The sequence below is a fragment of the Corapipo altera genome, unplaced genomic scaffold (assembly GCF_003945725.1).
Source record: "Corapipo altera isolate COAL_440 unplaced genomic scaffold, ASM394572v1 62, whole genome shotgun sequence".
In the NCBI taxonomy this organism is placed as follows: domain Eukaryota; kingdom Metazoa; phylum Chordata; class Aves; order Passeriformes; family Pipridae; genus Corapipo; species Corapipo altera.
The window spans coordinates 7722516-7783687 of NW_020884894.1; the positions used below are offsets into that span (position 1 = coordinate 7722516).

The 61172-nt window shown below is 42.3% G+C and overlaps 2 protein-coding genes across 5 annotated transcripts; one reads left to right on the plus strand and one right to left on the minus strand.

Annotated features, from left to right (window-relative positions):
• Positions 1-21557: 21557 nt before the first annotated feature.
• HSD17B2 (hydroxysteroid 17-beta dehydrogenase 2) lies at positions 21558-44158 on the minus strand. 2 transcript variants are annotated; one of them, XM_027646716.1, is made up of 9 exons: positions 44024-44158; positions 40237-40398; positions 36455-37661; positions 34466-34549; positions 33936-34087; positions 28585-28797; positions 28077-28262; positions 24600-24737; positions 21558-23098 (listed from the first exon to the last, which is right to left on the minus strand). In XM_027646716.1, the coding sequence occupies exons 5-9, from the start codon at positions 34081-34083 to the stop codon at positions 22740-22742; spliced, it is 1044 nt and encodes a 347-aa protein (XP_027502517.1). In that variant the 5' UTR covers positions 34084-34087; positions 34466-34549; positions 36455-37661; positions 40237-40398; positions 44024-44158; the 3' UTR covers positions 21558-22739. The 2 variants fall into 2 exon arrangements, with proteins under 2 accessions (XP_027502517.1, XP_027502516.1); XM_027646715.1 differs by lacking the exons at positions 33936-34087; positions 34466-34549; positions 36455-37661; positions 40237-40398; positions 44024-44158 and adding an exon at positions 33474-33750.
• Positions 44159-54554: 10396 nt separating this feature from the next.
• SDR42E1 (short chain dehydrogenase/reductase family 42E, member 1) lies at positions 54555-57552 on the plus strand. Of its 3 annotated transcripts, none has more exons than XM_027646711.1 (3): positions 54555-54659; positions 54944-55045; positions 56362-57552. In XM_027646711.1, exons 2-3 carry the CDS (start codon positions 54978-54980, stop codon positions 57467-57469), a joined length of 1176 nt encoding a protein of 391 aa, XP_027502512.1. In that variant the 5' UTR covers positions 54555-54659; positions 54944-54977; the 3' UTR covers positions 57470-57552. The 3 variants fall into 3 exon arrangements, with proteins under 3 accessions (XP_027502512.1, XP_027502515.1, XP_027502514.1); XM_027646714.1 differs by having other exon boundaries at positions 54561-54659; positions 54932-55045; XM_027646713.1 differs by lacking the exons at positions 54555-54659; positions 54944-55045 and adding an exon at positions 55070-55229.
• The last annotated feature ends 3620 nt before the right edge of the window (positions 57553-61172 follow it).

Consider the following 61172-nt stretch of genomic DNA (forward strand, 5'->3'; position numbering starts at 1 on the left):
AGGCTTCCCTTAAGGAATTGCATCAATTTTCTTATTTGTTTTGAAGGGCCATAAATTACTTTGGAGCCTGATTGTGCATGTATAAAATGTGTTGAAAGAGTTTCAATTACAGGTGTGACAACTTTAAGCCCCACTTAAACATGGGCAACCCTCTACACAAGGAATGTCTCTCCAGGTCATTGACTTACTTCAACATAATTCAGCTCAATCAGGAACCCTTTCAACAAAACCCAACATAAACTGCTGTCAATCCAAAGTGAGGGATTGCATATTAAGAGTTAGCACACATTTCATTTCAACAGTTGGAAAACAGATTAGTATTACATGGAAAATGGTTCAAAACAAGACTAAAGTTATGCAGAACACCCTCACATAAACATTACTGTAAATCATATTTTTGAACAGATTTAATCTTTGTTTACCCAGAAATACCCCAGAAGACTAACTTGAACAATGCAGGGCTATGAATTCATAGCACAGATTAGTTAAAGCAGATGGTGAGCCTGTGTGGATGCGCTCCATCAGAGAAAATGTGGCCATAATTGGATTTATTTTAATTCACTTATATTTTGACTCCAGGAGAAATGCGGGTAGAGTTCCTCATGCAGACAAGCCCTGAGGTTAAGGCTTCCAGGGAGCCTTGCTCTCAACTCCATTTTGAAAATTGGACTTAAATGCAAAAATAACATTAGGTGTTCATAAACGAAAGTGAATCCCCAGTCTTAAAACCTTTATTCATGGTCGGATCTTGCCTCCTTAATTCACTCTGACTGGCACTTTATGCAAGTAGCCTTGAAGGAAATCATATTCCCCATAAACAGATCTCACTTATCAAAGTGTTTTGCACAGCTGAGGCTGACACAGGCTGTGGGAGTCCCCATCGCTCACCTCCAGCGGGTTCAATTTTCACTTGCTTTGCAGCAGAGGAAGGAGACAAGTTCCCATCAGTAGGTGCCACTCCTGCCATGCAGTGCAGAGCCAGGGGAAGGCAGGCAAGAGCCTTCTCCAACCACATCTTCTGCTGCTGCCTTGGATGTGCACCATTCCCACCTCTGCAGCTTGAGCCCTTCAGGGATTTTCTTTCCAGCTCTTTATTTGTAGGGTTCTTGTGTTCCCACATAGCCTATCTGCTGTCTGGATGGTAACTAATCATCCCTGTTCACCCAGGTTCCTGTTAAAAAGAAGACTATTTGCTTTTTCCTCCTAGAAAGGTGCTGGTGGTCTGAGCCCTGACTATGCAGAGGATGTGCACCATGGCTGGGAGCACCCCAGCCAGAAAGGGAAGGGCCTCACTTCTCTCTATACTGGGCTGTAATGGGTGTAAATATATCCAGTAATAACAGGCATATTGCTGTGCAAACACATAATAATTGCAGCTCTCATTTCCTTATGAATTATCCATAATGGGCCTCCCCTATGAAGAACTGGACCACACGTTGTGCTGACTGGCCGTGCTGAAACCTGCCAACAGCGCCCTCACAAGCCTCAGTTTCCCTTATAATTTCCCAAATGTTCTCACTTTCTAACTGCCCCAGCAAACCACGAGTGCAGGACAGGTGTGAGCTGCTGCCCAGCTGCCAGTGCCCCTCAGCCAAGCCAGCTGGATGACCATGGGAGCACATGGAGGTGTGGGACTGCAGAGGCAGATGGTGCACGGGAAGGAATGACCTGCCTGGACATACACCTCTGGTATCTCTTTATTCCTCCACATTTCATTGGTGCTGGTTGTCTCTGTGTGTGTGTGCTTATTGTGTGTTTTAATCTGAGAAATCTTGGCTGGGTGAGGCAGTGCCCAGCTAATGACAGGCTGTGGTTTCATGCTGAAGCATGGAGAGCACACCAGCAGAAACACGGCGCTGCCACACGTGACAGCCTTGTCCATGGCTCAGTCACTCAGAAATTACTGCTGATCTGTTCAAATATGATTTCACTCACTCATCACTACAAAAATCAAAGTATGTTTCCCCGTTCAAGGCATAGAGCAATGAGAAAAGACCAAGGTGGCATCTGTGCTCAGCCTTGGTGAGGGTGCTGCCCTGAGCCTGCCCTGGGGGAAACAGCTGCCACGAGCCCTCCAACACACAGGTGTTGCCTCCTTCCTGCATTTGTTTTTTTCAAACCTTTTCTTAACTACATACTGCTGACACACATTGGCAGTAGCCTGTTCTTGCAGGCTGCCCAAACTATGTCTCTAAACTCAAATCACATCAATGTTCCTTGTCTAAGTACCAGCTTTACTTGGCATGAAATCAGCCTGTGTTCTAGCACCCGCCCCAGATCTTCCAGCTTCACAGAGTATTTCCTTTTTGATTTGGTAATTAACACATAATGCAATGTTCCTTGCAATTTGGCTTTTCAAAACATTTCTGTAATTGGCCTAAATTTCTCTCACTAGACATCTGCAAACTAATCTTCCTGAGATGGGTTTCAGCACACTGTGGGTGCATCATCCACTCAGAGCCAGGCAGTGGGATGTGGGAGGCTGTTCTAAAGGAAAACAGGCTTTGGGGTACAAGAGGCCACTTTGGTGACATCACCTATTTTTGGTGTCTCCAAAGCATCACAGGAACATGAGACAGGGCTGCTTGGACAGCTGCACCATTCAAAGAAATTCCAGCAATATTGTCCTTGAGCAAGATGGGGAGGTCTCTAAATTCAGGTTGTGGAAGTTTTCTGGTCTCAAAAGGCTCAATATTTCCATCTCTGTTTCGTGCACAGCAGGCTTAAATGTGCAGAGGGAAGGCGTTCTCACCTCTAATGCCACGGTGGATTCCCAGCAGCCACTAGATGTCACCAGGATTTTACTTGCTTGCTAGTCTATGCCCGGCCAGGGAGATCATAAGAAAACAAGAGGTAAATAAGTAATCATTAATAATAAAAAAAAAATTCACCTATTACAACGAACACAGAGCTCAGAGAAGGGGGAAGTGACCCAGACTCCTGCTTCTGTGTGTCCCATCTCTAAGAGGATTTACACAGAGCACCTGTACGCACGGATATGACTTTTGTCTCTTGATGGCAGAATAGTTTGGTATTAAAAATAGAGTTTCTCCAGCTAGGCATCAGGCTAAAAGTTACTTTTGTTAATGCATTTATAGGACCCCTGTTTAATTATCCAACATTGCTATCTGCAAAGCCATCCCTCCCCCACTTGGTAATCCTGCCCAGAGAGATGCAGCTAATGGAGAATAGCATCAACTGGGAAGTAAGGTGGACAAGGGAATGTTTGGGGATGAGGTGGACAAAATGGTTTCAACTACAAACATTCAGCAAAGCCACTTCTGGGAATTCCTCTGTCTCCAAAACGTGTGAAGCCATAGGAAAGCAAAGGGCAGTTTCAAAAAAAAGATCAGTGCAGCTGACACATTTATCTCCATTAACCTTCACTGTTAATTATTAACCTGTAACCATACCATTCATAATCTGGGGGATAAAGATTAGACCCTGTGTTTGTAACCCCAGGAGGATCCACGTTATCTCACTTCACAGGCACAAAATCACAGAAAGGTAGCCACAGGCAGAGGTGGGATTTTGGCAGCCTACCACTGGCTCCGTGAGCACTGGAGCCTCATCCAGTGTCCCAGTTTCCACACCTGTGCCAGTATATAATGCCAAATACTAGCACAAGCCCTAATGCCTGCCAGTTGCTCTTTGGCTGTTCAGTTCTCCATCCAGCTCATCCTTGTCCTGTTGTTTCGCTTCTTTGGGTCCAAAATGTTTGTGCAAGTCCATCCCCCTCACTTACCCCAAAGCCCAGCAACATAAAAGTTCTTCAAAAGGAACTGAGATACCAACCTCAGTTCACACAGGAATTCAGCAGACCCCTGTGAGACTGCCTGGCTTTGGATAAGCCCTGAAAGGCACAAATTACTGTAAATAGGGGTCTCCCTGAATACATTTCCTTCAAGATTTCCATAGCAAGATGAAAGTATCCATACCCTCCCCATCAGCCCCAGATACATCCCATTTCTCTGCTCACATCTGAAGGTTTATACCCCACATCAATAATTACTGGAGGTGCACACATCTGCTTAAAGGATCATTCTAGCCCTCCTACAGCACATATTATTTCAATCTGAAGTCTGCTATCTCCCAAGAAAACAGACTTTACAGCTCTGTCTGAAGACAGCTTTTTAAATTAGGTCCAGAGTTATTTTAATTTTTGCCTCATGACACATAATATATTTAATACAAAAGAAAATATGCGTGGCTTGGACCTTCAGCCAAAGATGACAAGTCCAAAATTGTCTCAACTTAGAGGTATTACTACTTAGGTTATTAGTCTGAGGTTTGGTTTATGATCATTTCTTCCAGTAGTGCCTCTGCGCTTGGAATTAATTGCAGTTTGTGTATTTTCTGTAGAGAAGAAGGTGGAACAGAATATGCATTTAATGGTGACTTTTTGCACAAATATAAAAAGAGCAAAAGTTGCTTATTTTAATGCTTTCATGCAAGAATATCTGTAATTTTGTCTCTTTGTACCCTGCTACTGGTTATGGAATTGATGTAGGTTATCTTTCATTTCACGGCTCTCCTCAAGAAAGAAGGAAGTATCCCTCTTTTAGGATTAAGAAGTTCATTTAAATTTCAAATTACCTTCTTTGACAAAACCTCTTCAGTTTGTTATGATATTAAAACCTGTGTAATACCCAGTGGGACTGGCCAGAGCTCACTTCCATAAGGAAGACAAAAAGAAGTACCTCTCTATCTTTCAAGCCCTATTTTCCATAATCCTCTTTTCTTGCTTCCCCCACAACCCTGCCCAGCACAGACAGGTGGGGAAGGTGAACCTATACCCTCTGCCCACTTAGAGACACAGCTCCTACCTGTGATAACCCCTCAAAGAATCAGAGTCACAGGGCCTCTGCTCAGAAATCAGACATCACTCCAAATCCCCAGATTTGGGCACTGAGAATTACCTTTTTTTTTTCTTTTTTTCTTCTGTTTGTTTAAACCAGGCAGGTGTGTCCTTCCAGGGCTATGGTTTCTTAAGAGGTGAAAAAAACCTGCCATTTTATTCCTTATATCTAACAAGAGGTGATGGATCCTCCCCATATGCTGATGACACTACCAGCTGAGAGTGGCCACCACCGGGGTAAACTCTGTCCCAGACAACGGCACTGCCGTTGTCAGCAGGAGATGGTCACCTCAGCCAACACTTAAAAAAATACAACTACAAATGGCACAGATGGGCAATTCCTTCTCTAGTAAATCACCAAGCCAAAACCCTGGTGTCTCAGTGCCAGGAGGATCCTAAAATTTTCCACGACACCCCCAGTCCCTTTAACAAGTTGCCTTCCCCTAAAGCAAGTGCCAGAGCGAGCGATGGGTGCTGGGGAGGTGGCTGGTGTAGAGGACCTGCTGCTTCCATGAGTGATACTATGGAGCAATGCACCTTGCTATTTCTCAGCCCTGTTAGTTTAACACAACTTATTTAACTTGTCCATTTGCATTAGGCCCAACACTTTGGATGCCCTCATGTATTTTATGATAGTTTCTTGCTGTTGCGTTTGATGGTCCTATTTGTGATTCAGCAAATAGTACCTAAGTAATCAATATTCTGTCTGGGTGGACATTTTATTTATCTACAGAGCCACCATATGAATTCAGTTGGTTTACTGGAGGTCAAACACTTTTCATCTTCTCCACGAGCCAAAGAAAATTGGAAGATTTAAAACCCCTTTGAATTCCTTTGATTAACTCAGGGAAAATATCACACTCTTTTTTTCAAACTCAGAAGCAGAATTATCCTCACTATAAATCTACTTCATTTTGACACATTGATCTCTACATAATGGGTAACATCAAGTGTTGAGGCATAAACCAGAAGACGACAAAGCTGAGGAAGAGTTATGAATGGTGCTGTTAGCAATTATCACCCATACAGACACACTTCCTTTGGGTTGGTTTAAAAAGAAACAACAAACCATAAAATGGATAAGAGCTCTATAATTAGCTGTGGGGGAACAAGGCCTGGATTTCATTTGGGAGTGGCACAAAGCACCCACACTGTATCAATAAATGGTATATCAGTGTTCCATACTTCAATCAGTCTCATCCCTCCCAGCTGGACTAAATCCAGACCATCAAGGGCATGCAATGACATTGCTTTCATCATGCTGTTTGAAAAGCAAGAGAAATCCATTATGTTTCAGAAATGTGGAGGAAAAGAGAAACTGAAGACCAAATTTCAGCTCCTTCACACCTATCTCGTGCAGCTCCACAGTGCCCCAGCTTGCAGGGCCGACAGGGACAGGGAAAACCAATGACTGAACCAACTGAACAATGAAAATACCATCCTGGATCTCTCTCATATGCTTCTACTGCTGGCTTCTCTGATTATTTAATAATTTGTAAGGTTTTAGAGCTAAATTTTTAAGATTGCTTAAATGATCCAGACCTTTGCATGTGAAAATTGCATCATTTTAAATAAAAGCATGACTTAAACCCCATTCACTTAATCAGGGAAATTCCTATACAGATGCATTTATATCAGTTTTCATTACTTTTTCCTAGTTATTGCATTTGACCTGGAACTGGTTTAAGATGATTAATTAAAATAAGCCACTCTCTCAATACACTGCAACTTGCATTCATTTAGCTAAATTAATGTGAAAAGTGCAGTCAGGTTAAACAAGGGCAAATTCTTCCTTTTGGCAGGACTTAATGGCACTTCTCAGTGTGATTTAGACACTACTGCCCAGGACCACAGAAACTTCAAATACACTTAGTTTAATCAACCTATCCTTTATGCAAGTGAGAACTGACTTCTTCCAGTACAATTCACAGCTTGAGCACCAGGACAAAACATCCATAAGTTTTCCCTGGATAGTTTTCAGGGATTAAGAGCTGAGGTCACGAGAGCTGTAGGGATGAAGGATATGGGATGGCAAGAGCAGATGGGCTCCCAGCCCCTGCACTGGGGCAGACTCAAATAGAACACACAGGCACTGTGTAGGAGAAGAATTAAAGAAATCCTGCACATTGCAACATCAAATCTCAGTTTTGGCAGGAAGAGGCAGTGACCTGCCTCACCCCTGCACCTCCCACCCATCCAGCCCCAGTTCTGCCATGCCAGCTCCCTCCTGCTCCCCATCATTCACCTCCAGTCACCTCAGCCAAAAAGTTTGCTGCCCTTCCTCAGCTGTCTCCCTCATGGACTAAACAAACCCTGTTTTAGCCACAGTTTCTGATATGGGATTTATTTTAGAAAGTCTGAATTATTTTTGTCATTTTTCCTCCGGAGTTCTTTCTCCCCCTCAGTGCACCCCCTCCCTCGTGATGCACAAAAAGACTCAACACATCTTTGCCTCTAAATCACTGCAGTAATTGAACCTTTTCTTGCTGCTCTTTGTAAAATAATCTTTCTGTTTCAATACATCCACTTCAGTGTAAAAATTTTTAGCCTGTATTTCCTCTACTGGTTTAAAGGAATGTCACAAAAGTCCTGTGAGGATCAAGGCAGATCAATGCATACTGCAGCTCCATCTTCGAAATAAATTAGATAGGCTTGAAATATTTTGCTCTCAGAAATCTCTTTAGCAATGTGTTTTCCTGTAGACATTTATATATCTTTCAATAAGGCTTTCCAGTAACATACCAATGAAAAAGGCAATACATGGGAACAAAAGTCATGCAGGTGAACCAGTGGAGCTGAAGGGTGAGGAAACCTGGTGGATGTCACTCTGTGGTTCCTTAGGTGGTTTCAATGGAATTCTTCAGTTCTCTATTCATTCAAACATGAGGAATGCTTTTATGCAACTTGGGTGTATTTTTCTGGAGCACTGACACGTGTTTAACCCTTGGCTGCCACGAGAAGGTGGTTGCTTGCACATCCCCAAACCCCTGTCCTATGGCTCTGCACCTTTGGGCTCATTCCTACTATCTGCTCATTCAAACTGTCTCACACTTCACTGCCACCACTTCTGGCCGTGGTTTATGAGTTACATGTTTGCAGCATCTGTTGGGGTGTTTGTTTTGTCCCTGCACTGCTGGCTGGGTGAACACCCGTGGTGGACAGTCAACCCCTTCCTCACAGCCATCACCAACAGTTTCCACAACAAATTATGCCTAAGAAAACAGCACTGTTGAATCCTTATTGCATTTCCCCTCAGTGGGAAAGCAAAATCAGCTCTTGGCTTTCATCTCTCCGCTGTAACACTGCGTGACCCTGCAAACATCTCTGCTTTGTGTAGCAGTGATGGTGAGGGATCTCACTGGAGCACAGAAGCTGCAGATATGAAATGCATTTGTCAACACCGCAGCAGTAACAGGAGGTTGCAGCAAGGTCAAGCTAGAAGTGTCCAGAATAGGGGTAACAAGCGGGCAGCCAGCAGCAAGGGAGGTCGTGGCTGTGCAGGATGCAGCCCCTGGCTCTCTGGGAATGGCATCACTTCTCCAAGCTTTTTTATGTCCTTAGAAAACTTGAGTGAGTGAGTTTCTGTATCCAACCAACTGCCAGGTAATAACAATTTGTTTGCTACCAACCATCTGACACAGAGGTGCTTGGCAGCACCATGCAGGAATACCAGGGCTTTTCCTTCTGTCAGAGCCCAAGCTAAAAAGAGACAATCTGCCTCAATCCAATTTGGCCATGAAAATGCTTGTCAGGCATTCACAGCAGCCCTGTCCTGAGAGCAATTTGGCTCTGAAGACCTTCAACAGTGTTTCTGGCCACCTGATTTTCTGCAACTGGGACAAGATGATGGTGATGGTGAAGGAGGGGGAAAAGAGAGAGAGGATTGAAGCAACTTGTGAGTGGTGATAAGTCTCATCTCAATGAGCACAACAAGGTGACCTCCATCTCAGTAGCCTGAATGATGTTCTGACAGTGTTTGGGGTTTGATTTTTTTTAAGAGATGATCCTTCACCGTGTTGAAATACTCTTCCACCGAACCTTTAAAAACATTTCCTGGTGACCTGACTCACGGCTCCGTGAATCATCAGACGTTCAATCAATCATGAACGTTTGTTTTTTGTAAAATAGCTATTGATGTTGTATGTTATTAGTTTCTTGGCACCTTATACTATGCTTTCATCAAAGCAAAATGCTGATGCAATTAGCAAAGGATATCAATTTATGCAGCAATTCGCATTATCCCTCAAAGCTTCATTAGCCTCAGAAGCTCAGGCACTGGAGGGAAAATTTGGGGAAGTGCTCTGTTACCTTCTGCAGCTCAGCCCATCTGTGCTCCTGCAGCTCTCCTGCATTGGGCTGCCCTTCGAGGCTGGCAAAGGGAGATTTGGCAGCTCCTGGCTCCACAGCACAGGGATAACAACTGCCTCCACCAGCCCAGCTCAGCCTGAGGACCTGCTTGCTCATTTTGCACGGGTCAAAGCCATTGTGTGGGACTGAGCATGTTTCAACAGGCAGAGTCAGAGCAGCTGAAGGCATTATTTGCAAGGAAAAAAATTACACTAAAACTCAAGTTTCTTGTCCCAGAGACAGCCTGGAGCTCCTGCTGCTGGGTGATGCTCTGCTGCCGTACCAGTATGCCCTGACCAAGTCGTGCTTCTCTTCTTGTTTCCTACAACGACTCCCGAGGTCAACAAGGCATAATTGCCCCATTATTTCACAGAAAAGCCACTGACTTCAGCAGAAAGCAGCTGGTGGTGGGATGGAAACCTCACTTAGTGGCCCTTTTGCTGGGAAGGTAATTTGACCTTTAAAACTCTGAACACAACCACCTCTTTATATCTGTTTCACTGCATTTACCAGCAAATGTTTGGTCTCCAGGTTTTTGGTTTAGGGGTTTTTTTCCCTTTCAGCTGAATAACTTTTATTATGTTGATCCACGTTGTTGTCTGTCTCTCTGCAATTCTGAATACAAGCCTTGCCCTTGACTACACAGCACAAAGAAGGCCTTCAGGTCACAGCTTTCAAAACACTTGATATTGTTTTTTCTTTCTGGAAAGAATAAATAATGTTAACCTCCCTTTTAGTCTACAGGAAAGAACGAGAAGGAAAAAGCTATCAAAGGCATGTCAAACAGCCTTATTGGGCTGGAAGGATTCTAAGCTCATTGACTCATTTGCACAGCTTGACACAAAAATTAACTCATCTCCCAATTAGCTGAATAATTGAAGTGCATCATCAGATTTCCAGTTACATCGAGACAGATTTGCTGGGGAAACCATCGCCAGGTAAAACAATATTTTCCTTTTCCCTGCACATCCCAGCTGGAGCTGGCTTGTACAAAACACATGTACTGTGCCACAGTGCTGTACCTGCAGGTGAAGGCTCAAGGGGGACCACACAGGCTTGGGCTGATCTCAGACAAGCAGAAAGTAAATGTTCCTACATGCAGATGTCTGATATATCCTACTGTAAAACTGACATCCCACAGCAAACCTGTTCCGATGCAAATCCTACCTCTCATTACTCTTAATTATTCTCTTTCACATCCTTCCTCTAGTTTTCAACCTTCTCACTGTTTTGTGAGACAAAATAGTTTTTAAAAAAATTAAAATGCAATTAATTGTGCTATTTTACTTGTCTACAGAGGCACACATTATTGTCTTTTTAAATTTTTCAGCAGCTTGGAAAACAGCAGGAGTTAGCAGAGGATTTTCTAAGTGAACCAGTCCATTTAAATTGACTGCATTACCCATCTTCCTTTTGGCTCCATGCTGGAAAAGGCAGGTGAGTCTGACTGCTAAAACAACAGCATTATTGCTGTGCTGGAGGTGCGAACAGCCTGGTGGTAGAGACATTAGCACAGGACTTTGGAGAGAGACACCCAGTTCCAGCTCTACATGAGAGGGGTATTGTGTGAGCTCGGGTACATCTTGTACAGACCAAATTTTAGCAGCAGCCACTTCACTGATGATGCAGATCAGCACCCACAGGACTCATGGGCAGGAGCTCATGGAGGGCATTTGCCATGCTGAAGTGCTGCATTGCAGGCTCTCACTGTAACATATATCAAAACTTTGGCATGCACAGACCTTTAAATTAATTGGATCTTAAATTTAATTAGAGGACCACTTTAGAAGATCAGGTACAAAGGGCCCATGTGTGCCCCAGTGCAAATGTGTGTAGCGTGGTCAGGTCACCCCTTCAGCTGCCCAGGAAGTCCCAGAAAGAAAACAAACCCCACTCCCAGCACCTTGTGAGGGAAATGCCAGAGCTGATATTCACTTTTCTGAATCTCACATCCAGTATAGGAAACATAACTTGGCTCTGCCAGGACTTCTAGAAGCATTCCTGTTTCTGGTTTTTCTAAGGATGTGTTTCAGAAGTGTCTGTTGATACCCAGAATTTACACCCCTGATCCAGCTGAAGGTCTCTGCATGAGACAAAGCAAAGATTACTTTGCTCTGAAGTCCAAGACACTTCCTCAAAACAGTGGCTGGGCTGGCTTTGCAGGAATAACTCTGACAGGATTATCCTGGTACTCTCTTCAGCTCTCCCTTCCCTTCACACCGTGCCCATCTGATGGCAGGATCATGTACAGCCAGACACAGAAAGGCTGAGCCTCTCCCACTGCCACTGGGGAGTAACTTCAGGAAGATCCCATAGGGTTTGTTAACCCACAGGTGGCCAACACCCATCCTCACAGACATCCAGCACTGCTGGCCAACCTCAGCTTTACCTCCTTGAAGCCAAGGGGTATTTCTGCAGGACAAGGGGACACCAGGCACTGCAAAGCTGCAATCATGCTGTAAATTCCACCCCTTCCGCCTTTTCAGCTGTATTTTCATGACAGGTGGCAGATTGTGACACAACCATAGCATCTCCTGTTTAAGTGCAGCACTACTTGCCCTTCTTACAAGCCCTTCTGCATCTTACAACCCCTTGGTGGCAGCTGCTGTGAAATCGTAGAATATTAAGACTGTCATTCGTATTTCTCCGAATCTCTGCAGAATTGATAAAATTTCATTTCTGGGTAAGATTTGAAAGTATATAAGTCAGTCATGTAATTAAGAAGCACAGCCAGGCAGTCAAATAGATAAAGAAGTAACAAAGGAAGTTTCAAGGTAAAAAATTGAATCTGCCTATATGGGCCCAAGAGAGGGGTGTAAGGGCTCTGGAGGGAGAGCTGCACTTTAATTAATACTGTCTGATGGGGACCTCTACCCAGATACAGCCTGAGGGGTATCATGGGCATATAGAAAGAAATCAAGAGCCTGCTGTCAGGAAAGGATTAGGTGAGAAGGAGGAGAGAGCTCTCTCTCCCTTTGTGTCAGTAAGCTGAGGCAATTTTTCTCATTTCTCCATGCTTTGGTTTGGTTTTGGTTAATTCCTACCTATGTTACCTGTTCAGACACGATGAACAAAGACTTAAGTCCTGGTGAGGGGTTGACAGGTTTCAAACATTTCATGTTTCCCAGGTGAACATGGATGACCACAAGAAAAGAGACTTCTGGTGTTGGGGCTTTGCTCCTGCCTTAAAAGCTTTTTGTTTAGAATAAACAAGCAGGGAGCCCTGGCAGGGCTCTGGACAGCCAGCTGCACCCTCATCAAACTGCAGTGCTTCCCATGCCTGGGAATATTTCACAATTCTTCTCAATTATGCATGAAATATGATTTCCTTTGTAAATTCAAGCCCTGGGTTTGTTTTGTGGTTTTTTTTTTTCTCCCTTAGTTTTTGTTGTTTACAATGATCTAGATTTTAATGAGAACGTCCCGTGAATCCCACTCTACATATTCCTGGCAGTAAGCATTTACTCAGAATGAGAATATCAGTTGCCTCAGTTTGGTGTGTTGAGTTAAAGGAGGGGACGCTGTGTCTGCAAGGAGGTTGAATGGTTGGCACTTCTCTCCTTAGCCCAGAAAGAAAATTTGCGGTTAATTTCTGTTCAAAGTAATTAAGTCTCTAAGTTGGGACAGTATGTACTGTGCTCCTCATTGCAATCCACCTCCTTAGTACATTCAGATTGGTTCCCACTGTTTTTATCACCAGATTTATATTCATGAAGTACACAAACATCATTTTTTTTAATAAGAAAAAGTAGCCCAGACTTGCTCATTACAAACAGGTTCCTATAGACCCAACTAGACAGTGAAAGTTACATGTTGCAGGTCTAACACCATAATATCAGTAACTGGCCACATGACCAGTCCCAAAAATGCAAGTGAGGGTAACAATGTTTTTATAAAAGCAAATAAAATATTTCTAAAAGATTACCTCGAAGCTGCCAAGTCCAGAGTCCTTCCTCTGCTTTCTAGAGCTGCAAGATTATTGCACCAGTAAGAACCAGTCTGCTCTGGGGCTGGGTACAGTTCAGTATTACCAGGTTAAGCCTTTGGTGTTCCCCTGCCTATCTGGGTTGTGCTCATGGGGCCGAGGCCATCTCCTGACACCTTGGAAAGGCAGCATCAGGTTTGATGGGAGATGTCCTGCAGCTGACTCTGAATTTCCTGAGCCTGGTGCTCGGGATGCCTCATTAGCTCACATCTCACAATATACCAGGACACAGTGCCTTGCTCCTTATCATTTTCAGCTCTAGCATTCAGAGAATCCATTTCACCGGTCCCTCTTGGCAGCACACATCAAAACGTGTGACATCCTCAAAACAGCAGTCTCCCCAAATGCAGCTCAGCCATGGAAATCCCTGCTTTTCTTCAAATTTTCCAGGTGTTACCTCCGTTCCACTGCAGCCTGATTTTCCTCTTCATCTACCACAGAAAAGCAGCTAAACCATCTGCTTGTCTTCCTGTTAAATCTTATGACAATTACATTATTGGAGTTAAAGAGACCATAGCTCAATTGCAGAAGAGATGTTTTTGCTGGGTAAAACTGGCGTGAATTTTAGGGATTCTTGGGATTATTATTTTTTCAGTATTTTGCCTCTTTCCTCACAGCCCAAAGCATCTCTGCGTGTGAGAGGATTTGTTGCTAAAATTCAGGTGTAAATATGCTGTAAATATTTAGCAAAGGGTGGTAAATCTCTCGTTAATATGCTGGCAGAGAGATGCAGATTCTGATTGCTGCCTGAACAGTTTTCCGAGTGGTTGCAGCTGAGCAGGCAGCAGCATGTTCTGCTCTCTGGATTTTAGGGGAAGGGGGATTTTACCAATGAATCCTGCCCCCAGGCCCCTGTGAGTACTGGCACAGAGGTGTCAGCAGCATTCCTCCACACAGTGCACACAAGAGATGGGTTGTGCCCCAGCAATACCTACTTTCCACTTTTATTGCTGGTCCCAAGTCACACTGCAGCTGCTGAATGAACCAGGTCAGGGAGAAAGGAGCTGGTTTAGGTTGGAAGTTGGTAGAAAGCTGTTCATTGGAAAAAATCAGTGACCAGCTCTGCTGCCTAAAGGGAATTGGGTTGTCAAAGTCACCCTGGACAAAGGCAGAGAGCAACCAGCTCAGTGGCATGGAGGGGTCACAGGAGAAGCAACTGTCACTACTGCTTCCCAAAAGATACCAGCAGTATTTGGCACAGAGAATTTCTGAAACAGCTTGTGTGACAACCTGTGGGGAATCCCAGTTCATTAGTGTAAAAATTAAGACGTTTAAATGCTTCACTATTGAAAGACTAATTACGGCACCAGGAATTTGTTAGATGTAGAAACATCCATTAAGAACCAGAAACAACCCAATCTACAACAGGGCTTCAAAAGGTTAAGGAAACCAATCCTGAGGAGCTTCTGTTTCTCTGTGGAAGCATTTGTTTTATCTCCAGAGGCTCCTGCAAGAGCAGAGTGCACTGGATGCTGCCCTGGCCATCCTGGTGCAGGTGCTCAGGGACCCTGCAGGCATTACTGGTGCTCTGGCAGCATTCCTGCTGAGCTGTACATGTCCTAGTGATACTGATGGACATAATCCAACTGCCCATTCCCCAGAGGAAAGCCAACATTTATCTCCATTCCCAGTGACTCCATTCCTAGCAATAAATACACTCGGGAGCTGTCAGATGGAGGCAGCTCTAACACAGCTCTGACATTCCAGTGTTGTCCTGCTTGAGCAAACAGTATTAATGTCACTCAGGGAAGAAAAAGGCCTGTGTAGGTATATCACACATGCAGGTAGGACCCTGACAGGCTGTGGTGGAGCCAGGATCAGCCTCACAGTGGCTTTTGTCCCTTCACATTAGCCATGGCAATCCTGCTTCCCCCAGATGTACAGCTGCAAAGGAGCGAGGATTTTTCAAGACCAGCCAAAATCAAGACCAAGCAGCAGCTCTGGGGAACCGGTTTCCATGGTGATATCTGTGACCTCAGGAGTATGAGACAATCAGACCTTAGATGGGCAACCACAGGCAAACCCTCTTTCATCAGCCCCATTTTCCCTCCTTACCCAGATACACTCACTGCCAGAACAGTGTCCTCTGAGCTGAGCAAGCACTATGGAGTAAGAAGAGAAAAACAAAAGCAGTGCCTACATTCAGCGGATACCACGAGACTGTGCAAACTTCGTGGGGAAGATCAACTGTTCCAGAGGCATTTGGCACTTCTAAACCAATTCTCTCAAAATGGTTGGGACTGACTATTTTCTGGGTAGCACTGGGTATTTTTTGGAGTAAAATACACAAAAGGTCTCAAGAGGTGTCTCTCAGATCACACAGTCAGGAAAGATCCCCATAAGCTTTTCCTCACAGTCACAAAGATTCATGTCTTCAGCCATTAATTCCTAAAAGACAGACAGTAGGGTGAAAATGTCACATAATACAGTTAAAAATCTCAGGCAACTTTAGGTTCAAAGTCCATAATTCCTTCCCTCCTCCCAGAGGAAATCTCTGATGCTTAGCAATACTTTCGAGGGGCTTTAAGCTAATTAATGAAACAAACAAAACCAAAAAATCCACTTCATTCAGCCCCTGCCCCTCCATTCAGGACTCCCCACTGCAGCTCCTCGGTGCTGGCAAGGACACAACCAGGTAAGGCGTTCCCTGTGTCTCCACTGCACAAAGCCAGCCTGAGAGATTTTAGCTTTAAGCTCTGCCTGGTATGTGGCACATCCATCACGTTGCCCTCGTTCATGCTTAGGCACCCTTTCCTCTCTGATGCTCAAATTCAACTGACACCACAGGGGCTGGGCAGCTGTGCCACTGCTCTGGAACACAACCATCCATTACGGTGCACGTGGGCCTGTCACCACGTCCCATTTGCTTCTCCACACCATATGTTAAGCCAGTAGGCTGAGCAGAATCATTTATCTTCTTGTTTTTAACATCAATCCTTTTTTGATATTACTATCAGCCTTTTCCTGTCCTTAAGAACACTTGAAAAACGAAAATGGCACGGCCCAAAGTCATGTTTTTGGGGCACTGCTGGTGAGTGGAGCCGTTTCTGGGGATGTATTCGTGGGTTGGTAGGTTGGTTCTTTGGGGTTTTTCAACCTTTAAAAGCAGTGCTTCCCACTCTAACATCTAAAGCAACATATTTCCAACCATAGTCGCAACATTTGGGGTAAGGAGATATAAACCCCAGTATATTATTGCATGAACATGCAATTCAAATCCCAATATGAAACAACCAGCTCCCAACATGAACTTTTAACACATTTCTACTTGATAAAACATTTTCCAAAATGCTGGTTTTAAAGCCCATTATTCTCTTAATTCATCTATGCTAGGCATGCAACAGGATTACATCAGCGTATATACATTAAAACATAAGGACTGTTTGCTCTTCTTTCCCCTGCTCATCTTTTTAATTAAATTAATCCTTTAGCATTTTGTCCTTCAGGCAGGGAATGGAACAGGTTTTCCAGAGAAGTTGTGGATGCCCCACCCTTGGAAGCATTCAGGGCCAGGTTGGATTGGGCTCCGAGCAATCTGGTCTAGTGGAAGGTGTCCCTGCCCGTGGCAGCAATGTGGAACTAGGTGAGCTTTAAGGTCCCTTCCAACCCAAACAGCAGGAGAATGAATCACCCTCGGGCCATTCTCAGATGCACATCATCTTCATCTTGTGTGCTTGGTTCGCTGTGTCATCCACACATCAGAGATTTCCACACACGCCGGGGGAGCGGTGTCGGTGCTTGCTGCTGACAGTGCATGCCCACAGGACACCCAGACAGACAACAATGCCTACTCTCACAGATTGCTGATATGTAAATCACTATGGCCAAAGGCCAATATTTTCTTTTTTAGGTTATGGAACCAAGTACACCGTGTAATTCTTTCCCCCAAAGAAAAAGTGCAAAGAAGTCAGCACTGCCAGACCTGGGTGGGCTTAGTGTGGGAGCACTGATGTGCACTGCCTCACCGCCAGCATCTCCCCAGTCACAGGGGTGTGGAAATATGAGATCTGTGTCTCCCATTACCACCCAAAGCCACTGAAAGTAGGTCAAGCTTGGAGCATCCACCCCCATCCTCAGAACAACACCCCACATTGGAACAGGTCACACATTCCCCCTCTGGGTTTCATGGGATGGGATGCTACAAGACCAAGTAACACAAGTAAGGCTTCAATGTAATTGTCAGTTCACAGTCTCTTAAATAACATCTTTTAAAGTCAGGTGTTGAGGGAGGTGGTGGAGGAGGTGTGGAAGGCAGTAGGTAGATTAACATGACCCAGAGTGGGATATGTCAACAGAGCTGAACCTGCCCAAACCCATTTCCTGAGCATCATCCTCATGTCATTTTGTTTTCTTTAGATCTTTCATTCTCACACCCCTTGATCTTTGCTTCATCTTTCGGCTCTTGTTTTGAAATTTGAAACATGTCCTTTGATACCATAAAGGAAAGTCCCAAATAGAGGAAACATGTCCAGAATACAAAACTCATAGAAGTAAAGTGTAATCAAGTGGTTGCTTCTGAAAGGCTCTGTAGAAAGAGCAACACACTCTGCACCTCCCAGAGCTCTGCTGATTTATCAGACTAGTAGCAGAGGCCAAGCTGGCCCCATTAGGATTTGAGAGCCATCTTTTGACCACTGAGCTGTTCTTGCTTTTCTCACTCATGGCAGACGGCAAGATCCAAATTCTTACCTCATGGATTTAGTTTCCAGGTTGTTCAGTTCTCTTTCCACAGCTAAAGGCAACAAGATGACCAGGGACATAACTTGGATTGTTTAACCTACATATTCCAAGCATTAAACCTGTGCAGACTGTTTATATCAGTGTAATTACTTTCATACAGGTTGTTAAAGTCAGATTCATTAGCTTAGGTTACAATGACCTATACAACATGCTTAAAACCCATTTATGCTATTAAAGGGATTTAAAACTCACCTCCTTTCATGAGATGTCAGTGATTCTTGATTTATGGTCTGGTCATGCTTTAAAAGTAAAAGCAATTACCTCTCTTACTATGGTAAGAGCCCACTGCCTCAAGGTTGCCAGAATACATCTATAATTGAACAGCATCAGCTCTGATGTTCAGCTTGAGTGACAAAAGCACTGGCTATTGAAATACTGCCCGTGATGGTGTCTGCATAGCAGGGAGCACTGCACCAGCTGACAAGTTTTTGCAGGAACAATTGTACCTCAAGCATCCCAGGATCCACTGTGCAGGGTGTTTCCTGGCAGTGGCAATACTTTCCATTTATGTGTCCTCGGAGTTTTGAGAAGTGAAAAAATACCCCGCCCGAATTCCCTGTAAGTGCCAAGATCTTTTGTTTGAACGCTTTTCCTTTGAAGCTTGCATGAGTTTTATTTCAAAGGAATTTCTTTGAGTGTTCCTAGAAATAGGATGACTCCATGACGCACAATCCACTTTGCTGTTGCATCGTTTTAGGAATCCAGCTGACTTCCAAACCACAGACATAAACGGGGTAAACCAGGCAACACTGTGTCCCCCCAAAAAAATTTCCCAAGCCCAGTCTCTTCAGGAAAGATGTCCAAACTCACATATTTGTCCCAAGCATGCTGCAAATACCGTTGGTGCACAGATGGGTGCTGATGGCTAGATGTGGACTCTTGGATTCAAGCAAATGCAATGTGACCCGTTTTGGTTGTACCTGTGTAAGGCTGTGCCCAGGCTGGTAAATTTACAGCAAGAGTAGCGTGTTTTGACATCACTGACATCTGAAAGTTCCCTGGAAGAATTCTCTTGATACAAAGAATACATACAAAAATTATAATGGCTTTTCATTTGCAGCTGTAAACAAAAAAAAAAAAACATACGTGCCAGGGCACACACTCAGAGGAACATGGAAGTTAATCCCCCTCTTCTGAAGGCAGCACAGACTCAAACTGGCAAAATCTGAAATATTTTAGTTTAGAAATACCTAAACTCCTGTTCATGCTCATTAATTAGGCAATGTGACTATTCCCTTTCTCCCTATCCCTGTTTTTGGCCTCTGCTGGTGAGAAATGGGTCTGCCCAACCTCCTACAGAGCTTGAAAGCAGTTTTAGGATTAAACCTTGCCCCTGCATGAGTCCATAGCCTTCAGTGACCTGGAACTCTCCATTCCTCTACACCAACACTTTTATCCAACCCAAACCCCCCTGTCAGAGCTCTCATTTCAGCATATTTAAACTTCCTCAACCCTTTTCCTTACCTCCACCCACATGGACAGTCCCACGCAATAGCACTTCTCAAAATGCAGAGATGATCCCTTAGCAAGTGACCACCAAAACTTCCCCATCATGGCCAGCCAGTGACACAACCACAAAAATGCACAATATTTTACCTCTCTTCCCCAGCTTGCAATGCTAGCAGCACACATTAGGCATGGCTGTCATCAGGGGCCCCATAAAGAGGGCAAACGGAGCCAGAATAAAAAAAAAAGTTTTAAAACCAAATTGCTTTATAACTCACCTTCTGTTTTACCAAAGCCGCGTGTCTTAAAATCAATTCTTTACATGAAGTAAGAACCTATGTCAGGCACAGTAATGAATGCAGAGTAGGAGAGTGGGAGCCCCAGGACAGCAGCCAGGGATTTGCTTGGTAAAAAGCATCTGACAGCATTTACTTCTTGGTCAAACCTGCATTCCAGAGGCTGTCATTCCAGAGGGATGTGTACAAAACCTGCTCTTTAATCAGGATTTCCACAGTTTATAACCCCTTTTAAACTATACACGTGTGTATATATACACACACTTGATTAGTGTGGGGCATTAAGTGATGGTTTAGAGTATTATTTATTAGTCCTTTTTTAGGGCCACAGCCAATTTCTTTAATTTCTCAGGTGCTTTTCTTCACACCATATGCATTTTACTAGAAATGTTATCTTTGAAAATAGGCCCAAACCATGGCAGTTAATCTGGGGGTTTTAATACATCAGTTTCCACTGCCAGAACTAAATATCTTCTCTTCCCACCCCTAAAATACCTTTGTATTAGATCAGCCTTTATGGTAAGAGAAGGAGCATAAAACCCAGACATTTGTCCTCAAGAGCACAAGCACTAAAATCCACAGGGTCTTGTTGGCCACAAACACACGTGATTTATTCTGCAGTTCTCCCAGTCTCACAGTTGGGATTGTTTGCAATACAAGCCCTCAGCAAAAGAAATCTACTTCTAATACTATGGCCCATTAAATGACACATAATTCAATAATGTGTTACAACAGAATTATCTTTAAAACACAAAGTAAGATTCCCTGTAGGAAAAAACTAATAGCAATCTTTGATACCACAATTGTTTGAGGCTTGCTAAAATATCTTTGTAGTTAGGTGACGAGATATAAAATGACTATTCAGGATAGAAATTTCTTGGGAAATAAAAGTTAAAAAAAATAAAATGAAGTCAAAACTCCCAAGTAAATGCCTAGTTTAATATGTCTGCAATGCGCAAGATAATATTCCCATTAAGAAAGTCAAGGGGAGAAAAAAAAATACATTTTATAACCACAGCTAGATAACAAAGCAACAATTAAAGATTGTTATGAAGATTGGTAGGCAAAACAGCTAACTGACTGCTAAGAGAATTTTGGTTGTATAATGTAAAATGCACCTAAGGGCAAAATTACAGCCCACAGAAGTTACACGTAAATTGGGTGTGAAGAGAAAAACAACCACCTCCATCCAGGATGGAGACAGAGATAGGCTGACTGGCAGCAAATTCCCTCACCCCGAAGGCAGCCATAATTCAGAGGTTGCCACCCATTATGGCACTCTCCTTTCCTTCCAGCTCACAAGCTGCCTCTGTGCCAGCTGAGATCACGTCCTGCCAACACAGGGCACCAATTGCCATCTTGGCTCTTTTCCCTAGAGAAGCTCCCACCACATTCCTCCTCAGTGCTCTCCTGCTCTGGGACCAAGGGCAGCCCAGGAAGGGAGGGAATGCACCCCTGATTCCCAAAAAGCACAAAGAGTCAGACAAGACAGAAAGAGTCACAGCCATGCAGTCACTAAATTTTTTTTTTTTAATTAAGCCTTTCTGCTGACACATAAAAAATTAGGGAAATAGATAAAGGAAGAAATTGGCAGAGAGAGAGAAATAGTCCCAGATTTTCTGAGTTTAAAATGTTTTTTGTCACACCTCCCCAAAGGAAAGCAAAAATCTGTAATCGGGGGACTGATACAAAGCCACCTGGTGATAAACCTCAGCAGCAAAAGCAGTAATTGTGACACAATGTACAGGATAGGAGGATTTCCCCACTGGGGCAAAGATTTAAGAGGTGGCCCAAGCCCTCTGAGCATCCTCTGTGCATTTACAGGAGACTTGCATTGATGTAGAAGACCCAGGAAGGTGACTGAATAAACACTACAGATGCTGCAAGAGGACATTACACCACTAGGATTATGATAGAAGTTGCTCAGAAAGGAAAGGAAAAGTGTTCATCTATATTTAAAACGCAGAATGTGACCACTTTTAATTTTTCAGCACTTGAAAAGAAATGCATCACCTAGAATGAATTTAGGGAAGGGGAGCAACCACAGTCAAATCAGAAGATGGACACTGGACTCCAGTAAAGCCAACATGGAGACTGAGTGAGCACAACTCCCCCCAAAGCAGAAGGAGACAAGAAGGTATCAGGAGAAATGGGCAACAACATGACTTCTTGTGAACCCATAACTGAGTGAGGAATAGCACAAAAAGCAGAAGTGAGGTGAGACTTTACTAAGAATTAGATATGCACAGGCATGTGCAGGCAACGCACAGAAAGACCCAGACAGTCACATCAAATCAGCAACTGATACACTTACTGTGACACTCACTATCACTGTAGAAAGGAAATTGTTTATTTCTTCACAAAGGTCTTGACCTGTCTTCATTCATTCCCCCTTCCCCCAACTAATTTATGTTGCCTAGTCAGAAAGGAGAACACATTCTAAACTTCACAATTATACATCACAAAACTTGGGGAGGGAGGAAATACAATCCTTTCACAAGTTCAACAGCAACAGAACCAAAAACCAAACCTCAAACATATTAGGCTGCAGCTGCACTGGGAAAGACTTTCATTACACATTTCTAAATGTCTCCAAGGATAGGAATATATGTAACTCCTTATAACATTTAAGAAGGTTATTGACTCTCAAGGTTGTTTTGTTTTCAGAAACAGGCTGTGCATCTGTCTGTGTGCTGGTGATGCCTTGTGAAGCAGACAAGCACTGTATAATTTGTGAGATACCTTACACAGAAGGCAGGATTTCATCATCATCATGGCCAGGCTTCATGAATGAAGATTTGGGAAGGACTCTATCCACACTTGCTACAAGCGTGCTGCTGGCTAAAGAGGCCAGGATATAAAGACATAGGAAAACACTGAAATTCCTTAAAAAATGCCCATCTGGGAATAGCTTTCTATTTCTGTTTATCCACTGCTTTTCCACATTACTCTTAACACAAAGATTTACCTCTTTGCAAGGCAGTGTAAATTCAACTTAACAAAGACAGTACAATAAATAGAGTTTTTCCCAGCCATCTCATCAAGTGAGACAATGCTGATGGACACCTTAGAGGTTTTTGCTTTCATCTTCTGATGTTCTCTGCTTCCTTGGAACAGGCTCAGCACTCAGCATCTTGCTAATGAAGAAGTCATAGCACCAGAGAGGGAAGCAGCAGAAGATGCAGAGGAGCAGGTAAGCCCCTTTGCCAGGGGTGTACAGCCCGTGGGGTCTCCTGGCCAGCAGAGCATGCAGGACATCGCCCAGCACAGGGGACAGGTCGGGGTCACAGCAGGTGGGCATGTGGAGGAGGTAGCTCCTCAGCCCCAGGAGATAGTCCTCACCATAGGCCTGCCTGGTGTCTGCTGGGAGGTTCTCCATCAGCTCCTTTTCCTGCTTATCCCACAGGTCGGATGTGCCTTGTATACCTGCAGTAGCAACATCACAGGATAGCAAGTGGGTTTGGGGCTGAATATTAAAAAAGTCATCTGAAATTCATAGTCAACAAGTTGTTTTCCATCACCAATCTGATTCACAACTGTTCTGAACTGTGTCACTGAAGAACAAACACCACAGCTGGTTACTGCAAGGGCTTTGACTTGGAAAAGAAGGGAAAGCACAAAGTACAGACTACACAAAAAGCATAAGGTTCATGCATCATTTGGTTACCAACTCTACCTAAAAAGGCTCTCTCACAGCCAAGTCAGCATTTTTTCTTTTCCCCTCTTCCAGCCCTTTGCCATTCTGTCCTTATTAATTTTCTGGTTGTTTCCAATCAGTATTTATTAACAGATGTCAGCAACTGAGGACAGACAGGCAAACTAAGATGAACAGGATTCAGCTGGGTTGGCCAAGTGCTAAGCTCCCCTTTCACAAGTGACATTAGTATTTCAATAACTAATTTCACAAAGGATGAGCCTTGTGTTAGGATAAATTTAAAAATATAAATAAATCTATTTTTCCACCCCATCTGCATCATGTAGGAATGAAAGCAGTGGCTTCTCCAATACAATTATTGCCTTAACATCAAGAATTAAGCATTGCAAATAAAGAAAAATCTTTAAATAAATATTTAAATCTCAGTTCCCAGGACTCATTTTGATCCATAAGTCTGAGCAATGCTAAGCAGGGCCCTGAAGGTAAAGCCTCAGGCGGGTTCCACTGACCACACAGGGCTGTCAGAGCCCAGTGCCCCACGGGGCCCCTGCCCAGGAGGGGAAGGGACATTTTATGAAAAAGACCATTTTGCTTTTCATCATAAAAATTGTCTCTATGAAGTCACCAGGGCTTGCTGAGGTGACTTCCTCAGCAAATCCCAAATGGGATTTGATGTTGTCCTCAGACAGCTGCCAGGCATGCCCACAGAACAGGCACCTGTGTGACACCAGGCAGGCACAGGGTGCAGCAAGGGCACGTCCAGCAGGAGATGAGTCTGGAACCCAGACAGGCTCTGCAAGGAGTGCTTGGATCAGTGGAAGGAGGAGAAGGATTTGGAACAGAAAGCAGCAGGGGCACAATAGAGGGAAGGAGAGGAAAGATCAGAGGCTATACAGAGTAAGGAGAGCTCTGATGCTGAGGAAGGCAGGACTGACAGGGGGACCTGGAGCCCTCATGCAGAACAAGCAAGTCCTAACACCCAAATCAAACACGCTGTGATGCTTGGTTCATCAACTTCAACCAAGCTGGAGCAAAGGGAAGGCACCAACTGCCTGAACTCACAGCTCTGCCCAGGAGAGGCAGAGGCAGGCAGTGTGCTGTACTGGAGGGAGTATCTCTCACAAAAACCACAGATCTTAATTTTCATAACCAACATGAAGAATAGCAAAAAAAGTCTGGCTCCCGAACATCACTCAGGGCTCTGTTTGAGGATGCTGGACTACAGGGAAAGAGGAGAGGCAGGAAGAACAACCCAAAATGTCAAACACCAACCTGTTCTGAAGCCTGACGGATGAATTGCAGCAACTTTAATTCCCCATTTGGAAAGCTCTTGCCTCATTACTCCAGAAAACATGGACAGAGCTGCTTTTGATGCACCGTACGCAGCATACCTCGGTAGTGGAATGCCTCCTGCAGGAGCAATATAAACATGATAAACTTCAGTGGTGGCTCTTTCCAGCCATTATTTTCATGATTTAGAAGGAAGATTATAGCACAACCAGAATTATGCATCTCTCACTGAGGTTAAAGACAAGTCAGTGAGGGAATCATTTCTTGCTAGAGGTTAAAAAAGAGTGAAAGTTGTAAATTAACAGTTGCTTATGGCAGTTATGCGCAGTAACACCTGATAAGACACCTTGCTGGGCAGAAAAATAAACTGTATTGCATTTAAGGGTAAAAACTGCTGAAAGTTATGAATGTTGGTTTGAGAAACACAGATAATGTTTTAGTTCATACAAATAGTGAAGCAGTAGTTTTATGCTCCTGTTCTCATCGCTGTAACATGAATTTCAAGCTCCTACAATAAACCATAGTTAGAACGGGGTAAGTAATCTCAATTCCAGCTTTATAAAGCCAACTTATTTTCCTTTTCTTTCCAGATAGTTTCAGAAAGACCAGAGACAACAGTGCAGAAAACCTCTGTGTACAAATCAAAGCTGGAATCTCACTCTGCAGGTGACAGGACTTCCCCAAGACCCATCATAGAAGCAGATTCCCAGCCTATAGTTATAACTCATCTGCTCCAATCCCAGAAGCATTTGTCCACATGAAAAAGATAAAAAAGCAGACAATATTTTGGGCGAATTTAAAAGAAATCTCTATGTTTACAAAAACAAGCTTCCAGAAAACAAAATTTTCCAAATTCAGAGATTTCCTCTGTCCCGGAAACCAGCAGACTGTCCCTTATCCAGCTTTAGAAAAATCCATGCTTTGGTTTGAGCATATTGTCCTTCTTCAGCCCTCCCACTTCCTCCACAAGGTTGGTGTTATCACCACACAGAGCAGCTCTGCCAGGTTTAGGGTCATCACAGCCACCACGGGCTGCGCTGGCAGCAGAGAGGAGGGGATGGAACGGACGGGCCCCTCTCCTTGAGGCACATCCCTCCTCCTGCCTGCATGGCCAGTTGGACACATCCTCCCATACAGCCTCTGTTTCACATATTGCACATTCACCTCAATGTGTTTGAGTCCTTTAAAAGAAAATACTTGGATACAGGGGAATTTTCAGGTCAGCCACTTGTGCCTTCTATTGGGTATTGCACTGCAAAGACCGGAGTATCATCTTCTTACACAGTCATTTCTTTAAAGAAGTCAGGCCAATTATATGTTAATTATTCTTCTGTATGCACCTGAATAAGCTGGAGTTTCAATTGGTTTGAGCCAATTGAATCACATACTTTTCCCTTTGAGGTCAGGCTAACCTGGGTCCAGTTAAATGAGCTCTACACAGACAGGAAGAGATTCAGCACAATGAGACCTCACTAACTTTTCCACTAATGTTTTACTAAAGGACCCTCAGACCCTGCATTAAGAAGCAGCTATTCACCCAAAGCAGCCTGCGGGCAAGAACATCTCTGCAGACAGCTATAGTTTAAGCAGGGTCATTATCAACTCCTGTAAGGGCAAATTACTCAGCACAGGGAAGCTCTCCATTTATCCTTGCAAGGCAGCTCAGGGATTCGTGCCAAGAATTAAGACATCTGCCCCAAAACACCAGGGCAGGCTTCACCTGGGCACCCAGAGGAAACAGAGGTCTGGCCTTAGCCTCTGTGCTTGCAAGAGCTGGTGGGCAAAGCAGCACCAGAAAGGTCCTTCTGATAATTCCATCCTGATTTCTTAAAGTGTCAGCAATGAACTATGAACACAGACTCATACAGGCAACTGTTACAAAAAAGAGTTTACTCTGTTTACACTGATACTGTGAGAAGAACACAGGAGTTATTCTGTATCATCATTTAAGATATTGAAATATTTAAGACCTTATTAAGTGTTTTCACAGCAAGATTAAAACTCTCCATACATTTTAGATCTGGAAGATTCAAGATAAATTTATTTAGGGCAATTGTTTTAATATGGAGAAACTTCAATAGTAGTAACTGAAACAGGTAACATTTTTCTTGCTAACATTTTACCTGGAATTTTCTTACCCTGAGCCTACCTTGTCTGTTTTCTCACTTCCATACAGTTTCCCTATAGATACTTCCTTCACCACCCACCTCAACCCCTTTTTTTTGTAAATTAATTTAATTTTCACTTGTAGCACCCATCCAACCAGGCAAGGGAAGTTGCAGGAGCTGGAGAAGATAACTTCTGAAACAGAGCTCCCTGTGTGATTAGTGCCAGGGTAGTAGAGCTGAACCTTCCTTTTGAGTTCAAAATTCTCCTCTCAAGCTCTTCCTCTGGGCTGGACTCTTTATACCAGTCACCAGAGAAATTACACTTATGCAAATCCTTGTATCATTTCTAAAATTGTGCATGAAGGAAAACAGAAGTTCTCACTGCAAACATGCAGATATAGAAAATCTTTAGGATTATAAAGAGAATACAGTTGACAGTGTCAGAGCCAGACTGCAGCCACATCCTCATGTAAACTGTGAACATCAGGTCACACCTTCACAAGCCAATCAGCAATACAGCAGGATTTGGGTGGACTCCAATTGTACAGAAGGGTCCAAGCAGATAGAGCAAAGGAAAATTTGGGAAGCACATGATACAGTAAAAACTTAAGAATTCTGAAACCAAAATACTTTCCAGCAGCATGACATCCTGCTTCTAGCAGGTCTCAGTTTCAAAGGAGCATTCTTGCTCGTCAGCTGTTGGCTACCAGATAATGTATTACATTACTTCCTACATATTGGCATCTCAGCTGTCCTCCTAGAATAGCAGGACATGTTATACATATATATAGCATGAACAATTTAGGGGAAAAAACTGGAAAGCATAGGGTAATTTTTTAAAAGGTTGTAGGTTTGGTGTTTGAGTTTTTTAATAAAAATTTACCACTTCGCTAATAAGTTAGGCCTAGGGATTTCTAAGAAGATATCCAAAATATTTTTAAAGAAATATAAACACAAGCTCTTCAGCTCCCAGATTATCAGCAGATATCACACACTGAGGTGGTCACAGACTTCCACCTGAACACGTTATAGAAATATCTGAGGCACCACCCATCTTTATGGAAGCTCACCAAGTTATCACTCATAGCATCTAGAACACAAGATCTGAATTTTACTGTCTTTTCTGTCACAGAATACTTTTAACCATACTAAACTCTTCTTTAAAAGCTGTTTTCTGGAAATAGTCTCCCAAACAAAACAAAAAAAAAACTGAACTCATTCCCATAATATTAATTCCCTGGGTGTATAGACAAGAAAGACTGACTGATACCTTCCTCAGCATTTCTGCACAGGAAGTTCATTGTTTTTTCTGTTGTTCCAGAAATTTATCTGGTGCTTTGGCTCAGCTCACCTGCCATGCTGGACATGTTAACCAGCCTCCCCTGTGACTTCCGAAGTAACGGTAAGAAGGTCTTGGACAATTCCACGGCCCCAAAGAAATTCACCTCCATGCACTGCCTGTAGTTGCTCATGGGGAGCAGCTCACCATCAGCAGGGAAGCCCAGGATGCCTGCATTGTTCACAACACCCCAGAGTCCTGGGAAGAGGAGAAAGCACAGAAAATATACAGCCAAAGAGCAGGAAATCAATAAGGATTACACTGATGAGAGGGATGGTGCCTCCAGACAGAAGCAGAGATGATCTGCAGCTGCAGATCCACATTCCCCACTCCATGAACAGTCATTACCATTTTCCTATGTCCCAGAAAGCAGGAGTCATCAATGTAAATACCCTGACTGCCCAAGGCTGTGCCATGGAAATGACCTACACACACAAGCCATGATGTAGCCAACAGTTAAGAGATGCACCTGGTGAGCAGCTACACTAATGCTCCCATTAAAATGGAATAAAAGCTGTACCTGTACTTTGCACCTTCTCTGAGACTTTCAGATAGGCTTCCTTGACTTGAGTGGCATTGGTTACATCCAGCTGCAGGAGAGAGAGTCTCCCAGAGCAGCTCCGCTGCAGTTCCTCAGCTCCAGGTCCGTCCTTATCCAAAACCCCAGCGAACACAACAAAACCTAAGCTATCCAGGTATTTAGCCAGTGCGTGTCCAATCCCCGTGTCGCTCCCTGAAAGCATCCAAAAGACACTTGAAAAGTGGATCTGTCCTATACTGTCATGAGAAGAAGAAAAAAAAAAGTAAAAAAATACCCACATTGGAAATCCATGCAAATGTAAACAAATAGATGATGGCAAAGTCCCTGAAATGCATATGTCAGTAGGAATAAAGGTTCAGATCTGCAGGTTGGAGGAGCTGGACCTCTGAATGTTCCACAAAGATTGACAGAGCACGTTCTCTTGGCTCAGAGCTGATGGTACCAGCTCATGCTCTTCCACTGACAGATTCTATGACTTACTTCACATATACAGAGGAAATAAAACCCTAGGTTGGTTTTATACAAATATTCAGTTCCAAACCTGATAACAAAAGTATCAAGAAAAAAAAAAGAAAAAGCACACTAATGTTTTAATTTGAAATCTCTGATGGACAAAGGAATTATAAGGCATTTTTCCATTCAAATTCCTGGGTTCTATTTTTTAATTCAAAAAAAGGAACATTGTTTTATTCAAACATCTACCACCCAGATCCCTCTGATAAGCACTATTTTGTTACAGTTTGTAACCAAGACAAAGCTAAGCAACTATTTCTTTACCTGCAAAGGATTTCAATGCTTTCAAACCCTAAGAAAGCTTCAGAATAGCATCTCTGTGCTAAGTCAGCTATTTAATTCATTCAAACTTGCACCAGAATTTCTCTTATCCTCTCTATGCTCTTCCCAACTTATTTCCAGACTTTGTCTATATGAAGCAATGACCCACCAACCGCAGGAAGCAAACACACAATGGCCTTTGGGATCACAGTTGTGCAATTCCTCCCACCAGGTACAGATGATGAATATTTAAGAAATAATTTGATTGATTCACAAGTCTCTCCCTTTGACCCAGTATTTTGCTGCTACTATTGAAAGAATCATAGAATGGTTTGGGTTGGAAAGGACCTTAAAGATATTTCATTCCAACCCCCCTGCCATGGGCAGAGACACCTTCTTCTAGACCAGGTTGCTCCAAGTGCCATCCAAAATGGCCTGGAACAATTCCAGGGATGGGGCAGCCACAGCTTCTCTGGGCATCCTGTGCCAGGGCCTCACCACCCTCACAGGGGAGAATTTCTTTCTAATATCCAATCTAAACCTACTGTCTTTCAGTTTAAAGACATTCCCCCTTGTCCTGTCTCTCCCTGCCTCTGTCAAAAGTCCCTCCCACAGCTAGAGACGGGGAAGGAGTTTATAGGGACTGTGTATCAGGAGTTTTGCAAAGGATATCATAAGGAAAATGAGGAGTTGAGGACATTAATATAGTTTTTGCACTGTAAAGCAGAGACGCATCAGCCTGTTCTGCACCACACCCTCCACTTGTAACCATGGCAAAGAAAGCTCCTGGAGATGCTGCTCTGCACCGAGATCCACGGAGCTACCCCAGGGCTTGACTATCTCCTGCAAGAGCAATTTACTACATAAACACTCAGCTTCCAAACTCTGGAAACCTGAATGTGGGACAAAGGACTAGAACTCCTGCCAGATTTTTTACTGTTTTCCTGTTTATGAAAGAGCTGCAATACTCCCTACTTAACCTGACCATAAACTTCTAAGGGTTAGTCTGTGATTTCAGCACACCAAGGCAGATACGATCACAGTTATTCACAGGTCTGCTCCTGCACTCAAAGTCTAGTCAATAGAATTTTACTGCCAAAGAGACTCATCGTAATCAGGTTAGATCTTAATTTCTGGATTCTGTCTTTTAACTGGGGCTTTAGTTCTGAAAGGTGAAAAAAAATTAATTCCAGGTGGCTTGAAGGAAACACGTACCACATGCCTGGATCAATCAGTGCAAGATGCAGAAAAGGATTACTCATGCTCTATTTAATTCCTTAAAAGAAAATGCATCTGGTTTTTTGGCATTTTAGAAGTATGCAATTTGTTGAAGATGCACTAGAGTATTACAAGTATCACATTAAGCTTCTCCAGTCCTGACCTGAAAGAAGAAACCTGCATTCTTGGAATTTCCTTAAGAGACATGAAGAGGCTTGCAAATATCCCAGAGACATGATAGATTTCTAGGTTTGGGGGTGGAGCATCATTCCTTCTTTGTCTTTTAGTGAAAACCCCTACTTTTGGGTCAAATCCTTCCCCTCTCATCCTTCCCAGAAAGTACACAGCCACAGCTACATATTACTTAAGTTTTACAATGCAGCTTTAACTTGAGAGTGGGCAGAGTACAGCTTGAACGTGGGATTGGGGTAGCAATCCTGATAAGAAAATAACAGTAGTGTTTATCTGTGCCTGATGCTGGGTTTGTCCCTGGCCTTTTTTTGGGGGGGAAAAAAAAAAAAAAAGTGTGATTTGAGTTTCAGACTTGTTTTTGAAGTCCAGAGAAACTTTACACTTCAACTCCTAGAATTTAAACAGTAGTTCGGTCTCTGTAGGGAAAAAATATATAATTCCGCTCAACCACACTCCTGCAAGAGTCTTGTCTAAAACAATTTGTGAATTATGAGAGGATTTATTATAAGGAAGGCAGTCACTACTGACTGTAACTGAATCATTACTGAGAATTTATGATTGACTCATGCTGAGCATAAAACACCAAATCACACACCAAGAATGGAAAGACCAAATTAACTGGAGAAATTCATCCCACTGCTCACAGAATAACTGAGGACAGAATTCCACAATTCCTGTTATTTTGGATCTTTGTGGTAATTTAATTTTTAGGGAAGGTAGTTATTGGGTTTACCAAACTACATTAAAGTGTTCACATGCCCAGGAGCTTCTGTTTTAGGACACTGTAGCACTCACTTCCAGCAAGAGGATCAAGAGAAGAGTTCCAGCAACAGGTCTAAGCCTGCTCACATGCCCATAATTATTCATGTGGAAAAGCATTTTAACAACTGGGCACAGTCTTCCCTTATCCCAGTACTCCAGTAACTGTGGGATTAAATAATGCACAGCAGCACCAGCACCTCCCTCCATCCAGAGAGGACCAGAACAATATAGGACAAAATCAAGGGAGAGAAGCAGAGATTACTCCAGCCTCTGGCCAAAGGCAGCCAGAAACTGTGGCAGCTGCCCAGAAACAGCCACATTCCTCAACCCTGAGGGGATGAAAGGGGGAGGGGGAAAAAAAGAATCAAAAATCACCATTTTCCACAAAGTGCCTGCCTCAGGTCTTGTCTAAGCTGGTGAAAATTACACCAAAATCTATTTAAAGGCACCTTGCAGATGCACATGGACACACGTCCTATAGTTGGTATGGGGAAGAATACTACAATCAGAACAATTTAACCAAGACACATGCTCAGTAAAACTTTTGTTTCAGTAGACAGAGGGCTTGATTGATTGCACAGGATTCAAATAAAGATAAAAAGTAGCCTCCTCAAATGAATCAGCTGTCAGAGGTGTCCAAACTTAGATGTCTTCAGGACAGTCGCAGCACATTCACTGACTGGACTTTAACCAAATGTTCTTTACTCCCTTATACCATCCTAATTCAGATTCTACAGAGCAGGAAAGCTCACAGAGAGTGCTTTTTCCTGAAGATTTGCAGTCTTACAAAGAGCAAGGAGATGCCCAAGTGCAAGAGCAACCCCTGAGCCTGCAGAGGTGGAATAGTATTGCTCCCTACTTCCCCCTGCCATTACCCATCTTCATCTGATACACCTGCAGGGACAAACCCAGCTGGCAGATAAACTGCAAGGGGAGAACTTGCTGCTTCTCTTGCCCCCTCTCAACTTTTATATTTAATCCCCATATTAAAACTTGCGAGGAAAATCTAAATTATTTCCAGGTGTCTCTATAAAACAAAATTAAATTCTGCAAGAAATTGCTATATAAACCAAAAGAACTTAATTCAGCTTTCCAGAGGGGAAAAAAAAAACAACCAAACAACCAGAAAATAAAACAAAACCCAGCAAATTAACAGCCCAAGAAGCAGTTGGCAGGCACTCCAGTTTAAAGGTTTGATTAACACAAACAAAAAACATCTAAGTAAACAACATCTAAAGTTTTACAAGAAATAGGAGAAAAGCTACAACACTAGAAAAATGCCCATCTCTGCAAAATAAAAGTGTGTTTTGAGTAGATCAGAGTGTTAATAGAGACTGAATTAATTATCTCTGAACTTTCACTGCTAGTGAAGGGAATTAATCCCTCATGAATGATTTCACACATTGTTTCAAAGAGATGGCACCAAACCAGTGTCTTGAAATATTTGCATGATATGCAGTGTGCACTGTGTACACACACACCCCCCTCCAAAGATAACTAACTGTACACCCATAACCAGCACAATACATTCAATTAAACAAAAGTAATGAATGAATGTACTGTTCTGAGGGCTCCCACAAATTAATAAGTCTCTCCTAAAAAATTAGACCACCCTAAGTATTCTTATGCTTTTTGCACCAGTTAATTTCACAAGCATGCCTAAAAAGCTACTTGTAATGATTAAATGAGACACTAAAAAAATAATAGCATCTATTAAGATGCTTTTCTGCTTCATTTCAGAACATTTATTTACCTAGGGGAAAAAAAAAAACCCTCTGCCAAAGCAAATAAAACAAGAAAAAAAAAATAAAAATAAAAGAACTCTTACAAGCATGCACTTTATAGATCCCTAACCTGAGGAACACAAAGTTTTCCAGCCCACTTGTGAGAGAAGCCAGTTTTTGTTTCCTGCAGCACCTTACCTGTGACGAGCACGGCTTTGTCACCCACAGGCAGCAGAATTTGGCCACCCAGGTACGTGGAGGAGATGAGGCACGTGGCCAAAAAAACCACCAGCCCCCCAGCAACCCCCAGCAGGGCCACGCAGAGCAGCCCCAGCAAGGCAGGCAGGAGGCTCCAGAGCAGCACATTTGCTTTGTCCATGGGGCTCCTCTCGGCCGTGCAGAGCGCGGTCACCCCAAAAAGCGCGGTGACACCTGCACAGAGCCACCCAAGGGGGCTGCTGGCCAGAGCATCCATCAGCTGGGGTGGAGAGCAGACACTTACACCCCACCACCGGCTGGGTGAAAGCAGGTATTGCTAAATGCAGTGTGTGTTATATAGGAGCAGGGGGTGGGGCACAGAAAGGGGACTCTGTTTAAAGGTTTGACATAATCTCACTTACCCTTGGCATCAGCAAGAAGCAGAAGCCTTCCCTTTCTTACCTTTCATTCCTTCTGCCTGACAGCTCCACCTTCTGAACAATATGCTGGCTGGATAATGATTGACAGCACTGGGAATGGATGTGATGTAGCAAGCGCTGGCTCCAGGAAAAAAATTAACTGCTAAATTTTTTGTATCTTCAAAGTACATTTTCCTGGACGGTGAAAAAAAGAACAGTCTCCTTTATGAGAAATAGTTGGAATTTCCTGCCTCAAAACTTAGGGTGTAGTTTTGGTGGAACTGGCTTTCAATGGGCAATGACAAAAATGAGTCAGGACAGGGTTATTTAACCTCTGCAGTACAAACTGTGTGGTTACTGTTGGGCTTTATCACACGTGGAACACCCTCCTCTGTCAACAAAAAGCCTCAAATGACTTTCCCCACTTTAGTGCCCACCTTTGGCTATTTACCTACTCCACATTCAGCAAATACCTACAGCTAGTTGACATTCAGGGGGGTCTGGGAGGCTGGGAAGGGGTGACTGCTGGTTTGCCATTAGGGGCACTTTGTTAGGTGAACACATGTAACACACCTGAGGTTGAATCTTCACTTGACTTCCAGTGGTGACATTCACCTCAGTTTTGACAGGAATCCCTGGCTTGATACCCGCAGCAAGCTGGGGGGAAAAAAGTAACCAATTAAGTATACTTGAAAGATTTAACACCTACTGTGCTGTAACCTGAAAGTTATTTAAACAATAAGAAAATTTTAAAAGCCAGCCAGCCAAAAGGATTGAAATACAACTTAAGCTTATTTTTATATGTTTAAAAATCCCCACTAATTGGTTTGAGAGGCAAGCCTAAGTTATGACAGACCCAGCTGGTTTTCCAAAAGAAAATGTAGTGCTGACCTATCTGATTTCAGCCACTGAAGACTGAAGTGTGGTGCAAACCTGACATGAAACAGCCCATTTCCACATTTCCATTCCATCATGCCTTTGGGGTTTTATGGGATTACAAATCTGTTGAATATACACTTTTCCAGCCAGTGGAAATGTTTACATACCCCTATAGGTAGTTTACATTAGAGATTAGGTCACTTTCTTAAAGGAACGTTACCCTCCAGGTCTGTTCATCATCCATGACTGCTGTGAACACTCATCCACCCATCCTCCCACCAGTGCACAAAGTGTGAACTGTATTCACTTCTCTTTTCCATCTGCTGCTTCTGCTTTTAGTAGCACGCTGGTCTTGAGGTCAGTCATACCTTGCTCTCCATTAAGGCATCTCCTTAAATATTCTCTTGGGGAATTTTGCTCTCTCCATCATTGGTCTCTATCACATGATTTAGATGATCTCAAATGTGCTGACATTTAAAGCATGCAGTCTCACACTTGAGGATACAGCGAGATGGAGCTTTTCCATAGCAGGATGAGGGGTAGAAGTGATCACCTCCAGCCCTATGTCTGCCCTGCCTCCCCTCAGCCTGTGGGGATGGGACAGAAGTGGGCAAGGGGCCAAACTGTGGTGGCCACCATGTTTGGCCCATGCAGAGCAAGCTCCAAGCTCCATCCCTCTGCTCCCTGCTCCCCTGCCATGTCCCCACTGAAATGTTTATGTGCACATGCACATCCCCTCCCTCAGACACTGACTCTCATTGGGGGGGGGGTGGAAAGCTGGGGATGCCATATGCATGAATTATACACCCACCTGCTGCTGTGCACTGACACAACACCTGTCTGCACCCACAACGCTGCAGAACAGCTATGGGAAGGGCTGGTGGGGACAGATCCCTATCTGAATTATCACTGAAATTATATTTTTAATATAAAACATAACCACCGAAGGTTTCTTTTAATGAGAAGCTGACCATGTGTTCACTCTGGTGTGGGAATAGAATTGTATATAAGTGCAGAGATCACACACAGATTGCTATCAGAAAGGAGGGTAGGATCTAAAACTGGCTGAGAAATGCTAATGTGAAGTACCCACTTCATGAGGACTCTGCACTTTCTCTGACGGCATCAATGACAGATTGCTGCTTGAGGATTTTTCAGCAGAATTTTGCAACAAGATGAATTTTACCATCTTGTGCCAACTACTCATCTTGAAAAAGCACCTACTTTCCTCTCTACCTCTTTGGGACATTTTCAGCTGTTCCAGCTGTACGGCAACACAGGATTGCAATTGTGTTTGCATTATTTCCTATTTCCCTATGCCTACTCATGCTATGAATGCACATCCTTATCTCACCTCCTTCTTGCTAGTTCTGCTAGAAGAAAGATGGCTCCTCCAAATTATCAGGACGTTGCATCAACATAACATCTGTGTTATGAGGAGTATGGATTGAAGTTAACTGATGTGGGGCTAAGCTCCATCTACCTTTGCCAGGACACTTGTCTTCCTTTCCAGCTTATCAGAGCCATCTTACAGTAACTCAGTGCCCTGTCCCTTTATACCCTGGCAATGTACAGAATCTATACTAATGCCTGAATTCCATAGTCAGTCCATGCCAACACCAAACAGCAGCAAACAATTCCAAGCAGCCTCTGGGCTGAACCGACTGCTGTGCCTTTGCTTACCCTCACTGAGCACTCTGTGCATGTTTCTGATGTTTCTTCTTGGGACTTTGCAGATCCCAAGTATGCTCCATTGTGGAAGTGTCTTCATCCAAGTGATGACTTTTGGAGGTCAGTTAAAGCAATGGCAAAAGAAGACGCCTCTCACAGAGAACAGTCACTCCGTGGTGATTTGCAGTGTGATCAGCCAGTCTCTACACAATCCAAAGCCAGCTTGTTTTCCTTCAAATTCTAAAGTCACAGCATCTTTCACCTTGTGTCATATCACTGTAGAAGACTTTTCTCAGCACAAAGCAAGGACACCTCTCCAATGTCTAGCATCTTTACCATAGGCTCATTGACCACGCTCTCATTCTTTAGGCACAAAGAGTTCTTCGCACTTATTAATTTACTTCTTCCCCATTATTTGAGGCTTTTCTCCTGACACTCTTTGCTTGCTCTATGCTTTTCAGCATGATCACTTCGACCTGTGCTTTCCATTGCTGTTCTTACCACAAAAAAAAGGGCAAAATATTCAGGTTGCCCAATTACTTTGAAATGTGGTGAAGCTGAGCCTGGTCACAAGTTCTTTGAAATTCACCACCAAGCTCTTTTTTGGTTCTGCCTTGGTAATGAGCACTCTGTCTTTGCTCTTCATGGCTCCATTTGCAGTTCAGAAGTTTTCCTGATGTTTATATTTTCTAAAGCCTCTGTAACTTTCCAGCATAGTAGAAGCTTCCAATTCAACCACAAGGCTTTCAGGCATGTCTCTATTGCCTCACCCTGCATCATTTTTCACTTCTTCGGCCACTTTTCTCATGGGCTTTCTTTGCATTTTCCAATAATTTACTATCAACATCTTTTCAGCACTTTCCCTTGATCCAGGAGTACCACATGCCATATCCAATAGCTGCTAGCTGTTGATGTTCTTCTGTCCCAGCTGCAACATGAATTACATTGTCTAGAGGCATGAAGCAATTTTTCTACACATTCAATCTCTGTTTCAGCTTCCTCTGCCAGTCACAGATTTGTTTTTCATTTCAGGTTAGAATTTCCCACAGAACTCTTCAGTTTTCTATTTTGTTTGCTGATTCAGGCTTTTTCAACCATGCAAGGCAATGTCTGTTGCTCATGAGAGCTCCTGCTCCGTGTGCTTCATGTGCTTTTGTGGCTTGGGTAAAGGATCTGCATCTCAGGTTCTGCAGGGAGGCTCTTGTATACAAGGCTTTTCCTGGAACATAATTTCAGCATAAAACAGGTTGGAATCTGTTTCAACAAATGAGTCATTAACCAAGACAGAAACACGCTTCTAATAAGTAAACACATATAGGAGCAGAAAAAAATATAAAATTATTTACTTTGTATACTACAGCTTCTGAGAGTGCCTAAACACCTTCATCCATCTGGATTTTGTTGGACTTCATGGCCACACAACTTGTCAGGCTATTAGTCCTGGATGCAGAAGCTGTTGAACTTTCACAGACAAAACTCATTTGGGCGAACAGACTTTCCTCTCACAAATACAACAGAACTCCTGTACAAAGGTTGAGATAATCCTCTGCCTTCGGCCATTTCTCTCTTCATGCACTCAACTTGAAATATGATTTGTCCAAATTATCCCAACTCTCCCTATTACCCTGCCTAAAGCCAGGAATGCAGCTAAGTACCATGGTGAATTAAGATCTCTGAACTCACAGGCAGGACCTGAATTAGGGCAAAAAAAAGATTATGTGCAAATGAAAATAAGGCTGTGCAACCTCTCTTTTGTCTGCAAACTATTTATGTAATAGACCCTTAGGGAAAATAATTCCTGCCAAATAAAGTGTGTCTCCATTAAAGAAAAGTAAAGAATAGCTTTTACCTCTAAGCTATTGGAGATTTTGATTTTAGAAATATAGCAATGGTAAATATTGTCAATTCAGAGATTAACAGTAATTTCTGAAAATCTGCAGGTGGCAGTGAAGATAAAACAATAGCACATCATTCCCCAACATTCAATTCTAACAAGGGGCAATAATAATAAGAATAACAGCAACAACAACTTCCTCAGTTAAATCTCCTGTTACTTTCTCTAATGTAAGAAAGAACCTCAGAGTGAAGAATGTTTGTACTGATGGCTAAACTAGACCTGTAAATGAAGTCAAGGCCTGTAAGTTCTGCCTCAGTATTTATATGAACTTTAATCACCCTTTGTAAATTTTCTGCAATAGACAAAACATCTTAAATCAGAGAAATCATTAACATTATGAGCACTCCTTTGTATTTGCAAGGGAGGTTTTCTTCTTGAACTCTACAGACATCTATGTATCTCTAGGCTTTCAGGAACAGCTAAAAGGGGATTGCACTCTTTTCAAAATAAGTCATTTTTATCAACCCAATTGTCACTATTTTCCAAGAAGAGGATAGAATCTAAAGGCAATTAGGTATTCCTCAGGAAGTTATCCAGGAATCATCCCTAGGTTATCCTTATGAGAAATTACACTTGCCTGCCTTTTTTCTGTCATCCTGTAACATGAAACAGCTTCATGAACCATCAGTATTAGAGGAGAAAAGGTATCAGTTTATCTTAGTCCACTTCTTTGAGAGCACAGACTGTTCCCTAAAATTCCCTCTGGTATATTCAGAGTAAAATTCCAGCCCTGTCTAGAACAGAGTATAGCATAGTGGTGCCTCAATAAATGAGAAATAAAGATATAAGCTGTACTCTCAACTGGAAGAAGTTTGTTTTTCCAACTAGATTTCTATTATCTCTTCCTATTGTCTTCCCTTTTCTACAGCTTTGCCTCTCTGAAGTTAAAGGCAGCATCTCTGTGCCCAGAACACAAAGGATTTCCACATTTTTCTACCCCACTGCTTGTTTCTTTGCAGGTGCTTCCTGAAATGCAACTGCAGTTTTGCCTGTCTTACCTCTAAAAGGGTTCCCCTAACCACAAGTCACATCAACTGCACCTCCATCAGATAAAATACATACTTCTGCATCTTCTTTCTGTAACTTTTTCTCCTGTGTGTCTATAGATATTGACAGGTTGGAGAAACGTCTGGTTTACAGCCAACCTTTTCCAGACGTGTTTATATTAGACAACAAAATATTTAGGCATTATCTATGCAAAAGTAACTTAATTTTTGGTGCAGTTAAATTCATAAATATCAATGGAAATAAACAGGTAAAACAGAAAATTAGGCATACACGGTAATCAAAAGTCTGATTAAAGCACGAGTAGACAAACTGAGAAACCGACCCCAGGAAAGAGTCTCTTCAAAGTGGGGGCATTTACATCATCACCAACATAACTTATCGTTCACTGTAATAGTGACAACATTAAAAATAAAACACATACAACTTAGAGCCCCAGAACATGTCTCTGAGCTTTGAGCACGGACTCTGCAAAGGGGATGGAAGAAAATGGGTGGCAGCACGTCCTCACCATCACGTGGGTTATTAGCTATGCACATCTGCGACGTGCCTTCCCTCCCATCTGCAAACTCTTGAAAGCATCGCTGCCTCTCACAAATGGAATTCACTTATTTTTAGATTTTGCTCGCAGTTACATCAGCGAGGCTTTGAAATGAAAGCCAAAGCAGAACGAGATGAAAAACGAGTGACGATTCAAAAAGCGTTAAGCAATCAACCACGACAAAGTGTCACCTGCCCTAAACCCATTCTGCTTTCTGTCACTTGAAGGACAAGCCCCTCACTTCCAAAGGGTGAAGCCGTGTATTTTTCCTGTTGAGGAATGGTGCCCTCGCTGTGTGTGTAACCAATGACTTGCATTATTATTTTGATGGAGTGCGTGTTTGCTACGTACCGGATGTCCCCGATTTCTCCTTCGCTGCTGCGGCCTGAAGGACGTTCCCGTTCCTGTCGCCTTCCAGCCATGTTTGTGCTGCTCGTAAACTGCTGCAATTTGAATTTGAATGTTGTCAGCAAGACCAGCTCTCTGTCAGGAGTGACTTAGTGACGGATGATCCTGCCGGGGAGCAGCGGGACAAACTAGATGACCTCTCATGGTCCCTTTCAGGACCTGTGGGGGGCTTTGATGGTTCTGTGGCAGGTAGCATTTTAGTTAATGATATTTTTTTTCTTTAGGCAATCCACCAACTATGGAAAAAGCTGTATATTCAATGCCATTTTTTATTGTTTTGCTTCCCCTTATTATATTGTCCATCTTAGACATTTTATATTGCGCAGTAACCTTAACCCCGACTCAAAAATTGTTTAGATGTAAGCATATTTAATCCCATTAAAATCACTATGACTATCCACACATAAAACTAAACAGATGACTTAATAGGTTGCTGAATGACAATCCTGAGACCCATTAGGTTTAAATGTTCCCCAAGAGCCCAAACTCACGGACAATTAGGTACATTCTTAAAAGTGAACACAGATATTCGTGGGCAAGTAAAGGACAGAAATATTCAGAGCCATGTTTTTAAACATGCACACCAGCAGAATTAGAGCCTGCCTTAAAGACCACCTCCACCTGGATTTGAGATGTGCTAATTGATCCATGCAAATGAACCTGCGCCATAAAACTATTTATTTCACTTTCCAGGTAACACAACTATCAAGTGCAACTTTAAAATGAACTTCCCCAAGTTTTAAAGTCAGTATTAAAACATTGCCAAGCTCCAGGTGGAGGCCATTCCTGAACAGGCACAGATTCTACGGGGATAAGTCTGCACAGGCACTTCAAAATAATCACCCCCTGTAAGGGATTCCTGCCTGAGCTGTGCAGAGTTTGTAACTTATTTTATTAATACTCTAAACTTGCATTTTTTATTTCAAAACTGTTTTCCAACAACATGTAGAAGAGCCTCAGGGCAAGCCTCTCTCTTGGAGGCATGCAAACTTTGCTAGAATCACTAAGGGTTATACAGGCATATCTTCAAAGGCTGATTTGGGACCTATAACCTTAATTCATCCACCAAATGGAGCTTCAAAATCCATTAAGGAAAAATAACTAGTAACCATCTGTCTTTATTCATCAGGCTGAAAGCAGTTAATCAAACCTACTGGACATTTTTACTTTCTTCTTTCTCTCTCAACAGCTTTGAACACAGATGCAGCCTTTCCATAATTAAGCTGAGCATAGTAGCTCCTAGACAGATTAATTCTGGAGAGCTTGTCAAAATGTCAGACGGCAGACAAGTTCTGTGTCTTCTCCCTGGGATTTCTGGAATTTTTTATATTTATCTATATTTTTATATATACACGTATGTGCAGATTCAGGACACAATTATTAAAATTAATAGCTTTTTATAGCCCTTAACCCATTCTCTATGACATGGTACCTTTTTTTGCTCTCTGTTAGGGATGTAAGTCAGGATAGCACCTCTGCAGTGAACAATATGTCCAGGAACTGAACTGAACTGAAACATGGGAATGCAAATGGCCACCAGAAGGCTGCTGAAGCACATTTGTACTTGTAACTGAGGGGCAAAAGTTTTTGTAAACACATTGACAGTGTTCTGAGACAACTTAAAGATGTTCCAAACTACAGGAGTTTCATTCTGACAAGCTGGAATATCATTAAATAGTTCATGCCCAACAGCTATTCCAGACATCTGCTTTTAAGAGGGTTCTCAGATATATGACACGGTTTCTATCAACTTCAAAAGGATATACAGAAGTATCCAAGGTGGCTTTTAGATCTTGATTACTATTAATAATGAGCTCATATGTGGGTTTGATTCCCCTTTTTCTCAGTTCTAACATTTTAAAGCAGACAGCATCTCCAATTCTTAAGGATTTTACGGTACTGGTTAAATATTCTGGTTTTTCAATCAAATTTATGGACTGAAACTTGGATTTAAAAGTACCATCCTAGGAGTAATTTCTGCTTCCTTTAAAATGGGGTTTTATTCTTATATAAAGTAAAATTTCTTCTCAAACACAGCTTTGCACTGATAAAATTAGAATTTCAATGTCATTTAAAAGTTTAAAGTTTAAAAGTTCTTGCTCTTATAACTGGTTGCAAAGAAGAGTTGATTACTATTGCATTTGATAAAACAATGCAGTTTGAAATGAGATGTGCAACACAAGGAGAGACTGTCCCAGAGAAAACCATTCCATGACTCTAGAAGAGAGACAGGCAGTGGGTTTTCCAAGCAGTCATTAAAACTGGACCACCAGAAGCACTGACAGAAACCCGTAGATATTGGCCAAACTTCACTAGTCAAATTCAAACTAAATAAAAAAAAAATTAGATGGAATATGTTTGTATCCTTAGGAGTATTATTTCGCCTCCATATGTTTACTTGCTGATAACTGGTTCACCCATCAGTCTTCTATCCCCACAGTTATATTCAAAATGGCCAATGGAAATGAGACACCCAACTACATTTGGAGAAGAGGGGAAGAATTAAGTACCTCTAGAGATCGGACTCTACGGCAGAAAATAAAGAAGGGGTATTTTGAAGCAAAACTCTGCTGGCATGATCCCTCTTTAAATGGCACTGCTTTCCTTCAGGAATATTTAAGCACTGAGCTATCGTAAATGCTGTAAAAGGCATGATGGAAATACTGTTCCCACAGTACACACAAAAGAACTGAAGCAGAGAGGTCATCTTCTAATTAGTCAAAAATCTTAGATGAGAACTGCTGGACCGTGACTCTCAGTCCTGGCCCCTGCTGCTCAAATATGCAGATACCAGCCTGACAGGAAGTGCTCCTGGAGGACAGGGAAGCCAAACACCATCCAATAATGCTTTATAGACACCATAACACAGTTTAAAGGTCAGCAGAGAATCATGCTGCAGATGCTTACACAGAACTTCTCTGGAGATGGAGAAAAACATGAGAAAAAGTAGGAAGATGCCCAGCTGAGAAAATCTGAAGTGGGCAGTGGAGACTGGAAGGGCAGGTGGGTTCATCAGAGAGGGTGTCAGCATCTTCCTGCTGAATCAGAGAGAGGTGTAAGACATGTTTACACACACACATATGTAAATCAGCAGACACAGGTGAAAAAAATTGCTTTTACACAAGGGCCAGGGGAAAAAGATATTACTAATCCACACAGAATATGCCAAAAGCCTGAATAAAATATGTTATTGTATGAAGATTTTGCCCGTGGCCAATTGCTAACTATGACACACCTGGCCTCAGTGTTGTGATTCACAGAGTGTTTCCTACACACAAGATACTTCTCTTCTCCTGTCTAGTTTATCTGATGTTATCATCTCCACTTGCTTCATGCCTTTTATCATAAACAAAATTTCAGTGTTGACAGATCCAAGCATAATTGCTCAAAATAAATGGATTAAATTTTAAAAATTACATGAGTTTATAAATTCTGAATGTGAGGCTCTTCCTACTCTTCTATTGAAGGCATGAATTGTTCAAACTTGAACAAATTTGCCATCAGAGCAAGTGTCCAATCCAAGATCTTCACTGAGGCACAAACTGTACCTACATTGCAGCAGAGGCACATTCAGCTAAAATTTATGGGAAAAGTAGCAGTGAGATGTGAATCCAGGTGAGGTCCCTTACAAGATGCTGTTTTGCAGAACTGCTACAGGTTCTGCTCAGTGCTACTGAGCACTGCCTCAGTTTCACAATTCTGGCAGGGGTTCTTTGCACCCTACTCTTACCTTTTCTATCCTTCTCTCACTCATCTTCCTTGAATCCAAGTCCAGTTAGAAGAAGCTGAGTGGGACTCTCACATCCGCTGTGCCCCTTCTGAGAGCGGATCCTCCAAGCAAAACTCCTTGGATTTAACCAACAGAGGTCAGAGAGAAGATACCTCACTGATAAAAAACGTACAAAGTTGAGTCTCAGATGAGTATTTTTAAGGGCTAAGAATCATAGAACCATTTAGGTTAGAAAAGACCCCTAGGATCATCAGATACATGACAGATATTAGTAATGCTGGAATCTGTAAAACTGGAACTCTGTGAAACTTTGTGAGCATGTTAAACAGCTACTGCAACCTCATGAGGCTGAAGCACAATCCAGCATTGCACATGCCTGCACAAACAGGGATACATTCAACAAATCATCCCTGAAAATGAAAGTTCAAGTTTACAAGCCAGAATATTAAGAGGAAAATACAAAGACTTCTAACAAAAAGGTGAGAAGTGGCAACAATTATTTTCATCCATTCTTTTGAATGACATCACACACTTGGGTGTTGTGCTGTTATAAATAAGTCTTTTTGCAACCTCTGAAATCTCTAAAATGCCAGAGAACACATAAAGCTTTTATAAAATCAGTACCTACTGTAAAGGAACACGAAGACTCAGCTGAATGGTCTTGAAGGTTCACATTTGACACCTCACCTGCAAGAGTACAGTTCAACTACTAAAATAGTCAAAATTGGACAGCTCCATCACCCAGAGGCTTCAGCAAGTGCAGCTGAAATACAACAGCCATCACTCAAAGGCTGCAAATGCAGCCACTGAACACATGTACCAGAGGGAAAAAAATTACTCTGACAACCTTTCTTAGAGTGCTGTTGTGCAGCCTCCAGCTTGATGCACCAAACAAGATGTAGTCACTACATGTGAAGTATATTCTCCAGTATTTACACCCAGATGTTTAGTTTAGCCTGAATTTGCATACTAAATATTCCTCTATTTATTCCATAACAGAAGAAAGTAAATTAAAAGTTTGTAACCCACAGCACCTTCATCCCAAGATATCAGTCCGTGATAATTACTTCAGCTATTATGGCCAGAAGCACCAAGAAGTCAACTTGTTAAAGAACTTCAGTAACCCAAATAATTTAATAATTTTAACTTTAAGAAGCCTAAATTATGGAACATATTAAGGATGTAACATTATACCAAGATTACCTATAAAAAATCACATTTAGTGGCAGCAGATGCTAACTGAGATCCCTCTTTAAAGTATAATCTACAGGAGATGGAGCCCTGCATCCTTGTTCAGCCCTGGTTGGACTCCTTCATTTCATACCAGAGATAATAAGGGGACTAGAATTCCAACCAAAATGGGAGGAATGATTGTAGCCTATTCTCACAAGGGTCACCCCAGCTTTGAAATTCTCTTCAAGTTAATAAACAATAGGAAGTCCCTCACTGACAAAAATCCTACTGGAAAGGCAAAAGCAGCGTGACCCATTTGCAAACAAGACACCGGGATGTTGGCTGGATGATATATTCTTATTGACACTTACAAACCCTGAGTCATTTTGATTTCTCAATTACCATTACGGAAGGCATCTTCTTCATAAACAGATAAAACACCATGGGAGGTGGGATGGTTCTGCCTGGTAAGCTGATAATGTGTGTGTTGTTAAAGTGTGATTAACTGCCTGCTTTAGCTGATGCCTGTTCCTAGGAGAGACTACCTTTATTTATGACAGTAGGGAAAGGAGCCAGGACCAAAAAAGGAGCCAGGACCAAAAATTTTACCATTTGGTAAAATGGTAAAATCTGTTAATATTAAAATTAACGATATGGCACTGAAGGGATTCTCCCTGGCCACTCAAACCACTTTCCCAGAGTAATTTTTAGAAGGGTAAAGGAGCTCAAGCACCTCAAGTCAGTGAGAGACTTGGGGAAAGAATTGTACTAAATGATGCTTTCTCTTGGAAAGTGTTAAAATGACAACTGCTAAAACAGGTCCTCTTGTGCTAATAATAATAATTATAAATTGATTAAGCATGCAATTTTCCTCTATATAATTTTATTCAGCTGGTGGATAAAGAAGTCTTTTGGTATATATTATTTTTTTTTATCTTGAAGATTACGTGTTAGACTTGAGAAGCCTTCATTATACAAGAAAGCCAGTTACTAGAACATGTAGTTCTTCTAAGTCATTCAGAAGAACATTTCGGCTTATACAATTTGTCCATAATGCATTTGATGTTTGATTCTTCCATGTTCCAAGGATGAATGAAGAATTAAGCTGCTGTATGACCTGGAATTAATCCAATGTTTTCAACTGGTACAAATTCTGTTTCTATGGGCTAGATACTCTCCAAAAGATAATGAAGCAGCACTTTAAATGCAAAGCTCATTCGGAATTCTTTCACTGCAAGAATCAAACAAAAAATCAGATATTTCAATTCCCTGGTTAATCAGATCTTACTTCTGCCTCAAAAGTAGCAAAAATTCAAAACTAGTTATAACCAGATGCTGCGTCCACAACTTCTGCTTAGTGGAATGAAAATCAGGAGCAAGAACAACTTGCAGTAAATTACTGAAACTGATAGCACACTCACACTCCCTGTTGAATAGCTCCCACTTTGAACACCTTCTTTGCATTACCATTCCAGGATAAAACATGTCCAAACAAGGCTTTTGAACAGAAGATAAATGCATGTTATAATGATCTGATCTTTGTAACTTCAGTAATTTTGCCCCATTTTAGAGTAATTTGATTTTCTTTTTTTTTGACCTTCAAAATATTTGGTTCTGAACAAATCCCTTTCAAGGGAAAACTCAGGCTCGTGATGCTTATGAACTCTGAGTTCTACAATCATTTGTTTGGTGGAACAGAATAAATCAGCATGACAGATACATAAGAATGTGGTGCTCTCGTAAATACAAAGATGCCATTAAGGAAGCCTTGTGGGGGTTATCTAATTTAAGCACAGCTGAAGCAAGAAAGTGATTTTGTCTTTTTTGAGGTTGTTTTCCTGTACTTGGATGTTCAAACTCTTACCTAATCCTTCCTCTGCAAAATTATATAGTTTTTGCAATATTGTCAAGGTAGCTACAGAACTCAATGGTAGTAACATCTTTTAAGCCAGTGTCTGTTCTGTTTTCTTGCAGTTCTAAGTGTCTGAAGATGGGAGAACACTGCCTAGACTGTGACCACAGAACCATGAAAATGAAAGCACCAGAAGTGACAAGATGGGCAACATTTCCTCAGCAACGTTCCTTTCCTTCCTTTCCCTCCCAACACAGTTTCCACTGAGAAATCCACAGAAATGCTACAACAACTTCAGGCTTTGGTGTTCTTGCTGACAAATCTCTTCTCATCCTCACCACCAGTATCTGCAGACTTCTTATTCACAGACAGAAAATTAGCACAGTACAAAATACAGATTAATGAACACATTCTGCCTTGAGTTTGTTCTACATATGGGATATACAGGCCATGATTAGCTGCCTGTGAAGCTGAAAGATCACTCAGATCCTTTCAAGAGATCAAAGTAGTACATCTCCAACCCTCACATGCATGTTCAATTATTAGTGTCAATGATTCACAGCAGACCAACCTCATCTTGGTTTTGCTAGAGGGAAAGATTTCTGTAAACCTATGGATAACTGAATTAAATTATAAATTACTACAACAGGGAAGCCATTCCTTGTCATCAGTGTGATAAAAAAGGGCAGCTGGATACACATCAATCACACCTGAAACTGAATCAGACAATTAATAAAATATAGGTATATAATTACCTTCTGAAATAGCTGCCTATTTAAATATAGAAGACTTGCTCTAAGTAACAGAATCAAATATGTTCAGCACTGCATTCCAAAACCTGTCCTGTCTCACTTGCAAAAACATCTGTGAAAGTATTTTCAATAATATTTTTCTATTTCTTAATGTACCACCTTTTAAAGCATATAATCCTTTCAGGTACAAAGAGGCCCAATCCTGGAGCCCTTGCAGTCCTGTGTGCCTCCTCTGCAGTATGGAAATTATTGTGGAAGTTACAAGACGGGTTAAAATTTGGCTTTTACTTCCAAAGTGCTGCAATTTCATTGGATAGCATTGTTTTATACTGTTAAGTACTAATACCTATGCAACATATTTTGCAAACAGCTATCAGCACCTCAGAACATCAGGTAACACATCAGGTCAAATTACAAGTCAAAAAAACCACAAAAGGCATAAGGGAGCTTAAGATCAATATCGCTGGAGCAACCACTTACTTCAGACACTTGGGCTGAAATGCTTAGGAGTGGCTGAGCCCCTTGAGACTCTGTTTAGCTCCATGGAGGTCATGAAGATTAATATATACTTGTTCTGAAAACTGGGTTATTGATGTGCTCTGCAGGGTACACGAAGAGACACACAGACCATAAACAGCAATTTGTTATCAAAGTAAAACGGGAGAACACGGGTTATTCTCAGCCTGGTGCTCAACCATTCACTTATTCCAAAATATGTGACTTTCTTCCCTTCCCCTTAGGATAAAGCACTGTTACTTTTGAAAATACGATAATTTACATTTTTGAAGCATTACAAAAGTTGATTTCTGATGACTTCACGGAAGGCATGTACAACTTCCTATTGCTGAACAGACAACTCAGAATCAAGCCTGTTCTTTAAGAATCTTTGCAAAAAGACTTTCAAAGCCTTTTCAGCGTCTTTTATAGTAACAATTTTTCATAACTAACACACTAAAGATGTCCACAGTGCAACCCACCCATAAAATCCAAGTTAGCCAAGGCATGGCTACTGAGCCTAAATTGTTCTGATCTGTGAACAGCTATCTGGAATGAAAGCTGACTTGTGTAATCCTGTTGTTTACACAATACAATGCACGGATGTTGCATGAAATAATTCCTTGGTAACTAAGCCTTGACATCAAATATAATGCCGGTACCACTGATGTCAGACAGCTGTGGTCCCTCAGCACACGGTACAACAGCACCCTCTCTCAGGGCACACAAGCAATACTGCAGAAGGAATCCTCCAGACACTTTAAGTAGCTGGTTTGACTGGCAACTGATATTTCCACCCAACTTGTTTTTAAAGGGGTGAAAACAGCCAAAGTCTGAGCGGTTTGTACCTTCTGAAGAGTTGACTGTACCCTCCTACACCCACCAACCCAGGCCAGAGCTGCTCCACTGCCTGGGGAAGGGGATGAAAAGCTCCTGCCTGCACAGCCTTGGGCAGAGCTGCCTCCAGCAAACGAGGAGGGACAGAAACCTGTGAGCAGGGCCCTGCACTGCTGCTGACAACATCACACCCCGCTGCCTCTATGGGTTCTTCATTGGATCTTGCTTCTGGACATCTATGAAAAGGAACTTCCTAGCCCCAGGTTACCATTCACCCCAAAATCCACATCCGCATTCAAGATGATTCCAAAACTAAAATAGTAGAATAATTTTTTGACAGTATAGAAAGAATTAGATAACAAAGCCCACATATCTTCAGTGCAACATATACCAAACGTCTTCCTTCACTCAAGGGTCTCAAAATATACTGCAAACAGTCAGACCCTTTTCAAGAGCTCTGCTGAGTAGAGACTACCTTCCATTTTCCGAATTCCTACTTTGATAAGGAATTCACTACTCCCTGCACCATCTCCTAGTCAGGACTGGAAATGTTTGTAAAGTCATATCTCCTGAGAGAACAAAGAATTAAATTAGGAAAATGATACAAAGCAACGGTTCAGATGAACAATTTTAATCAGCCTTAGTGAACAGTGTTCACTAAGCAGTAAATACAATTAATGCTGAAATCCTTTTCCTTTCTCAGTCTGGAAGAGATGGGCTAAGTTTTTCCACTACTGGAACTGACAGAAAAAAGCAACTAGAAGTGCTTTGGATTGTCATCTCCACATTACCAGATGTATGACACTTCCCACAAGCAATACTGCACAATCAACAGGTAGCCTAAAAAGAAGTCAGTGTTAACACTTTCAAAGGGTATAACTTGCATACTTCCCTAAACTCTTTAAGCCCCACACAATTTATTTCCTGCTTTATTAATATTTTTACTGAAGTTCCCATTCAAGCATCACAAACACAAATGAAACCAGCACAACCACAAGCTCAGGCAGTGAGGAAGTGCAACAGCACCTTTGTCACAGAGCAGAAAACGATTTTCTGAAGGTCACTCAGGGAACCTCTGTCAGAGCCAAGACTAAAACTCAGACTAGCATTTTTATCCATGAGCCTGTCTTCCTTGGAAAATATTCCATTCTAATCTAGAGTGAATGTTTGATTTTAATTTTGAACACTGTAATTCTAATTCCATTCTCAACATACATTCAGTTTTCACCTCTTCAGTACTATTTTAACCAATTGGTTTTACGTGTTTTAGTAAGACCATAAATGTGGTTGGTTCTGACCTAGTTTTAAATCTTGTTCTCTTCTCTTATCCCGCTGCACAATGAAAAAAAAAAAAAAAAGGCACAGTTAAGTAATACTAAAAAGAAATCAATCAAATAATATGAAAACAGTAACCTAAGGTTCATTTCCCCAGATGAAATATTGCCTTGCTTCCTGAAATAGTACTGTTGGCATGCTTTGTATTTTGATGACAAAAATAATTTTACTAGCTAAGTATTTTAAATTGCAAAGGCAACCAAATGACTAACATACTATGAAAGAATAATTAATGATTTCATTGTTTCTTTCTAACTTGCACTGTTCACAACAGCTGCTTATTTAGCTCTGTTTAGTTGCTGATTTAAGGATTTCTTTGCAGCCTATTTCAGGTTGATTGCAATTCAGGTTGTGGTACTGAGATAACTCCCACTCCCATCCTGCAAATGTTTCTTTCCTGACACATCTTGCCCTAACTTGCAATTCCAGGCATTAGTGTGGTCTCTTCAAGTGACTGCAGCATGGTCTGATTTTCTGCATCCTGGGATATATGCAAGGCATCCTCCAAAATGCCTGGTTCTTTAAAGGGAAAATTAGGAAGACACAATCTCAGGACAAATGTTCTTTTACACATAAAATAAAATTGGAAGTCCATTTATTTGATGGCAAACCAGAATTTATGATACATTCAGGAAGTCCATAAAGTCTTAGGAAAAGTGGAGTCTCATAGGGAATGAAAGGGCATGAACAAGTGGGTTGTGGAGAACAATGAGATCTGAGAGTGTCAAGTCTTAACATCAAATCTGTAAATGTAAAACAATATTTACCCACAGCTTTCATGGACATCACTTTTTTGAAGGAATGAGTGTTCCTTACTATTCTTTGAAGCCAAAAAGGACAGTTCACTATAATGAGAAATAAAACTGATACTGGTTTAAGAGCAAAATCTTTACAGTATCTTAACACAGCTTTGTTATATTAATAATACTCTAATTATGAGATAGTCTGACACAATTCACTCACTGTAGATGACATACCAGGCAGAGAGTTAGAAAAAGCAGAATGTACAGAGAGAGGTCTCAATCCTGCAAACTGTCCTGCATGGACACATCACAAAGTCCAGAGGACAAAACGTCATCCCGAGGTTAACAGCTGCCTGTTCAAACAGAAGGATTTACTCACACAACACAGAGTCCAAGGTCAGGGACACCACTCAGACAGCACAAAGCTCTGTGAGCTATGAGGAGAAAGTGGCTGAACACATGGATTTTCCATTCTTAGAGAAATTCCATACCAACAGGGACCTGTGTAAGCTCTCTGGGTGAAGCTGCTTTGTGTGGGGGGTTCAATGGGCGATATCCTTCCGACCCCAACTATCCTGTGATTCTGAAATATTCCATTCAAACACAATCTGCTTGATCAGAAGACAGACACCAGCTGTTATACTCTCAGGGAGACTCCTCAAAGACAAAACACATTGTGTCTGCAGATTTCAGGGAAAGTTCAGGACTTTTTGGTACTTTGCAGGTGATTACACACTTGGGAAAATATTCTCAAAATCTTCATCAAGATTGTGCTTGTGAGCTAGAATTATCATACTTTTGTGAGCATAACGTTGATTATACATCTGGATGGCATTTTTCAGGGTTGTCTCAAACCCACTCTCCTACTACACGGGCAGCAGACAGGGAAATCAGCTATGAGTGAAGGATGCCCTCCAAGCCAGACAGCTCTGCACAGTCAGGTTCAGCACCAGCTCCATCTTGAAATTGCTATTTAAGAATCTCAGAGATTAACCGGCAAGAAATTACAGCTAAAAAAATTAAGTTTTAATACTTACAGAATTCTTCTTGGAATCTGTTCAGTTTTAATTCTTGCCAGCCATCAATCAAAATAACAACACAGCACACTATGTCTACTTATGTCAAGGTTTTGCAAAACAGAAACTTGCATGTTTTTAAGTAGTTTTGACACAGTAATCAACTTTCTGACATTCCCCAAGTGACTCAGTTCTGCCAAAGAAAAATGGAATATACCACAAAACAAACTTGGATAGTGTAATTCTTAATTGTTTTTCTGTTATGGCTCTCTCTCAAAGACAGCTTGCAGTGGATTGCTGGTGCTTAACTTGGGAGAAATTCTACTGCAGTCAGTCAGTGCTGTGTTTTCCCACTGCCAAAACCAACTCAACCTCTGCACGAGGCACAGCAGAATTCTCTGAGTGTGTTACGTAGTTCAGGCTCGCAACAAATGCAGTAGCATGTGGGACAGCCACCTTCATCCACAGAGATGTTGTGAGGGCACAGCTCTCCCTGACATGGCAGGACAATCACAGAATCACAGACTTATTTAGGTTGAAATAAACTTCCAAGATCATTGAGCCCAACCTTTGAACACCACTTTGTCAACTAAAGTATAGCACTAAGTGCCGTGATCAGTTGTTTCTTGAACATCTCCAGTGATGGTGACTCCATAGGCAGCCTATTCCCATGCTTGACAACCATTTCCATGAAGAAATGTTCAGCAGTGAGGTCTGAAACTCCCCTGTCCACCCAAATTTCCCAGGGCTCAAGGGCTCCTCAGCCTCTCTTAGGTGCCCCAGACCTCTGCAGATCCTCACACCCCTGGGGCGACACTTGCAGGCACCTCCCAAGGGAATCACAGAACGGTTTGTGCTGGAAGAGACCTTGAAGATCATCTCATTGCAACCCCCCTGCCATGGGCAAGGACACCTTCCACTGGACGAGGGGGCTCAGAGCCCCATCCGACCTGGCCTTGGACATTTCCAGGGATGAGGCAGCCACAGCTTCCCTGGGAAACCTTGTCCAGTGCCTCACCACTCTCGCAGAAAAGAATTTTTTCCTAATACATGATCTAAACCTACTCTCTTTCAGTTTGAAGCTGTTGCCGTGGGATTTAGGTGCTGAAAAAAATCTCCAGAGCAGTTAATTAGAGGTGAGATAAGAAAGGGTTTATTTGCCAAGGCTAAGATGTTACAAGACGAGCGCCCCTGTGCCCGAGAGGTTACATTTTATAATACCATCTATCCAATCCCAGATGTGTCCACCCTGTGGCCTTTACTCTGGACCGCCCCGGGGTCCACCCCCTGAAAATGGGTCTGAGGTGCATTTCGAGACCACCTACTTCATCACCTTCACCATCATCAGAGCACAAAGGGTACCTAATTCTTGACCGTATTCTGTGGTTTAGGTCCTGATATGCTGTTCTGCCAACAATCTAGGCCTTGCCTTGACAAAAGACTAAACATCTCTGCTAGATTCAGGAGTAGGGCTGATATAGGGAGCATAGAATGGGGTAAGAGGGTTAAGGAATGTATAAACAAGGGTGCTACAGGGAAAGGGATAGGGACAAGGGATGCTGCTTTTAGAGTCTACCTATAAAACTTACAAGGCTTACCAGTATTAGAAAAATAAAAAAACCATTAGGGGCTTAAGGCATCAAAGCCATTCCCCATTGTCCTGTTACTCCATGCCCTCGTAAATAGTCTTGTCCCATCTTTCCCATAAGTTCCCTCCACGCACTGGAAGGCCACAATTAGGTCACCCCTAAGCTTTCTCTCTTCCAGGGTCAACAATCACAATTCTCTGTCTTTCCTCACAGCAAAGCTGCTCCATCCCCTTGATCATCCTGGTGCCTCCTTTGGACTCGCTCCAGCAGCTCCATGTCCTTGCTGTCCTGGGGATTCCAGAGCCGCAGGGGGGGGTCTCACCTGAGGGGGCAGAGGAGCAGAATCCCCCCTCCCCTGCTGCCCACGCTGTGGGATCAGCCCAGGATTTGGGGTTTCTGGGCTAGGTCATGTCCTGCCTCTCACCCACCAGCACCCTCAGGTCGCTCTCCCCAGGGCTGCTCTCCATCTCTTCATCCCCAGCCTGGATTGATCCCGGGGATTGCCCTGGCTCAGGGACAGCACCACCACCCGGTTTTGGTACAAACATCCGGACGGGACACAGCTGGAAAAGGCTGTTGTTCCACAGACAGCACGAGAGCCCCCATTTCAAAGTGCCTCAGGCTGAGAGCCCCGCTGTGACCGAGCGTCCCTGGGCAGGAGAAGGGGACAAGCGGCGCCCTCCTGGCACACGAACAGACACAGGGCTGCAAACCAAGGCCGGCAGGGCCCGCCCGCCCCGCCGCCATCTCGCGGCGCGGCCCCCGCCCCGCCCGCTCCATTTCCAGGGATCCCAGAGCCCGGCACCGCTCCGCAGGGACGGGAAGGACGGGACCGGCACCGCAGGTACGGGCTGGGACCCCCGCGGGACCCCCGCGCTGCCCGGGGAGGGGAGTTGGAGACCGAACGAGCTCGTCACGAGCGGCTCCAGACTCGCCTTGTACTCTGCAGCCCTCTGTCCTCCGCGTAAAACCTCTGCTGTGAGGAATCCCGGGGCTGAGCGTCCTCCCTCGCCTCGATGGGGAGATGAAAGGCTGCAATTAAAGCGTGCAATAGATTGGTGAATAACCGAGTGTGCGGTGATATTAAAACTCAGATTGGTTTTAATGTATTTGCAATGTGACTTGCAGGTCCGTTTCACCATATAGTGCCAAAGGAAAGAGGATGGAACCAGGAAACACTGCCAAGGAAAGAGTCCTCATTACTGGCGGAGGGGGTTATTTTGGCTTCCGGTTAGTGCATTAAATGGTTATTACATACAGGAATAAATGTAAGAGATTGCTGCTGGGGGTGCAACAAATTCCATCTGTAAAACGAAAAACTATATCCCTGAGATGCCTGATCCAGTTCAGTCCATCTTCTGGTTCATCTGGGCTCTCAGTTTTAAAGAAGTATGTTAGTCTGTCTCCAGATGTTGTAAGTAACTTTGTTATCCTGTTTCCAAATGTCAGGCACCAGCTGCCTCGCCAACATTTACCTGTCTGGTCACCTCTGTAATGGGGGTCAGATCACCACCTTTCAGCCTGCTCTGAGGGACAAACCTCCACTTGTACACACATCTTTCTTTTGACCTGCAAATAGTTACACACTGCTTAGCTCTACAGATTAACTACTCCAGCTGCTCTCTCAAGAATATATTTATTTTCATGGGCCGTAATGTTTTAGGATTAGAGTTGTTAATAAGGTACATATTTCAATGAAGTCCATTTACTGTAGCTGGCTCTGCAGGCCTTGTAACGAAAAAATCCTATTTTGAGCCCTAGATTATCTTGAGTACCTGCACAGTTAGAACTGCTTACAGAGGGGAGAGACACCACAGTCAGGACCAAAAAGTAAATGCCAAGTGGGAGGAGGGGAAAAAAAAAAAAATCTCAGAAGAACCCTATCCAACTTCTGCTTGGCTTTTTCTTCCACTGTCTCCCCCTTAAAGCACTACAGACATACAACAGTTGTAGAAAAGGGGGGGGAGAAACACCAGAGTTACACTTTGTGTCAATACCTGTATTTATACCTGCAACTTGGAGTAAAATATGGCATGTGGCAAGGTATTCATTCCAGCTGAGAAGCATCTCACTCCTCCACATATTTCAAACACAATGGCGAAGACCAACCTGTTGTTCTGCCAGAGTTGGGATGGCACAAAAGCAGTAAGATAAAACCAATAAACTTTTTTTTTTAGTAGTTGGCTAGAGGTTTCCATCTGAAAGGTTTGCTGTTGCTGATATAAAGGGGATAAAAACAGGGTTCTTCCAAAGCTGTGTTCTTCCACAAGGCCGCTGAAAGCACTTCAGTTGTTTCTGTTCAGAATCTTTTACAGCAATTCTGCCTCTTTTTTTCTCCAAAGTACTGCTGGAGTGTGAGAAATTAGTTCAGTACCTCAAGTATCACAGCTGAATCTGCCCCACAGTAGGTGGCTGAATATTTAAAAGGCTCCCATCAGAAAAATAATCAGCACTAAAATAGTTAATAGTCCTCTCTTCCTCCAGGTGAAATGTTTCATGCACCGTTGTGGTACGAATCCTAACATATGGTTTCTCTCATGTTTCAGTTTAGGTTGTGCCATATATCAAAAGGGAGTTGATGTGATTCTCTTTGATGTAGTGAAACCACTTCAAGCCGTGCCAGAGGGAATAAAGTTCATGCAGGGGGATATCTGTTGCCTGTCTGAAGTGGAAGATGCTCTCAGAGATGTAATCTGCGTATTCCATATCGCTTCCTATGGAATGTCTGGCAGGGAGCAGCTGAACCGAAAACTTATAGAAGATGTTAATGTAAAAGGAACAGAAAATGTCATCCAAGCCTGCAAGAGCACAGGAGTGTCGAGTCTGGTTTATACAAGCACATACAACGTGATATTTGGAGGGCAGATTATAGAAAATGGGGATGAATCTCTGCCTTACCTACCTCTTCACCTCCATCCCGATCACTACTCCCGAACCAAATCTTTAGCTGAAATGAAGGTGCTGGAGGCAAATGGTGCTGAGCTTGGAAATGGGAAAGGTGTATTAAGGACTTGTGCTCTGCGACCAGCAGGCATCTACGGGCCTGGAGAACAGAGACACCTTCCAAGAATAGTCAGTTATATTGAAAGGGGACTGTTTAAATTTGTCTATGGAGATCCTCTTAGTTTGGTAGAATTTGTACATGTAGACAACCTGGTTCAGGCTCATATCCTTGCCTTTGAGGCCCTCAAAGCCAAAAAGCAGCACGTTGCTGCAGGCCAAGCTTATTTTATTTCAGATGGCAGGCCTGTAAATAACTTTGAATTTTTCCGACCCTTAGTGGAAGGTTTGGGTTACAAGTTCCCAACCTGTCGCCTCCCTCTCTCCCTTGTCTATTTTTTTGCATTCCTTACTGAAGTAGTTCATTTTCTTGTAGGGCACATTTATAATTTTCAGCCCCTCCTGACTCGCACAGAGGTTTACAAAACTGGTGTCACTCATTATTTTAGTATGGAGAAGGCCAGGAAGGAGCTGGGGTATGAGCCTCAGCAGTACAGCCTGAATGAAGTGGTGGAATGGTTTAGATCCCAGGGATGTGGACGAAAGCCAAGAAATTATACCATTATGCAGCTTGTTAGGGATGGAGGACTGCTTTTCCTGCTGATTGCTGTGATGGTCTCGTGGTTTCCATCTGCAGTTACATTTTCACTCTAAAAGATGAAATGCTGAGGACAGAATTTAGTTACGTTCTCTGTGTACTCTTGATTTTGACAGACAGGTAATAAAGATTTTTTTTTTTTAAAATAGATATTTGTGTGATTCAGGTAAATATCTTTAAACAGTTTTATCCCCAAGGAATGAAACTGTTGAGTAAAGAGGTGTAATTTTTATATATAGTTTCTCTTCAAAGTAAAACTGATCAGATCACTAACAAGATGAAGTTCAGTATTACTGCAAACAGCATTTTATTCTCAGGTACAACAGCACACTACAGTGAATGGAACAAATGTCCTTAGGCTGGCTCTTCTTCCTCCCTGATGGGATTATACTCTTGATTCCTGCCCTTTGTTCCTAAAGAGTTTGTGCTACATGATCCAGAGGAGAATAAACTTATTCTTTGATCACATTCCAAAACCCAGTTCTGCTTTCCAGCTTGGCTGTATATATGCCTAACCAAGATTAACTGATAAACTGCTAGACAATAAACAAATGTGGTTTCTTTACATTCTGGTATGCTTTTCTGAGTTAACTCTGTGATATCTAACAGCATTCCTGGAAAATGCACCATGGTTAATCTAAATTACAGCAAAGTGCTTGAAGCACCACAGATCTGTAGATTTTTCTAACAGTAAAATATGTCTGTTTAAAATGAATGAGCTACCTAAAGTGCATTCATAAATAAAACCTATGATTTTCCCCAGCATTATTGAATAGTTAAACAAAGAATCCATCAAATACATTTGGTAAATGATTACACTCACGTTCCACTATTTATAAAACATTTTTAGCTTTAATAATATTTCTTTAACACCTGACACAATTTGAATAGAACTTTACCTTTGTAGTAGGAAGATGAACACTTGCTACAAGGAAACTCATAATTTTATGGAGTTTTAAGAATAGAAGATAAGACCTTGTTAAGTACAGGTCACTGCCGTCCCAAGCAACTCCGTCTGTCAGTTTAATATAGGAAGAGAAACAGAAACCACCTCAAATATTAAAATACAGTTGTTTTCACTTAACCCATCAACATCACAGTTTCTGTACCCCTTGATAAAAGGGGAGTCCTTCAAGAATTTCACACTCCTCTTCAAACTTTAGTCTTTCCATTTTAATAGCTGAAACTAGACTGCTCTTAAATTAATTGTAACTTCCAGTTACTTTGCTTGTTACACTGTGCTGCAGTTGAAATGGGGAAGTGAAGAGGAAGAGGCAGACAGCAGTTCTGCTGCACTGTTAAAGGATTCTCAGAAAACAAGGGTGCCTAAATAGAGGAAACAAACTAAAAAGTCCACTGCCACCCCTGCTTAGAAGATGGAGAGTTTTGTAGTTAATAATGACTGGAGACAGCATTATTTTTTGACTTCAGAGTTCCCTTCCAGAGAAGTTTACCTTAAAAAGAAAATAAACCCATGGTATTGGTAACTTTTTTTTTATTGTCTTGCTTGAAATCTAACTTTTCTCCTTCATTCCCCTTCCAGTAAGTACACCATAAAAGAAGCTAAATTTAATACTTAGCTTGAGGGACAGTTCAAGGGAGAACTCACTTTTTTTTTTTCTCTAACAGCAAATAAACTGTTTGTGTAGCAGGAATGTTGCACTCTGTTATAAAGAGCTTATGTGCCTCCAACTGAGCACTGATGGCAGAAGGGCCACGCTCCAGAAGTCATTAATATACACCATCATCTGCAGAAAGAAGAAACCTTCTTTTTAATAAAACAGAAAGAAGACAGCCGTGACCTCATGAAAGCACTGGGCCGCTGTTCTCTTTCCAACAGCCTTTTTTTTCTTCCAAGTGGAAACCACTTTGTTTTCCCCTTTAAGTTCTCTGGGTTTGACACAATGTTATCAGAAATAGATTAAGAAATTTTGATGCCAGCAGAAGACAAAACCAAAATGTACAAGAAATTGCACAAGAAACAGTATTTCATGCTACATCTTGTAAAAAAAAAAAATCTTTTTAAGATAACGGAACCTAATCCCTGTGCCCCTGGGGAATTTCCTCTGCTGTTTGCAATCTTTTAGCAAAACTCAGCTACTGCTATTTATAATTATCTCAAGAGTGGAGTTGGGAAAAAAAAAAAATCTATGAAAGGTTCCTTAGGCCATGAATCCTAAATCCATGCTGTCAATACCAGCTGAGGCTCAAGCCCTGGGCAGCTTTTGAGGTACAACAGCAGCGGAAGCTCCTGAGCAGCCAAAAAAAAGCCCAACAAAACCACAAATACCAGAAGTCCTGCAGCAGCTGAGCTCAATCCATGAACAAGGAGTAAAGGACAGAAATCCTCACCACTAACAGAGCAGGAGGCACTTTTTTGTCCTGATGGCCCATGACTGTGCTGGAGCACACGGGAGTAAATCAGGTACTTGTGGGGAGACACGGGCAGTGCTCGGCAGGGGTGAGCAGAGCCATCAACAGTGCACTGGGAGATTCATTAATTCCCTGTCAGTCACCTTTATCTAGTAAAAAAAAAAGCACCATCCCGACTACAGAGGAAGTGAAGGACACTTCTCCTCTTTCCAAAAGGAAAACAGGCAATCTGCAGCTTAAGGAGAGACTCTAAAATTGCTTGGAAATTACATCTGTGTAAAGCCAGTCACAGCTGCTCTATTCTAAGTATTTTACAGTGAGAATTCTCTCTCCTTCTTCCAGTTGTTTTTTTTTGTTATTACTCCTCTTGCATGAACAGCAGGGTAAATCAAGGTAATTAATTCAAGTGTTGTGTCTATTTTCAAATTTTAATTTTTTACCTGTTTTCCTGAAACTAAATTACCAGAAACACACCTGAAAACTGAAAAAGCAGAATGAAGTTATAGCACAGATTCATTTTTTCCTGGTCCTCAAAAGTACTGAACAATTGATAGGTGCCTCACTACAAAGAATGATGCTGCTGTTTAAAGTGAATAGAATCCTCAGTCAGCTGCTTAATGTCACAAACACAGCACATCAAGGTACAAATTTGCCATATACACATGAACAACTTATACTTCTAATGTGTATTTAAATATATTTATTTTGGATTTTTAATCAACTTTAAAGTAGGCCAGATTTTACAGTGCCTTCTCCTAAGAGACCTAATGTTCCTTCATTTCTATTTATTACTTATTTCCATATACTTTCCAAAATATAGTGGCATATTTAATAATTCATGATGTGATCTTCAGAGAAAAGTGTCCTGAACACTGATAATTTATACATATTGTAAAAGATCTGGAGATAAACTGCAATTCAGGAGTATATAAGTGTTAAGGAAACTACTTCTGCTTTATTTTAGTCAAGCTCATGGTTCCCAGTTTTACTGGAGTAAAGCTAAAAATGTAGACTAGTAATTAATTAAACTGCTTTTATTTTAATTTAAATTCTTTTAAAACTAATAGCTGTGCATGTTTACAAATACTGTTATGGGTCAGAGGATAAATTTGCCTCTGAACTGATTCTGAAGGTTAATTTTCATTATCTGTAACTTCTATTTCTAATGATATAAATGGAATTTCAGTCTGGAACCAAGCCAACTAGTTGGACTGCACTTGGAAACGCTGACACACGACTATAGCAGAATTCAAACACTGCACTTCAGCTTTCATTCCACATTCAGATTTTTACAACTGGTTTGAAGAATTCAAAGATAACGCCTGGTACACAGCTCACACCATCTCACCATCAAGAGAACTGCAGAACTAACAAAGTGCTTTCAAC

Coding starts and splice junctions, on each gene's coding strand:
- HSD17B2 (XM_027646715.1), bottom strand. CDS start 33,750: ATGGATGCTCTGGCCAGCAGCCCCCTTGGGTGGCTCTGTGCAGGTGTC. Junction 28,798..33,473: donor CAAAGCCGTGCTCGTCACAG/GTAAGGTGCTGC, acceptor GGATGCTTTCAG/GGAGCGACACGGGGATTGGA. Junction 24,738..28,076: donor TAACATGTCCAGCATGGCAG/GTGAGCTGAGCC, acceptor TTGCTCCTGCAG/GAGGCATTCCACTACCGAGG.
- SDR42E1 (XM_027646711.1), top strand. CDS start 54,978: ATGGAACCAGGAAACACTGCCAAGGAAAGAGTCCTCATTACTGGCGGA. Junction 55,046..56,361: donor GGGGGTTATTTTGGCTTCCG/GTTAGTGCATTA, acceptor CTCATGTTTCAG/TTTAGGTTGTGCCATATATC.